Genomic DNA, 71,199 nt, shown 5'->3' with positions numbered 1-71,199 from the left:
TCTGGACTGTAGAGCGGTCTAGCCTCAGCTCTGCCTCAGTCTCCCCAGTGTGGGTTCCAGGTGTGCATCACTACACCCAATGCCTTCGGTGTCCCAGGCAGGGCCTCACACTGTGGCCTAGGATGATCTGGTATGCCTTATGTAGTACAGGCTGGCCTCAAACTCATGGCAATCCTCCTGCCTCTTGCCTCCTGCCTCCCACATTCGGGGATTACAATCTTTTGCCTTAGCTCCCCCAAATCTCAGAATTTGAAGCCAATTTACCTGGACTGAAACCTTGGCTGTACCACTGATTTATAGCATAACCTTAAACCTACTTAAGTCTCCTTATGCCTCAGTTTCCCCACCCACATGCAACCTTAAAGGGTTAGAGGACAGATTTTTTTTTTTTAAAGCTGACACCCAGAACGTTTAGAGCAGGGCCACAGGGTCTCATTGCCAGTCAACAAGGAAGATACTTTAATACAGAAGAACACAGGCAGAGGAAAAGAGGGAGGTACAGCTAGAACATGGGAGGTGGAAGACACAGGGGCACAGATGGGAGTGATCCTGAGCCTGCTTCCACCATATGGGGAACCGAACCAGGAGAAGCTATCAATGGGGAACAGAACCAGAAGAAGCTATCAATGGGACCAGGAGAAGCTATCAGATATGGGACCAGGAAAAGCTATCAATGGGACCTGAACCAGGAGAAGCTATCAATGGGACCAGGAGACGCTATCAATGGGACCAGGAGAAGCTATCGATGGGACACTGGACCAGGAGAAACTATCACACATTTGGCAAATGCTGGAGCCCCCGAAAGGCCCTGATGATCATTCACCTCCTGAAACTGAGGAGGGAGGGGAAAACATAGGTGGGGGCAATGATGTCACACTAAAAAAAAGCTGGATGTTTCCCAGAATAGCAAAGGGTACAGACCTGGGGAGCTGGAATCAGGTTGAGGAACCTTGGATCCCACAAAAGAAATATCCATTTCTTTATTTGGAAACACTTGAAAGAATGAGAGAGAATCTGCCAATGGCACACAGTACACTAGGTGCTGGCATGTGCTACCTCACCAAACCCTGGAGGTCCCCTTAGGGAAAAGGGAGTTTGGGAGTCAGAGAGGACGTGGAAGTGACTTTCTCCAGGCCACATAACGGGAAGCTGATGGCTACAGATTCAGAACCACTGGAGTTTCCAGGTCCTTCTTCAAGGGATGAAGAGCTAGGAAAAGGGTGTTTTATGGACAGTCATGAACAGAGCAGGCAGCCATAACCTCAGGAAGTTGGCTTCACCCTCTTCTGGGATCAGTGGATGGTGGGCAAGGCCCCAGCTTGTCCTGGCTTAGAGTTAATTACAAGTGGGAGGATAGTGAGAGGGTGGTTGGTGATCTTGGGCTGGTATCCCACTGGCCAAGATACCAGCTTGGCTTCCTCAGACACCCAGTCCGTTCTCGGGGAACTGGGGAGTGGCGTTGGGCGAGCTTGGAGGTGAGGTGCAGACAGGAAGAACCTGGGCCCAGCCCATTGGCTACTGTCAAACATATTTACAGTGGGGGCAGACAGAGTCTGTGGGCCCTCACGGGACCCTTTCCAAGGTAAGAGGGATGGGACATTGTGTGTGTGGGGGTGGGGTGGGGTGGGGGGGGTGAGCCTGGGATATGTAGTACAGTAGGGATTTGGGGTGGAGAACCAAGGCTTGCATTTGATCAGACCCGCACCAGCCCGGGCACCAGCTGTTGGAGATGCTGTGCATCACAGCAGGGAGGATCTCTCTGAGAGTGGGGTCTTCGTTCCTCACCCAGGAATTTCTACACAGGATGTGGGTGGGAGTAGAGGGTCACCTTGGAGAGACCTGACCTGCCCTTTCCTGTTCCACAAAGAAATCCTAGAAAGAGCAGGAGACTTACATGGGTCACACAACTGAGGAGGCTCAGGGAGCAGAGCGCCCGCGAGAAGTCGGTGTGCTCAGCGCTCTACAGCTCTGCAGCAAACTTCAGGAGCAGAATTATCCTGGCAACAACCTCACCACTTTGGCAGCCTAGACCACTGTGCGCACAAGCGTCTTAAATGGGCTTGGGCGCCATCTGTTGGCCATTTACAGTATGACATGTTGCTGTTTGTCGCCCTGCCTATGCTGATTTCTCCCTCTTTTCCTTCCTTCTTCCTTCCTTTTCTCCCTCTCCCTCCCTACTTCCCTCAGTTCCAAAGGGATACTTAGATTATGAAAAGCAAAGGCTCAAGTACTGAAGAGAATTGGTGCAGGGACACAATGTAGTGTTTGTTTGTTTGTTTGTGTCAAGGCAGGGCTTCTCTTTGAATCCTGTCCTGGAACTAGCTCTTGTAGACCAGGCTGGCCTTGAACTCACAGAGATTTGCCTGCCTCTGCCTCCCAAGTGCTAGAATTAAAGGTGTGAACCACCACCGCCCGGCCCACAGTGGAGTTTATATTTGGTCTTGAAGAACAAGATTATGACATTTTCAGAGAATTCAGCAGGACTGAAGAGCATCATGTTGTGCAAAATAAGTCAGATTCTGAAAGACAACAACCACTGATTTCCTCTCACATGTGAACTCTAACATTTAAAAACATGAAGACAGGCTGAGAGTGATGTTGAGGAATATTTGTTTACACCGTAAAGATGTGTCTCTGCATAAGCCTCCTTCTGATTGGTTTAATAACTAAATGACCAATAGCTAGGCAGGAGAGCTAGGTGGGAGTTCTGGGCAGAGAAGGATACAGGGGCACAGGAGATGCCACCAATATATGGAACGAGTCAGACACACAGGAGGGAAGCGAGATAACAGTCACGTGGTAGAACACTGAATAAAAATATGGGTTAATTTAAGTCATAAGAGCTAGTGTGACGAGCCTAAGCTAATGGCCAAGCTTTTATAGTTAATAAGTCTCTGTGTCATTATTTGTGAGCTAGTGGCCCAAAGTAAAGTCCAACTACAGCACTCGGGAGGCAGAGGCAGGCTGTTCTCTGTGAGTGAATTTGATGCCAGCCTGTTCTACAGAGCGAGTTCCAGGTCAGCCAGGGCTACCTAGCGAGACCCCACCTTAACTGAAACCGAGGGAGGTGCACATGAAGGAGGTAGCTGCATTGGGAAGAAGGACGACCGGAGGCATGGGGTGATGGCAACAGGTGACCAACTACTTCAATTGCACCTGGTGGTTATACTTCAACTTGACAGGGCTTAGACTCATTTTGGAAACATAACTCTGAAAGGGTCTGTGACGATGCTTCCAGAAAGACTTAACTGAGGAAGAGCGCCTCCCTGATGGTGGCGATGCCAATTCCACGGGTGTGGCCCCTGGCTGATTTAGTACAGAACAGCCCTGACCAGCGCAGTGCAAGTCTTCTCACTCTGCTTCTGCACCACAGACATTTCGTGGCCTGCGGCATCCCCATCTCACCGCCACAGCTGCAGTCGCTCCCGCCAGCGGTAGTGGACTGTGTCATAGGGGAGCCAAAGCGAAGGCTGCCTCAGGATGCTCGTGTTAGAGATGTGTCACCGCGGTGAGGGAAGAGAAAACGTGGTTGTAAGAGCGTATGATAAGCAGATAGTATGTGCCAACTAAAAAGGTAAACATTCCCCAGTGTTCCTTGGTCACTGGAAGTGACTCCCTGTAAGAGCGCAATCTGCAGTCCTGCACATCATGCATCCTACACGGAGAGTTTATCCAGTTCTCCCAACGGCCCTTAGGAGGCAGGCACCAGTTCTGGTGCAGATGAGGATAATGGTCAGAAAAGTCAGTGACCAGGCAAGATGGCAGGTGCTGTGGCTAACTGAGGACGTAAGAGGGACTGATGGGCAGAGCAGCAGAGGAGGAAACGGGGTGAATGAATGGGTACTGTGTACCCAGGATCTGCTGACCAGAACAAGGCTGGAAGGAAAATCAAATGTCATCTGATAAGCAGAGGGAACAAGAGACTAGGAGAGCTAAAAAAAAGAACTCTAGTTGATGCTACCAGAAACCACACCATTCCTACATCTTCTAAATGTACCCCTGCCACCATGATCATTGCCCCTTCACCATCATATCCATCACCACCATCATATCCATCACCACCATCATATCCATCACCACCATCATAACCACCACCACCATCATATCCATCACCACCATCATAACCACCACCACCATCATATCCATCACCACCATCATATCCATCACCACCATCATATCCATCACCACCATCATATTCATCACCACCTATTGTAAGGGGCAGCGTGTTTATTTCCCAGATTCCCAGACTCCCAAAATAATTGCACAGAAACCACATTATTTGCAATACTATTTGTCTAATAGCTTAAGTGTATTTCTGGATAACTCTTATATCCTAAATTAACCCATCTCCATTAATCTGTATATCACCATGAGGCTGTGGCTTACCTGATAAAGTTCCAGTGTCTATCTCCAGCAGGGTTACATGGCTTCTCTCTGACTCCACCTTCTTTCTTCCAGCATTCAGTTTATTTTTCCCACCTACCTCTCTCATTCTGCCCTATGCAAGCCTAAGACAGCTTCGTTATTAACCAATGGTATTCATAGCATACAGAGGGAAAACCCACATCACTTTCCCTTTTCTGTTTAAATAAAAAGGATGGTTTTTAACTTTAACATAGTAAATTTGCATAACAAAACAGGTATCAAGCAAGAATTACAGTTACACTATTTGTACCTACTTTATCTTTTATCATAACTAAGGAAAACTATAACGTTTACTCTTCAAATCTATCAGATACTCCAGAAGTATATTAAATAATATTATTTAAATAAACAGGAAGTGCATTATAAGCAACTTCCAAAACTCTAGAAGTGACAGAGACATCTCGCTGCCTGGACAGTCACCCAAAATTCTTCTGTAATATTAGGGCTTCCATCTTTAGCCTACAGGCCCATTGTGTCCTGCAGACTTTTACATGAAGCAGGAAATTTCAGAGGCAGTTCTGCCTATATTGGCAATTTGTCAGTCACTTTCTTCTGCATCTTGCAGAATGTCTAGAAGATTCTTTCATGAAGTAGGAACCCCAAGTACCATCTCACCTTTAGGCAAGTTCAGCAGTCATATCTCTGCAGGGCCTACATGTTCAGTTCATACAGCATAACATCAAGCAGTCCAGGCAAGAGGGGTTTCTTGCCCAAATGGCTAACAAACTCCATAAGAAGCCTCTTCGATGCCCATTTTCTTCTTGAATTAATTGGTGCCGTCAGGAGCAGATGTGTCCCATTGTACAAAAGTTCTAAGTTATTAAAACATTCAAATGCCATATTCTGTAGTCCTTGAAAGATCTGAAGAATATCTATCCATCTGAAATACATTTCTGTACATCTAGAAAACCTAAATAACATGGCTATGCGCTTGAATATTATAGTTGATTATCTATTAATCTATATTTCTTAATTATACATTATATTTTAAAATCAGCTGTACAAACACAGTTCCTTAATCAAGAGCAGAAATATACATATAACAAAATTGACCTAAAATTTGTATCAATAAATCAAGATCCATACCAATGCAAATTATTCACCTCTATAGCAACCACCATCATATCCATCACCACCATCTTCCCCACCATCATCACCCCACCATTATCATCTTCAGTGCTGTGGGACAATGGTCTTTTATCCTGTTGCTTACATTATTCTAATAAAATGCTGATTGGTCACTAGTCAGGCAGGAAGTAGAGGCGGGGTGACTAGGCAGGAAGTAGAGGAGGGACAACCAGAACAGGAGAATTCTGGGAATAGGAAGGAGTCAGTCTACAGTTGTCACCCAGACACAGAGGAAGCAAGATGAGAATGCCCTGCTGATGAAAGGTACCAAGCCACATGGCTAACACAGACAAGAATTATGGGCTAATATAAGTTATAAGAGTTATGAGAAGCCTGAAATAATAGGCCATCCAGTTTATGATTAATGTGACCTCTATGTGTTTCTGTGGGACTGAATGGCTGTGGGACCTGGCAGGACAGAAACCTCAGCCAACAATTTTCCATCTCTAACAGCATATGCTTCACTTTAATCCCCAATTATCATATCGTCCCCATCATCACCACCATCTCTGTCATCCTGGCCATCCCCACCTCAACCATATTGCTCTCACCAGCATATCTTTATCACTTCCTCCATCACATTACAGCCATCATCTCTGTCATCACTACTGCCATCTCCACTACCATCTCTATCACTGCCCCATGTCCATTATCTCCACCCCTGTCCTATTAACATCCTCACCACCATTGTCGATGTTAGCACTATCATCTCCATCCCTGTTATTTCCATCAATGCTATAAATCATCATCACACTCTTTACTGGGAAGGACCTTAGTAGCTCATAATCATACCAGCATTTAACCACCCCTGCCATATCACCATCAACACAGTGGTCACCACAACCACCAACACAGTGGTCTTCACTATCAACACAGTGGTTGTCACTATCAACACAGTGGTCACCATCATCAACACAGTGGTCGTCACTGTCAACACAGTGGTCACCACCATCAACACAGTGGTCACCACCATCAACACAGTGGTCACCACCAACACCAATACAGTGGTCTTCACTATCAACACAGTGGTCATCACCATCAACACAGTGGTCACCATCACCACCAACACAGTGGTCTTCACTATCAACACAGTGGTTGTCACTATCAACACAGTGGTCACCACCATCAACACAGTGGTCACCACCATCAACACAGTGGTCTTCACTATCAACACAGTGGTCACCACCATCAACACAGTGGTCACCACCATCAACACAGTGGTCTTCACTATCAACACAGTGGTTGTCACTATCAACACAGTGGTTACCACCATCAACACAGTGGTCACCACCATCAACACAGTGGTCACCACAACCACCAACACAGTGGTCGTTACTGTCAACACAATGGTCGTCACTATCAACACAGTGGTCACCACCATCAACACAGTGGTCATCACCATCAACACAGTGGTCACCATCATCAACACAGTGGTCACCACCAACACCAACACAGTGGTCGTCACTATCAACACAGTGGTCGTCACTTTCAACACAGTGGTCACCACTGTCAACACAGTGGTCACCACAACCACCAACACAGTGGTCGTCACTGTCAACACAATGGTCGTCACTATCAACACAGTGGTCACCACCATCAACACAGTGGTCACCACCATCAACACAGTGGTCATCACCGTCAACACAGTGGTCACCAACAACAACACAGTGGTCACCACCAACAACACAGTGGTCACCACCATCAACACAGTGGTCACCACCATCAGCACAATGGTCACCACCACGATCAACACAGTGGTCATCACCACCATCAACACAGTGGTCACAACCATCAACACAGTGGTCACTACCATCAGCACAATGGTCACCACCATCAACACAGTGGTCACCACCAAAAACACAGTGGTCACCACTATCAACACAGTGGTCACCACCATCAGCACAATGGTCACCACCACGATCAACACAATGGTCACCACCACGATCAACACAGTGGTCATCAACACCATCAACACAGTGGTCACAACCATCAACACAGTGGTCACCACCACCATCAACACAGTGGTCACAACCATCAACACAGTGGTCACCACCATCAGCACAATGGTCACCACCATCAACACAGTGGTCACCACTATCAATACAGTGGTCACCATCATCAACACAGTGGGCACCACCATCACCACCGTGCACTATCATCATCACCATTGCCATCACCTCTACCACTGTGGGCATCACTAGCCACCATCATTGTCCTCTCCCACGGGCAGCATAATCCCCACCATCACCCGCAGAAATGCCCATGTCCATCATTGCCATTATTGTAGCCCCCACCACCCTTGTCATCACTCTCATTAGGTCTCTCCTTTTGAACTTCATCCTGCTTCTAAAGCCCGAAGCCTTGGCTGTGCCTCACTCACCTGCCTATTCCTCTGTGATGCTGAGTTTGTTCTCCCTGCTTCACAAGAAGACTGGGGCTCCAAGAGGGAGGACCTAGGACAGACATAGATCAATGTACAAAACAAAGGTTTTGATTTGGCTTTTTTGAGGGCTGGAGTCAGGCCTCCTATGTTAGTCAGCTCTCTCTCTTCTCTCTCTCTTTCTCTCTCTCTCTCTCTCTCTCTCTCTCTCTCTCTCTCTCTCTCTCTCTTTCTCTAACAAAATACCTGAGATGAATTTCTCCCTAAAGAGAAAATGATTTATTTTACCAACAGCTTGGGGAGTCTGTGGCTAACTGGTTCTGCATACATCTCTTCTCTGGGGACTCAGGAGCTGTCAGACACCAGTCACAGTGGGCAGTGAGCAATTGACCAGGCATAGCAGACAGGCCCTGGAGTCAAGGTGCCTGGACTTGAATGCCACCTCCATCAGAGCCAAGCTGCTTGACCTTGTCAAGACTGGATTATTTCCTCTAACTTCTGTTTTCTCCTCCGTAAAGCAAAGTACTTAATTATGTACGGATAGAAACGGCCGTGGAAACAAGCTTGTCATCCTTTCACTGCATGTGGAAGACAGTGGCAGGAGAACAACCATGAGTTCCAGGCTACCCGGATGCCTGTCTGGACGCAGAAGCCTCGCTGCCCCCTGCAGACTCTGCTCCAGGTTTGGATCTAGAAATGAATGCTGGGAATCAAGTGCCTCTCCAAGGTCTTCCCAGACCCTTTGGCTGGGCCAGGCAATCACCACAGCAGTTCCCCACATTTACAAACTTTCCTCTTGAGGCTGCAGCCAGAGAGGGGGACAGCGACAGGGTCACATCAGGCCAGCACTGTTGTGTGGGTAGGGATATTCCCCTGCATCCTGAGCTTGATGTACCTCTCTGACCCAGCTCCTCGCCCCCAGAAGCTTGTGTGATTGCAGAGCCGTGAATTAGTCTGTAACTGCATTTCATTGGCCAGCACTGCTCCGCGAAGAGTCTGCACCAGGCACCAGGTCCCCAGCACCAGCCACACTGGCTTGTGAATACAAGCCCCTAGGCCTGACACAGGAAGAAGGCCTGATGTTGGGTCCTTGTGTGGGATCTGAATTCCTTCTCCTGATCCGCTGGTCATAGGGACTAACCTGAGACCCTGACTGGTTCAGGGAGGTGTCAACACACACAGAAACACAAACTCTTATCTTTTCACTTCTCTCCTCCCCCACTCCCGAACCACCTTTCATCTTTGATTTTTCTCCAGGGCATTTGACTGGCTGCACTGACAACTATGGACACCAGGGGGCAATATATAACTTCATTTTTATAGAAGGAAAAAGGGTTCGTGTAAAATGCTACAGCTCACAGGTGGAGAAACTAGCACAGAGGGAGCCTCAGGGGGCCAATGCTCAAGATCACATGATAAGAAAACAGTATGGGCTAGAGCCATCTCACACCAGAAGGCTGAATAAAGCAATAGGAAGGCCAACCAGTACTCATGGATTTCCATAGGAACTCATATCCCCAAAGGAGCCTGGCAGGGGACAGAAAGAAGACAAGTAAATGGGGTACATCAGGGGCCTGGTGTGTGGCCACCTGCAGGATGCACGTTGCAACTAGAGTGAGGAACTACAACCCAGGTCTGTCCATCTGCAGCCCAGGTCTGTCCATCTGCAGCCCAGATCTGTCTAGCTGCAGCCCAGGTCTACCAACTGCAGCCCAGGTCTGTCCAGCAGCTGCTCAGTTCCAACTCACATCAAGATACTTGGCTCTTTTTTCCCATCACCAAAAGATACATAGTTAAATGTTAATGTGAAATTTTCAAGTTTGGGGTTTTTTGTTTGTTGGTTGGTTGGTTGGTTAGTTTTTGGTTTTTCAAGATAGGGTTTCTCTATGTACCTTTGGGCCTGTCCTGGAACTCACTCTGTAGACCAGGCTGGCCTTGAACTTACAGAGATCCACCCACTTCTGCCTCATAACTACTGGGATTAAAGGCATGCACCACCTCCTTCTGGCAATTTCCAAGTTTTAATGCTGACAACAGAAGTCTATGTCCCCACAACAGGCTTTCCGGGGCGGGGGAGGTCTACTAGAGATTTTTATTTTGTTGACGGCCTGAAACTCCCTATGTAGACCAGGATGCCCTGTCTCCTCCAGAGTGCTGGGATTGTGTACCCGTGATCAACCCTGACTGGAGAGTGCTTTGTTTGACCTGCTATTGTGTACTCCACCCCCGTTAGTGTGAGGGCTGTTCTTCCTGTTTCTCCTTCCCCAGTACTTTCCCACCCACCTCTGGTGGATGGTGATCTGAACATGAAATCATTGAGGGGAGTTTGTATAGCTGTTTACTCTGAACTGAAATATTCCCTCTCAAAGGGAAGAAGGAGGCTCAGAAGACTCAGAAAGCTAAGGAAGTGTCCAAGGCTTGTGGGCCTCACAATGACCAGAATTCTCAAGGCCCCTCCCCACAGTAACCTTGTTAGGGAGAGGAGAGACTCTTTGGTGGATCAGTCAGCCTGTTGGGAGTCCAGGGATACAGCCTTCATGAGATGTCACTCCTGCTTTGAAGGACTTTTGGGTGATGCTGTAGCTGCCTGAGGTCACTTGTGCTCCCTGGAGTAACTTCAAGAGACCCATTGGTTCACCCAGATATGGTGTAGGAGGTCCTTCTGTTTGTGTGTTGCTTTCATTGGTTAATGAATAAAGAAACTGCCTTGGCCTACTTGATAGGGCAGAACTTAGGTAGGTGGGGAAGACAGAGCTGAATGCTGGGAGGAAGAGAGGTGGAGTAAGAGGAAGATGCCATGGAGCCGCCAGAGACAGACACGCCGAATCTTTTCCGGTAAGCCACTGCCACATGATGATATACAGATTAATAGAAATGGGTTAAATCAAGATGTGAGAGTTAGCCAATAAGAGGTTAGAGATAATGGGTCAAACAGTGATTTAATTAATATAATTTCCTTGTGGTTATTTCAGGGCTTAGCTAGCCGGGTGGCCAGGAAGAACAAGCAGGCCCTCTCCCTACAACATAGACTGCTGGATCTGCTCCTTTGGTCTGGCATTGTGGATGCCTGAACTGAGGTGACATTCGTTTTGTCTCTCCACCAAAAGGCACACAGCACGGGCCTCCTCTATATTGGCTTTGCTATGCAGCGGCTCTCACACAGGAGCATGAGGGCTGTGGATAATGGTCTCCACCATCTACTGCAAAAATGGCAGGCTGCTTTGCAGTAACTACATGAAGGCTGGATATTTGAAATCTCTGTCTTAGAGATATTCGTAAATTCACTTTGGTGTATGGTTCATAACAGACAAAATGCCTAGTAAAAGACCACAGGAATATCTGTTACAAATAAACTCCCAGTGGCTGCAGAGATGACTCATGAGTTAAAAGCTTGTACTTGCTCTTGCAGATGACCTGGGTTCAGTTCCCACAATCTAAGGGTTCACAACTGTCTAAAACTGCATCTGAAGAGATCAGACCCTCTCTTCTAGCCTCCTTGGGTGCCCACACACTTATGGGCATGGATACAGATGTGAGAACTCTAAGCAAATTCTCCAACATCATGTCTGCCTGTGTGCCTTCATATTATGGGCCGTGCTGATAATGGACTAACTCTCTGAAACTGTAAGCCAGCCTCAATTAAATTCACCCATACTGGGGTAGGCTGTGGTAACACAGCTGTCTATGAGTCATTTCTACTCCTGTAAGTAACCCCCTCACCCATATTCCAGTAAGTAATCCCAATAAAACTCATTGCTTCACCAAGTTGGACTTTGGTGGCATTTACACTTTGGTTTGTTGTGAGCTCCCTGCTTGCGGTGAGTTGATGTGTGTGTTGGTCACCCCAGTAAAAGTTTTGTCACACAGCAGCAGTCTGTGAATCACCATCACAAACATCCTATCATGGAGATCAAGGCAGAACCCCAAGCAGGATGGGAGGGAATGGTGTTTTATGGTCATTTGGCAAAGGTTGGACAGGGTCAAGATTTAGCACCCAGCCCAGGACACAGTAACATACCTAGTCTCTCATTGTGTCTCTGCACTGGTAGCATCCACAGTGTCTGGGAACTTGATAAGATCTTGGCATCTTATAGAATAAATGGCTGTTGTCTCGGGAAAGGTCCCTGAGATTATTTTTATTTATTTGTGTGTTTGTTTATTTATTAATTTACATGGTGTGTGTGTGTGTGTGTGTGTGTGTGTACATGCTGCACATGCAAAGGTGGCCTCAGAAGCAGAAAGAAGATTTTAGGTGGGTAGGAGTTGGAGTTACATGCTGCTGTGGTCTTCCCAATTGAAGTGCTGAAACCAGACTCTGGTTCTCTGGAAGAGCATCAAGCACTCATAACCCTTGAGTCATCTCTCCAGCCTGTTTCCTAAACTCAGGTATATAAATTCTTTAATTAATTCATTACCCATTTTGGAGACAGCCTAGATGACTCTGAACTCATAATGCTCCTGCCTTTGCCTCCTAAGTGCTGGGACTTCAGCTTATACCACCAGACCTGGCTAGTCCACACACCAGGTTGAACTCTTGGTGTTGGCATGAGATTTCTTTCCCACTTGGTCCTGCTACTGTTCAGCCCCAAAGAAGCACACAGAGGTCTACATTAATCATAAACTGGATGGCCTATTACCTCAGGCTTCTTATAACTCTTATAACTTATATTAGCCCATAATTCTTGTCTGTGTTAGCCATGTGGCTTGGTACCTTTCTTCAGCAAGGCATTCTCATCTTGCTTCCTCTGCATCTGGGTGATGGCTGTAGACTGACTTTCCTCTTCCCAGAATTCTCCTATTCTCATTGCCCCTCCTCTACTTCCTGCCTGGTTGCCCTACCTATACTTCCTGCCTGACTAGTGGCCAATCATCATTTTATTAAACAAGTACAAAAACCAAATCTTTACAGGGTAAAACCATTGTCTGACAGCACTTCCCCCTCCCTTTTTTTCAAAACAAGAACTCTGAATCAAATCTTCCTTGTTTAACTTTCTTCCTCACCATTATCCACATGACTTGTAGCCAACACTCTAAACAACAACAACAACAAAAAACACCCATAATGCATTTTTGGGGGATGTGGGCATAGTGTTCCAGGCTGCTTCCTGCTGATTTGGGGCACTGATAATCTTATAGGGACCTAAAGAAAATTTTTAATTACAGTCAAGTCCTGACTAGAAAGTCCTGTGAGGCTTGATCATCTCAGCTAGCAGTCTTGACTGTTCTGGATGTAGAACTCAGAGGAAACTCCAACAGAGGTCCTCTGAAACGTTGGATCATCTGGCCATCTTCTACCAGAGATTTTGGGGTTTCCTTGATCAAACTTGATTTTTCTTAGCCCAGAATGAATCCACAGCCTCTCATTTCCGGTGGAAACAAAAACAAAACCTCTTCCCCAAAGTAGTATATCTTTTGACTCCAATTTTTAAGTCAAGGCATTTTCAAAATACCTATCTTAGATTAATCCAGCAGCATTTATAATCAAATATCTTTTAGCAGCTGTTGCTTCTTCTTCAGCATTCAAACAATTCAGATACAACACAATAACATACAGTATCCAGACTGTGTATTTTCCATCTTTATGTGGCTTTATTTTAAACTCTCTTCTTTTTCTTTTTCTTTTTAATGTTTGGTTTTTTGAGACAGGGTTTATCTGTGTATCTTTGGCTTCCTGGAACTCACTCTGTAGACCAGGCTGTCATTTAACTCACCTCCCAAGTGCTGGAATTAAAGGTGTGTGCTACCACACCTTGAACTCACAGAGATCCTCCTGCCTCTGCCTCCCAAGTGTTAGGATTAAAAGTGTGTGCCACCACACCGACTACTCTTTCTTTCTTTTTTATTTTAAGGACTTTGTGTTTTTTTCTTTTCTCTCCCAAGCCTACATATATTTTAAAACACACTGTAAACCATTTAGAGGCTTTCTTCATCTTTGAATCTCTCTTTACTGTATATCTCTCTTTTTCTGACCACATGAGTTTTTAATTTGCTAGGCAATATGGCTAGGATTAAAGCTGTGGCTTTGATGACTGGATACACCCTATTCCTTAGCTTTCTGAGAGTCTGCTCTCATGGCAGAGGTACTGGCTGAGACCATGTTTATTGTCACAACTTTATGAAGTTTCAAGGTCCCTGCCACCACCAAAAAGCATGCGGTTGGCTATTCATCAACACCAATTAAGTGTTTCATGGTGGGACCTCTTAAAAGAGCTGCAAGATTTTTGCAGCTAAAGCGGAATCAGGAAATCTCTCTTAAATGAGATGTGCTTGCCTCTAGCAAACAGAGCACACCCAAGAAAATGCTGCCATGAGGCCATGCTTAACTCTGTTCTTTTTGTGTCTAGAATTCCTTCCCAAACCCTCTCAGGTTTTATGTGGATGCAGTTGCCTCACGTTGGGTGACATTTGTTGACAGAGGTTTCTGACAATGGTTTTACCCTGAAAAGATTTGTCTCTTGTACTTGTTTAATAAAATGCTGATTGGCCAGTAGTCAGGAAGAAAGTAGAGGCAGGACAATGAGAACAGGATAATTCTAGGAAGAGGGAAGAGTCAGTCTGCAGTCGTCACCCAGATGCAGAGGAAGAAAGATGAGAATGCCTTGCTGTACCAAGCCACATGGCTAACACAGACAAGAATTATGGGCTAATATAAGTTATAAGAGTTATAAGAAGGCCAACCAGTTTATGATTAATGTAGACCTCTGTGTGTTTCTTTGGGACTAAACAGTTGAGGGACTGGACCAGACAGAAACCTCAGTCAACATCTCAGTGAACGCCATCTCTCCTTATCCCCAAGTCAGGAGCAGCATCTCATATCCTTAAGCACAGCACTCGGGAAGCTGGAGGAAAAGCAAAATTTGAGGACAGCCTGGGCTGCACAAGACCCTGTCTCAAAAAACCAAGTCAAAAGAAAATAAATTTTTATTTTCAAAGGGTTACCCTCAGAATTAACATTAATAATTTTGTTACTTATCTTTTGTTTCTTTTTTGTTTCTAGACAAGATTTCATGCAGCCCATGTAGTACCTCAAACTTGCTGTGTGGGTAAGGCTGGCCCCAAACTCCTGATCCTCTTGACTCTACCCCCTGAATACTGGGATAGGTGTGAGCCATCATACCTGGCTGTTAGTCCGGACTCTGCCTCCCAAGTGCTGGGATTAAACGTGTGCACCACCACCATCTGGCACGTTAGTCTCTAGTTCTTACAGGCAAATTCTAAGTACTTTATTTTGCCCTGGGTTGCACAGCTGCCAGGTCTACCTCGGTCCTGTGAGTCTTAGATCCTAAGTGTTTATCTATTCCAAGTAGTGGCTCTCAAACTCAAAGCTAACTCAGAATCATCTGGAAACCTTGTAAAAACAAACCACTGTAGTTTCTCACTCTGTTCTGGGATGTCTCAAACTCCAAACACGCTCCTAACAAGTTCCCAGGCAGTGGTGGCGCTTCTGGGGGTGAGGACAGAGCTTTTGCCAACCCCTGGGCATACAGCGTTCCCTATGCGTTGGGTTCCTGCGAAGCAGGCTCCTTCATACCCTCCACAGCGGCTGCTCTGAGACGCAAATGCCTGCTGCTGCAAGCTTTGCCAGCGCACAGGTTAAGGGGTCTGGACAACATGCCTAAGGCTCGTCCACAGTCTGGACATGCAAGATAGGGTGTGCAGACTTCTGGAGATCTTTGCAGCCCACTTTCTAAAGGGAGAAGACAGCCATGGTGGACTCAGGCCTTCAACCCTCTCCTGCTAAGTAGGCCCTCATCAACCTGCTGTACTATGGCTGGCTGGCCTGGGCCACTTCTTCAAGGGCCTAAATCCAAGAAAGCTAGGGTGACTATGCTGTTAGACTCTAGCCCATGACTTACTTCATCTTTCTAAATCTTGGGTTGTTCATCTGTAAAATGGGCTCAAGGAAAATAGTCCATTAGTAGAACTCAAAGATCATGGCTTTCACAGCTCTTGGCTAATCAACAAGGGTTCAACCATTGGTAGCTATTAATATTTTCAAAAAGTGTTTGGGTCCTGGCAGTCTCCACATGAAGTCCTAGTCTTGGAACGTGAACGCTCCCACGCCATTCCCGGTTGTGTCAGGATAAGCCAGGTCATAGAATGCCAGCGTGGGGGCCCGAGGCTTGCAGCCCTGAGCAGGGGTTGCCAGGGGGAACAAGATCAGGGCGAAGCAGAGACTCTTTGGGGAGGAGCAGAGATGGGGCGTGGCCTCCCAGTTGGAGGCCCGGGGGTAAACCGCTGGAGAAAGGGATTGAGCAAAGGGTTTAGGAGGACCGCCAGCGGCTTAGGAGGGACCTGGTAAGGATGAGGAAGACTGCAGGGGAAAGGACTATTAGGCAGGGCTGTTAGAGGCTGGAAGGGCACAGAAAACAATGCAGAGACTTGGGTTCCAGGGCAGGCTTCATCCTCTGGAGGCCCAAAGCAGGCGGAGCAAACCGTGCGCATAGCCTCACCTCCAGGCTATTAGTGGACAGGAAAGAGCGCTGCTTGCAGACTGCAGGGCTGGAGGCGTAGCTGAGGGTTGGCAAAGGACAGCCCAGGGCGTGACCGTTTGATTGGACCAGGAGGCCGTGGTAGGCGGAGCTTGGTGCTACCTCCCTCAGGCCCCAAAGGAGCAGTATGGGGGCGTGTCGAGGGCGTGGTGTCGGGGGCGTGGCGTGGCCTGACAAGGCCGTGGAGTTTGTGGACCGACTCCGGGAGGGGGTGGCGGGGAAGAGTGGAAGGATTGAACCAAGCTGCGCAGTCAGACGCGGACTGAGGCGCCAGTTCAAGAAGCCGGGCTTAAAGCGTATAGCCAGAACAGAGACAGCAGGTAAGAGGGGCCTGGAGTGGGGCGGGACAACTGGAAGCAAACTTCTGCAGCCTTCTCGGCTGGCTTGGCAACAGGTAACAGACCGGAGCAGTTAGGGGCTGAGAAAGATCATTCGTCTCCGAGTCCCGAACTCCCTAGTTCTAGCTGCGCCACACACCAGCCCTGTGGCCCTAGGCCGGTCCCTGCCCCCAACCCTGAGCTACTCGGGTTCCAGAAGGAGGAAGTTGATTGAAGTGAGCCTGGTGCTCTCGGAGTGCCCTTTCTCACCAAAGCCCCGGAAGGTAAGGGCTAGCAGGTGACAGGCACTGCGATGCGGGAGGCCACCCGCATTCAGATTGCGTAGCTAGACCTCAGCTGCAAAATGCCACTGAGAAAAATGACTTGATATGTCACCTTGAGTTACTGAGTCCCACGACAGGACTCCAAAGTAGAGCAATTAACATTCTTTCCTTCCTTCTAACTTCTGAGCGCTCCACTGAGCCGGACTCGCAGTGGAAACGGCCAGGCTTTTCCAGGTGAGCTGGTGGAGGAAGAGCACTTTTGGGGTGAATGGAAAGTAAAAGGAGAAACCCTACAAAACCTGCTTAGAATCTAGCCAGGCCCTGGAGCTCCCTGCTGTGCCCAGGATTAGGTACCTGTGCTGAAGCGGCTCCACTCCTGATAGTGGTGGGGGTCCCTGGGTCCTGGCTGTGTCAAGGATTTGGGACTCAGCCAATTTAAATTCCACTCCCCCTTCAAACTGTAGTTTCCTCATCTGTGACTTTGGGGAAAACGACCTAACAGTAGTAGCAAAGAATTAAATGAAACTGTGTGCGCAATGCCTGACAAGACACTGGTGGCCCAGAAACCTCACTGAGAGGCTCCTGTGATGTCAGTGGGCAGGTGATAGGTTGCCTTTCTTCTGGGAAATAAACCTACTTATTTTGGGGGTTCATCTTGGTTTGAAGGCCATTGTCTCCTCCTTGACCTCACCAGAGCCAGAAACAGCCACCAGCCACCATCACCTTGTTCTGTTGTACATGAACTAAAGAGTGCCTGAGTTCATTTCATTGCATGGGGTTGATGAGTGTTGAATTTAAAGACCCCCAAAAGAGTCCATACTGCATACCCAACAGAGCTGAGGATGTAGATATGCGTTCTCGAAGGGACCTGGCTGGCATTGCCCTCATCCTGAGCTGCTCTGAGACTCTCACCCATTCCCTGCCTGGAGAGCCTCTCTTACAGCCAGTATCAGTCCAGGGCAAGTCCCGGGGCACTGTGAAGCTCTAGTGGCTGGAGGCTCAGTTTGGGGTAGGATGAGCAAATGGTCTGTGGGAGCAGAATGGGCACAGGAGGCATGGAAGGTGCTGTGTGTGTGTGTGTGTGTGTGTGTGTGTGTTATAATCTGTGAGGAGACTCTGGAGAGCCAGAGCCAGTGTTAGGGATGGGAATGAGACATGGGCAGGACTTTCTGCCTGAACTCCTCTGTCCTGATTAAGCTTGGACAGACACTCCCTGCTCCTTGAGAGTCAGCATTTCGGTGGCACTAGATGAGCATTTTCTGCCATGAGGAGGGAGCCACACTGGTGGAAAGAGACCCCTCCCACCACCACTCCCATTCTGTGCCTTGAATGCCAAGCAATAGCACGACACCAGGCCCTCACCTTGGGTTTCTCAGCATTTGGAAAGGAACTTGGATCAGGGAATGAGACACAAGATAGTCAAAGAAAGGATGAGAAGGGCCTTTGGGGCCTTCAGGACTGGAAAGTTCGGGCAGAGTGTTCTGGCAGAGGAAGATGCTCAAAAGCAAGGCCAGCCTGTTGAGCGAGCTCTGGGGAAATGGCTGGGTTGCTGGTCCAGCTCAGTGATTCTCACCTTTCTTAACACTGCGACCCTTTAATACAGCTCCTAATGTTGTGGTGAGCCCCAACCATGACATGGCTTTCATTGCCACTTCATATCTGTAATTTTGCTACTGTTATGAGTTGTAGTGTAAATATCTTGTGTTTTCCGATGGCCTTAGGTGACTCCTGTGAAAGGGTCATTTGACCCCCCAAATGAAACACTGTGCAAGAAACACTGGTCTAGCTGCAGCTGGGCTTTTAGGGTGGGCAATGCAGAGATAGTGGGGGGATGAACCCCAAAAGGCTCTGAATGCCAATAAGGAAAGCTTGGGCTTGTATCACAGAGTGAGTAGAGCTACCGAAGGTTAGAGAGAGCAGGGGAGGGATGTAAAGCTTGACACCGCGTGCACCAGACATACAGGGGCAGATGACCTAACAAGGCTAGGGACTTTCGGTGGAAGGAGGCTACAGGCTAGAAAAGACAGCGAGTCAAGGGTGATGCAGCAGGGCGAGGGGGTACAGCCCTGCCCTGCCCTGCTGTGGGGCCCAACTGGGGCTCATGAAGGTGGTTACACTGAGTGAGTGTCAGTCACAGGAAGATGAAGGCTATTGAGTGAAGAAGTGAGGTCTGGGCTGAGTTGGGGAGCCTGTGTCAACCAGCAGTGGGCATCTGATCAGAGTGGATAGGAAGAGTACCCAGGATTCCCTGTTCAGCCCCGAGAAGGTAGGGTGAGAGGTCAGCCATTTGGGCACAAGTTTCCCACAAGGAACGGCTTTTGGTTCCCTGGGGTTAAAGTCTGACTTGCAGGGGCATCCCCTTAGTTTAGAAGAGGAAGTTCCCACTGACTGTCAACTCCCTCCACCTTGGGGACCCAATTCTTTCATCTGAGGGCCAAGTAGGGTCTGATCTTCATTCACTGGGGAAGGGGGTGTCCCAAGACACTGCCGCCTTACCCAGTAGCCTAGGTCCTGATTTAAAATGTCTGGAGCCTGAAGGCTCTCCTGCATCGAGACCTTAGCCTTAGCCTCTTCTCTAAACCATTATGCCCACTTCCTTTGCCCTGTGGGAAGCTGGGTTGTAGCCATGATATAATCACTAGCAACAAACAGCCGAGATTTGGCTCTGCAAGAGGCAGCTGGCGGAAGGGGTGTAGATGTGGAGAACCCAGGCTGCTTGCCTGGACCCCTCTGTAGAACAGGATGGGGTTGGGGAGATGGCCTGTTTAATCACAGGAAAGGGCCAGCATGAGTCTGAGAAGCCTGAAAGGGAAGCCCAGAGGTAAACAGGGCCCAGTGGTCTAGATATGTCCTTCCCCTCCCCTCAGCTGCTGATGCTGTCCTGCTGAGAGGAGCCTCCCTGAAGCCAGTGCCCTCAGGGTCCAGCTGGGGTCTGTCCAGTTGACTTACTCCTGACTCACTCCTGGGACTCCCCCAGCACCACAGTGAGCTTCCTGTTAGCAGCTGACACACATAGGCTGATGCACAGAAGCAGCTGAGAAGAGCGGAGACAAATGGGGGCTAGCTCTCGTGCTTGTCCACTTGGGAACGGAGAGAAGTCCTCTCTGGGCACCTCTTCCGGGCCCTGCTGTCAGCCAGCCATTACTTTGTTTTCAGGCAGCACACACATACAAGGCCCAAGCTCAGTCCAGTGGGCTAAGCAGTGCCCTCTGCCAGGCTTGTCCCGCCTCCTGGTCTGTACCCCCCATTCTGCCTGATCGAGCCGAGCACATATCATGTCATGTGGCTCAGCACTGCACCCTCGGGCTCCACGTCCCAGCTCTGAAACTGTTTCTGAGCCTCAATTTCTGAACCAGGAAAGTGATGATAGTGGTGGTTATGGCTTCTTGGGGTGGTGTGAGGACCCCACAAACACTTGTATGGGAAAAAGCGCAGGGCAGATGCTGAATGGCTGAGTGTAGTTAGGGTCTGCATCTGGTTAGCTCATTCCAGCTCCACCAGGGACATTTCTCAGTATGCCTTCCTCCTCTGCCTTCTATGCCTCTCCAATATGCACTCATCATAGGGTGTCCCAAGACACTAGTCATTTCTAAGTGTTGGGTGCTCCTAGGTTCTTCCGACTGGTTTGAGGCGTACAGACAGGGACTCATATAGACAGCCTCCTGGGCAGGGACTACCCCGCCCATTTATGTACCTTGGCCCACAGTGAACACTCAGGAAATGGCTGATAAGAGGGTTGTCTTTGGAAAACTTCAGTAGGGCTTAGCTCAGTGTGAGATCCTTGGTGACTTCTTTGGGGTCACACTTTCAGGAAGCAGGACCTTGAAACTGCACCAGGAAGGGGGGGTGGGCTGCCAACAGGGCTTCCGCTTCCCTGTAAAGCCTGGGCCTTTACAGAGGGGAAAAAGCCAGCTTCCTCAGTTTTAGCCTAGTGAGGGACCTCTGCAGTCCTTAGTGAACCCTTACTCGGCCAAAGGCACTTCCCCGGCAGCAGCTGACAGTGGACAGAGCTACTGCATGTGGACTTGGGCTGAGGAAGCTCCAGGATGCCCAGGCCAGGCATCATCCACAGACCACCTGGGCAGTTTGGGAAGTGCTTGGCTTTCGTGACCTGTGCTGCAGTGTCTGTGCCTTTTGGGCCACAACCCAGCTCTCCTTGATAAGGTAGGAGTCCCGTGTGTGCTAGCTCAGTGTCTGGGCCTGTGCTTAGGGCAGACACAACACTGAACAGAGTGCTGGGGGCTGGAGACATCCCCAGGACGTCTGCTGTTGTTTACTAGTTGGGTGTAACCTTGGGCATGCATCTGCACCCCTAGTACCAGTCAGTGTCAGTACATGTGCAGGTGATGGCCACAGGTTGCCCATTGTGCTGTCATTGTTTTCTTGTTGCTATGACAGAATTCTGGATAAACAGCAACTTAAAGCGGGGTGGGGTGGGGTGTATTTTGGCTCATAGTTTGAAGGGATACAATCTGCTATGGTAGGGATACTATGGGAGCAGCGGCTTATGCGACTGGTCACATTATATCTGCCGTCAGAAAGTAGCTAGCTTCCTCCTTTTCCTGCAGTCTGAAACGCCAGGCTGTGGGTTGGTGCTGCCTACTCAGGGTGTTTCTTCCCACCTCAATTAACCCAATTTAGATAATCCCTCACAGGCAAGCCCAGAGTCCGGTCTCCTAGATGATCTTGTTACTTTGGCAGCTAGAATTAACCATCCCTAAGGTAGGGCTTTCACTTCTGCCTAGCTGTAGACCTGGTGTGTTTGGGGGAAACTGTCTTGTGGGCAGGTTTTGTGGAGTTGTCATTAGTTCCTAGTGATGCGGGGTGACAGTAGTGATAGCTCAAGGCGCACTGGAGAGGCTCCGGCTATCCACATTGCACTACTGTTCACAAGGGACTCTGGCCATGCCCAGATTTGGTGTCCTTTGCAGGCACCAAGGGACAGCGATGCTCACTTCGCTGTGTGTTTGACAAAGACGTAAGAGCTAATGCTTGTGAAAGAATTCTAACAGTGCTGGCTCCTGCTAGGTGCTGTCTCCATACCTGCTGCTATGGCCATTGCTCCAGTCTCTGGCAGACCAGAGCCTTAAGGCAGCCTTGAATCTAAAGACCAGGCAGTTGGCTTCATACTCCAGCTTGTCCTTAAGACCTGTTGTGAAACCTCAGACAAGCTGCAGCCATTCCCAGACTGTTAGCTGTCATCCTGCAGCTGCTTTGTGGGGCTGTTGTCATCCAGGCACATGTGAGGCCACTGTAGGCAGAGCAGAGCTTTTCCCAGGGAGAGGGCATCTGGATGCTGGCCTGACGCCTGCATTGAGCCAGCCCAGGAGGAAGGTGGAGATTGTCAGAGCTCAGTCGCTGCCAGGAGGCTCTGTAGGCACATAGTGGTAGGGGCTGCTCCCTCATGATTCCTCACCAAGGCCCCAGTGCAGATAAACACCTGTTTAAATGTGCACAGCAGGATGGAGAGGTAGCTCAGCCTGCAAGCTTGCTCCCAAGTTTGATGAGCTGAGTTCAAGCCACATATGGTGGAAGGAGAAAACTGACTCCCAAAAGTTGTCCTTTGACCTCCACTTTTGCGCCTACACACACATACACATGCACACACACATACACACACAGACACTGAATGAATGAATGAACAAATAAATAAATGTAACAACAACAAAAGAAAAACCACCAAATAGGGCTGGAGAGCTGCCTCAGGAGGTAAGAGCACTTTACTGCTCTTGCAAAGGACCTGGGTTCAGTTCCTAACACCCACATGGTGGCTCTCACCTGTCTGCAGCTCCAGTTCCAAGGAGATCTGACTTTCTCTTGTGGCCTCCGTGGATGCCTCATAAACACACAGTGTATTTATGTACATATAGGCAAAACACTCATACATATAATAAATAACTAAACACCCCAAGTAAATATATATGCCCATTACTATATCCAAATATGCATATTGGAAACATTTATTGCTTTTTAAAATTTTCTTATTTTCTAAACCTTATGTCAGAAGCTCAACTTATTTTGATATTCAATTTTAAAAAATGAACTCACACACAACAAAATTAAGAAAATGGATTGTGTAAACTTGAAGTCACATTGAGTTTTTGGTTGTTAATCCTGGTTTTTAGAGGAGGGGTGGAGTGTGGGTTTGAAGAACATATCAGCTTGTTAAGACTCAGGCGACTCCCAGGGAGTGCCTGGGCCACAGCCTGATTGGGTAACCAACACCAGATATGGGTGAGAATATCACAGGTAGCAGAGGTGTGACCCAACCGAAAGCTAGGTGCTTTTCACAGAGCCTGACACCAGCAGTCGACAAGGATAGCTTGCTTAATTGCCTCTCTGAGCCAGGGCGTCGAATGAGGGCTAAGTGAGTTTAACATATGTGAAAGTCTATGGTAGGAAATGGCTTTAGATCTGGACCTGGGGCTTGCACACTGTCTATTCTGGAACCAGGAGAGTCACTTGTTTGGATGCAGATGGCGTTTGTCGGGAGCCTGCCCCGCTGCAGGACCAGGTGGCAAGAGCAGATAACACCAGGATGGCGGCTTTCTGCAGACAACCTGGCTCTGCACCAGGGGAGCCTGGCCTAGCAAGCCTAGTGTGTCTCCCAGAGAGTCCATCAGATAAGCTACCCTTGGATCTGGGGCAGGGACTGAAGAAGGGCAGGGCTGGGCACAAGGCTGGAAGTGTATACTCGATAGAGGCTCCTCCATGGTGGAACAGCAGAGAGAGGAATGTGTGTTCCCACACACATACATTCACTTCAATGTGGCCAGCACTCGGTACAGGTTCACCACTTGTTACTAATAACAGCAGTTAGTAGTTAGTTGCACATCTATAGGGAGAAAACAATCTCCGACTCTGTCTCAGGAGCTGGATTATTAGTGTGCTGCTGCAGGGGGCTGGACACGGCATCACCATTTATAGAGGACATAGAAGCTCGGTGGACTCACTGGAGAGGATTGATGTCTTTGAAGTTATATAACGAGCGTGTGGGTGTCTAGGCCTCAGTTCATGTTCTGTCATGTAGAACATCTGCCTCTCTGACCTCTGGCCTGTGTGTGTGCGTGTGTGTGTGTGTGTGTGTGTAGGCCTCAGTTCATGTTCTGTCATGTAGGACATCTGCCTCTCTGACCTCTGGCCTGTGGAGGGGGCTAGGGCAAGAGGATGTGTATTCTACTCTAGTCTGTCCAAAAGATCCCCTGGCCTAGTTTAACTGTTACCCCATCATCTGTAGGGTAGAGCAGCAGGCCTGTCCTTTGCCAGGAGACAGTATAGCGTGGTGCTGTGTTTTCAAGGCACACATATACATTGTAAGCAGAGAGCTGCTGGGAGGGCCATACACCTTCATTGCATTCTTCAGACACTGGCACTCCAGGGTTACCCAGATTGATTGGTTGGTTGGTTGGTTGGTTGGTTGGTTGGTTGAGACAGGGTCTCTTTACATAGCTCCGGCTGTCATGGAACTATGTAAATCAGATTGGCCTCAAATCAACAGAGACCTGCCTGCCTCTGCCTCTCAAGTTCTGGGGTTAAAGGCGTGCACCGTCACACCTAGACTGCCTGTAGCACTTCCTTACCTTTCTTTGCAGGTAGGTTAAACGAAATGCCTACTGGCAGGAAGATCAAGTGTGATGGCAATGGCAAACGAGAGCTGAGCCAGGCAGCCCTGCACTGGGGTTAGGGAGCTTGCTATGGCTACTTGGAGTGCCAAGGATCAGTTAGGGACTTGGACCTCTATGTTTTTGCTAGTGTTCAGATTGAAGAAGCCCAGCCTAGACTTGGGTGTTGCTGCTTTAGAGTTGAGTGGACCCAAACAATGGTTCTAACATTAAAAAGGAGTGGTGGTTTTACATAGACTTAGAAATCAAAGCAAAGCAACCTCATGGGCTAAGGCGGTGGCTCAATGGGTAAACGTGGTCCCTGTACGTGTGAGGACTCTAAGAACCCGTATAAAATCGCAGCAGATGCGGCAGCTGCCTCTCCCCTCAGCCCTAGAAACAGAGACAGGGAATTTCTGGGGTAAGCTGTCTGGGTAGACTAGCTGGAACTGGGAAGCTCCAGGTTCAGTGAGAAACCATCTCAGTAAATAAAGTGGAGAGGAATCCCAGGAAGACAATAGACTTTAACTTCAGCCTTCCATGTGTGTGCCTATATACATGTGAACACACATACACACAGGCACAACATGCACACATATATGTCCCAAAGCAACAGTGACCAAAGAATCTTTCTTTCCATATGAACCAAATGGAAAACAAAAATGAAAAACTTTCTAATCATTGAAGAGAGATTTTGTGGAAAAACTTACAGTGCACAGAACCATATGCTTAAAGGAAACAATTACTCAGAGATAACCACTGTGAACAATTTGATGTTTGGGCTTTAAAAAAAAAAACTGTAAAAGCAGTGTTCACACCCCCAGACTGGGGTTGTGCCATCAGAGTGGCTTCCTGTGAGCCTGAGCCTGGGTTTACTGTGGCATAGGGAGGAGTTTGCCACATGACTCTCCACAACCCCGCTCCTAGCTCCGGGAAGAGGAGGTGCATCCCCTGTGCTGAGCATCTGCCTGCCCCATTTGAATATTTCATAACGACCCATGTGGCTGAAGTGGTCACCTTGCCCCTGCTGTATTTTGTGCTCAGGCCTTCTGGCCCCCAGAGCGAGTAGTAAATTCCTCAAGGCAGCTTTTGGGCCAGGTGGTCACGGGAAAGGCAGTGTGGGCACAGGAGCTTGCTGTGTTTGGGAGGCAGGAAACCAAGGGGCAGGTGGGTCTCTCTTCCATGTGACTCTGGACCCTCCTCCCTTGGAGCCTGCGGTATCATTAACTAGTCATGGATCGCTTTACTATTTAATGGCCTGTCCCTGCCGTGACTTGTTCTTCCTAGTAGCCTTCTGGAACCAGAGCTCTGGGAGATGAGCCACTGGTGGGGCATTTCAGGAGTGGGAGGTGGGTGTGACAGGTGCTGTGCTTCTCACACTCTGGTGTGCACGCCAGTCTGTAGGAAGCTTAAGAAAGCTTTGTCCCACTGGGGTGGACATGGCCTGGGAGTGTGCATCATCTGTTTTAGTATGTGGATGAGGGCTAGGGGAGGAAGCAGGCATGGAGGCCAGAGGATGCATTGTGGGAATTCGTCCTCCCATCCCACCACATGGAACCTGGGAGTTCCTGGGAACTGAACTCATGTCGTCAGGCCTGGCCGCAAAGGCCTTCACCCGCTGAAGCTTCTCGCTGGGCCAAGTATGTGCATTTCTCTCTTTTCTTTCTTCCTTTCCACACTGAAGATTGAACCCAGGGGCTTGCACATGCTAGGCAATTGCTCTACCATCTGACCAACACGTTTCTAACACACCCTCCATCCCAGGACTAAGGGCAACCCTTAGTGAATCCAGCTTGTGGGGCTTGTGTCCTGTTCCATAAAGGTTCACCCAGTGAGGCACCCAGTGAGGCTGATGACCGCCCTCCATCCCTTCTCCCATGGGGATGCTGTATGAATGGGGAATTCCACACATAGCAGAGCTCCCATTTACTGCAGGAGAACCGGGGCCCTGGCACATGCCCTCTCCCCTCAGCCCCAGAGAACCCAAGGCTCTGCCTTGAGCTCCTGAGGCCTGGGTGTGAGGGCGCAAGACTCAGGCAAGCTGGCTTAACTAACGTTTGACCCTTCACCTGCCTGGGCTTCTTCCTGTGGGTAGGGAAGCTGCCAGGCCTTCTATGCCTTCTCTAGCACTGCGCCTACCAAGGGAGATCCACAGGGAACTGAGGGCCTCCTAAGACAGAGCCTTGTTCTGCTTTCCCCATTCCTCAGGAACAGGCGATCTAAGTTCCCCAGCCAGTATGTGCTCCAGGAAGCCAGAAACTTTCCCTCAGCCTGGGCTCTGCAACAGAGGGAGGGTGCTTTGTGGCTCCTGTGAATCTGGTGTGAGCCAGGCCCGCCTGGGGCTGTTTGCAGAGAACTCTTTACCAGGTCAGCCTCCCCGGTGGAGGTCACCAGTGCCCACGTCTGAGGAAACTGAGGGCTGAGAGCGGAAGTGCCTGTTCACATTGCCATCTGAAAGGCATGGGGCTGGCGTTCAGATCCCACACTCCCTCCTGGGGCGCCCGCTCCTCTTTTCTCATAATGATGCCTTGGGCTTTACAGCTGTTGGCCATGGAGAGTTTCTCACACTCTCTCTCCAGCCCTCCAGTGCCCTTGGAGTCAGCCAGGGAGGGGATGTTTCTTCTTAGTCTGTTCTTACAGTGGCAGGGTGCTGCTGCCCAGATCCCACAGCTCAGGAGAACTTTGCTGTCAACCCTGTTAGGTACCTGACTTTCCCCCCACCACACTGCCTCCTGAAAAAGAGAGGGTTCTGGGCCCCTCTCTCCTCAGCCCCAGGGAGCCCAGTGCTCTGCACTGAGCTGGTGGGCCCTGGTGTGAGGACCCAAGACCCCATGAAGGACCAGGTCTGGAGCCCATGTGGAGGAAAGGTTATGGTCCAGGCAGCCTGCAGTCCTGGCGTGTAAGAGCCCAGGTGGGTGTGGAGATGGGGCTGAGATCCTAGACACACTCTGCCCCTTCCTTTTCCTAGAGCACATATGTCTTCGGAACAGTATTTTGCAGACTTGCACACATCAGGGTTTGGGGCCTACTACTCTGCCTGAATGTCTGCCATCTCTTGTCCTCCTTCTTTTATGCCACCATCCTCTCTGGAGGAAAACTTGGTCCTTGCACCAAGCAACTGGTCCAACTGGTTCCTGTTCCTCCTCCCTAGGGCTCTGAAGACTGAGCAGAGGAAAGTCTGCAGGCTTGGGACCTGGTGTTGCTGTGATTTCCCTGCTATGGGCTGACACTGAGTTTCTTTTCCCAGTTAGGCATGGGGGCATAAATGTCCAACCTCAAGCTTTATGTGGCTGGTGACATGAATTGCCTGGCCAGCTTGATTCACTGAGTGGCCTCCCCTAGCTAGGCCTGAGCACAGGGTTAGAGCAGATGTGGGACTGGGCCCTGGCAGATGCCTGGGGCTCAGAATATCTGGGTCTGTGTGCTCCGGGACTGCTGGCTTCAGGCCTGTGGCTCTCAGGTCTGTGTGCTCCAGGGACTGCCAGCTTCAGTTCTGTGACTCTCAGGTCTTGACCTTGAGTCATTGCTGATCATTTAAGGAAAGGGTGTTTTTCCCACGAGGGACTTGGAGGCATTCTGGGAAAGTACTAATCCCCCCTTGGGTTGTCCAGGCTCTCTTCAAATGCCAGTGATTCCACAGCCCGCATCTACTCTAGGGCAGGATGTTCTTCCCTGGTACCAGGGCGAGGGCAGGTCCAGGGCAACGTGAGTGCTGGCACTGCAGCTGGATGTGGGTACTGCCAATTCCAGCCCCAGAGTTGGCTAGGCTCAGTCCTGACCACCTCCTCCCCCCCCCCCCCCCACACACACCAGGCCTCAGTTTTTAGACAGGGAGCCGGAGTTCTCAGGAAGCCTTGTTGTTTGTCCTAGTCATCAGCATACTGGTCCCTGATCCCTTCACCACCTAGACTTCCTACCTCCTGCAGCAGGAAGGAACACAGCCACCCTTGAAGGGGCCGCAGCAGGACCTACCATCCCAGAGGCCTGGTCTACCACCTGCCAAGAGAAGGAAAGGAAGCGGCAGTCCTGCAAGGAGAGAGGAGTGTCAAGACATAAGAGAGGAGATAAGGGCCAGGATTCCCATCAACTTTAGGGACTGTGGTAGGGGTGTCACATATTGGTATAGCGAGGCTTGCGACCATAAGGAATGAAGGGAAGAGCTGGTCCAGCTGGTTTCTGTCCTTCTCTCTGGAGTCTAAGGGAAGAGTCTATGGGTTCTCTGTTGCTGTGGCTTCCCTGCTGCTGGCTGACACTGAGTTCCTTCTGAGGGACAGGCACAGTGGCTGAGGCTTCTAATTGCAGCACCTGGAAGGCGGAGGCATGAGGACCGCCCTAAGTCTGAGGCCAGCCTAGCTGTGTGAAAAGACTGTCTTAACTTTCCCTACCCCCAAAATGTTCCTGCTCCCCATTTTTTCTCCTTATTTTGGATGTAGCAGAGGCTAGGTTCCAAGCTCCCTTGTCTCCGTCTGGCGATAAAGACTAGCCCGGAGGACTACTCACGAGTCTGGAGGGAATATGGCCTGGATTGAGGGAAACAGACTGGGGAGGCAGGTAGCTGCTGGTAGCTCCTGGGGGAGAGCAGAGGAGTTGATACAAGGCCCGTAGACACCCCACTGGAGTCCAGGGCCCTGGCTGCAAGACATGGTGAGCGGAAACTCAGCATCTGGAGTTGCTAGGGACCTGGGGGTCAGACTTCTGGTGGGCCAGTAGGACCTGAGGTTTGCATACTTACCCTCTGAGAGCCTCCCCCAAGCATACCTGTAGGGACCAGCATACCTGAGGTCCTGTCACCTGGATATCTGTCTGTCTTCTTTCCTCTTATTCTCCCTCCCCCTCCTCTCCCTTCCTCACACGCCTTTGCCTCTTTTTACCCCTCACCTTTCTCATTTCCTATCATGGCTCCCCCTAAGATCCTCTATTATTCTCTGAGCAAAGCATCAATGTCCTAGCTATCCTGGCTAATCATACAGCCACCCTAGACACGGCTCCTGGTCATGGCTCCTGAGCAGCCCCACAAAACCCAAGAGCCCCATGGGGTCCCAGTGGGAAGCTCAGAATGCAGTGGCTTCCTCAGTGCTTGCTCTCCTGCCTATGCTGTGGTTAGGCCCTGCCTGCTGTTGAGTCAGGGGCAGCTCAGCCTTCATCCTGGCCTCCTGAGAGTGCAACCCGCTGCTCCTTGTGGAACTAGATGTCTTGAGCCACCCCCTCCTTAGAGCCTGGTGCCTACCCTACAGAGGGTGATGAGGCCAGCGTCTGAGCTATATTCCTAGGGAAGTGGCTGTTGACCCTGTGTGTCACAGGCCCTGCAGTTGTTAGAGAGGTGGCCCAGAGGTGAGAGGGCAGAGTGGCCCAGAGGACTCTGGGAGAGGCACAGGAGCCACAGAGGGGGAGACAGGTGAGAGGGCCCTATCCTCTCCTCTCTCCCAGCCTGGGCCACTGCTTGGAGCAGGAGATCAGCAAGACCCTGTCCTAGGAGTACATCTGCCTCCACCCCAGCTTTCTGTGTTCACCTGGGAGGAGTGTGTGTTCCTCGGTGTGTGACGCAGTCTCACCCTGTGTCCCCACCAAAGAGGCCAAATACCTCTCAAACCTGCAGCCACGGGCAGCAGGAACTTGGTCATTTTCAGGGACGAAAGCAGAGGTCCAGGAAAGTAAGTCACAGGGGCTTGGGATGTGGCCCAGTTGGTGGCATCTGCTTAGTGTGCATGGAGCTTTGGTCCGGTTCCAAGCATCACATACATCAGGTGTGGTAGCACATGCCTGAAATCCCAGCACTCAGGAAACGAAGGCTGGAGGATCAGAAGTTCAAGGTAATCCCTGGCTGCTGAGTGAGTTTGAAGACAGTAGGGCTCAGATCATAACCTATCTACAAAGGGAGGGAGGGAGGGAAGGAGGAAGTGCCTGGCAGGGGGCAGAAGGAGCAGATTGTGAACCTGTCTGGACACTGTGGAGATGCCAGGGCTGTGGGGTGGGCTCTGGAAGGGCTGCCTACAGAAAACAGCCTTGAAGCCATACCTCTCCTCTGTCCTGAGCTCAGCCTGGGGAGGGTACAATGGAGCTGGCAGAACCTGCTGCCTGCTGCCATGTGGGAGTCCTGATTACAGTTCCCTCCTTGTCCCTAATCACCCACTCGGGGCCCACACCCAGGCTCTGTTTTAGGAACCCTGGCCCTGGCTTAGAGCGTGCCCATCGTATGAGTGAGTGAGCAAGTCTCTTCCCCAGATCTCACAATGTCCATCCAGTGTAGGTGTCTGCCCCAGGTTAGGTCTGGTGCTTGGACTATAAACCCCCTAATTAAGAAGCGATAAGCTTGCTTAGGTTCTCTCAGTTCCTCATCATGGGAAACTGTTTCTGCTGGTTGTGAGCATGGCGGTTAGCCCAGGGCGTCTGGACCGGCTCCTGAAGTAACAGTCTGCCTACTGCGTCACGAGCGTGGGGGTGGGAGAAACAGGTTTCTCCGTCAAGGATAACTGCAGGCACTTAGAACTGTGACCGACTGTTCCCACGACCCAGCTGTCCCTCGGAGGGAGCAGGACAGCTGTGCCTTTGCCATAGTGTGTGATTTGATGCCTCATTGTCTTGTGCTCTCCTGAGGGAGGAAGGGGTCCCACACATCTATGTTCTGTGTCCTGATTGGGGCTAGCCCATGGTGGGATCTTGGTGAGCTGCAGTAGCTCACGAAGGAAGTCACTTGGGGTTCCCTTCAGTGGCCTTTGGACCCCTGAGCCCTAAACCTCTGAGCCTTATACTGGGGTTTCATCAAGCTAGGTGTGTCAGCTCTGGCCAGCTGGCTGGGGCAGGGCAGGCAGAACTGTGAAGTGCCACGCCCTTGACCTTGAAGATGCTGGACACCACTTCTGTCTGCTTAGACTCTAGGGTCTCCTGAGCTAGTTACTCACGTTGTTCCTGACTTTAGGGACAGTGTCTTCTCATCAAAAATATGCAGGGCCTTGTGTTGCAGAGTTAAAATCCTGAGGGCCTACCTGAGCTAGACTACTAACCCTGTGTGATCAGGGCAAGTGCTGCCCGCTCCCTCCTGAGCATCAGTGGGCTTGCTTAGGTTTGGGGGTTGGATATGGTGGATTGGGCAGTGAGCATATTCCCTTTGTCCCCAACACTGCCTTCTGCCTTACTCCATTCCAAGGACTTAGTGGCCTTGACCTTTCTGGGCCTGTCTGCAGGAACCCCAGGCCTGTCCCACATCCCAAGGGACATCTTCATAAATACCCTCTTCATATGAGGAGAAGATATTTCGCTACTTGGTCAAAGACATCCTAGAGTGTCAGCAAGTCAGGACTGGCTTCTTTCTGGACATTTTGATAGTCCTCTTTACAGACAGTGTTAAGTCCAGGGTGGGCAAGGTCCTTGTCAAAGGTCACACAGCTCTGAGTAATGAGATTATAGTTAGTCTCTCGCAATTCAAAATCCACACTATGACCTGGTTTATTGGGGAGAGGAGATTTTTCCCCCAATTTCCTGCTTTTTTAAAAAAAATAATTTTTACTGAGCTCTACATTTTTCTTTGCTCCCCTCCCTACCTCAGAGAGGTGAGATTATTAAAAGATAACTGCTTTCTGAGAAGTCTGTGAGAACCTAACGACCCTAGAATCTGAGATCCGAGACTTCTGTCCCAGAGTCTGAGTGTTCCTGGGACTTAGAGCTTTCTCTCTGGCCTTCCAAATTAGCGCCAGTTAGATTGACACGCCATTTGTTTTTGCCTCCAAGGGCAGAGTCCTGGGCTGGATGCTTCAGGCCAAGCCCAGCTCGATTTGTACATCCCAATGTGATGAATGTGGACACATCTTCCCATACATCAAAATATCAAGCTTCCCAGGGCACTGGCCACTTTAACCAGCCCCTCAGCTCTGACACACACCACAGCATGCATTTCCCCAGAAGTGCTGTCTCTGGGCCTCAGTTTCTTCACTGGGAAGTGAAGACTGGACTGGGGTATCTGGAGTCATTCCTAGCATAGAGCATCTGAGTGTGGGAGCCACAGAGTCCAGCACACTGGGGCAGTTGGGGCCGTGGTTCAGTGCACGCCTGTGGTGCACGGGGCTGGGTGGGTAGGCTGGCTCAAGGGTCTTGCTTTCCCGTTCTGGAACGTCCTTCTAAGGTAGCCTCTCCTTCAATCAAGGCCTCTTCAGTCACATTGCTCAGGTTTTAGAGCAAAATGCAAGAAGGGCCACCTCTATAGGCCTCAGTGGTCAAATTAAAGGGACATCCTGACCAAGAATAGAAGATCTGGTCTCCTTCCATGACTGGAAGCCAACAGTCACCGTTTGGGAGCTGGGTCAGAATGAAAGGGGTCTGGGGGTAGACAGGGGTGAGGAAGGGTTGGGTGGGGCCTCCACCAACTTGTAACATAGCATCAGGTAAGAAAGGAATGCTGCCTTGTCACTGGGTGGCCTTAGGCAAGTCACTGCACCTCTGAGCCTCAGTTTCGGGGAAGTGCTTTAACTATAAGCTTGTTATGGAGCTTCAATGAGAAGTTGTGGTGGCAGATGACAGGCTAAAGCTTGTCATCTCGGAGCCACAGTGTTTCGGTGTCGGAGAGTGGGAACCTGTTGGTCTGGCTAATGGAGTCAGGTGACGGACTGGACTTTGGAATCCTGTGAGTAAACATGTGGGGTGCTAGGGGAGACAGCACTTATGTCTGCTGCTTCTTCTTATCCCCCAGCATTCAGTGGGACAGGCTCCCGCAAGCGCTGCTCTGCTGGAGGGGAGACCCATCAGGGCCCTGTGAGGTCTGGGAACTCTCCTCTCCAGGTCACACCGCAGCTAGGAAGCAGAGCAGGTTCCCAAGAGGTCTTCCAGGGAACCTGAACTCCCAGACTGCCTTATGGCCCCATGCTTCTCCTGTTGCCAGAGCAACAAGTGTTTGTTTGTTTTTCCTTTTTTTATTTTAACACAGCAACAACAACCGAAAGTACAACCAGAGATTGAAAACTAAGATAACGAAAGGTCAAAAGCCAGTAATCCAAAGTCGGCTGCACAGATAATTAGAACACACTGGTGCCTACAGACACAACCACCATCTCCAGTCTCCACCCACGAACGATCAGGACAAAGTCCAGAGGCTGGGGACCTGTGCCAGACACCAGCCTGTGGGACCAGGCTGGACCAGGTGGTCTCCAGGGCCCTGAAGCGAGGCAGTTTTTCTCCCTCCATGTTATACCATGTGTAAGCAGGCCGCTCTCATTGGGCATGATTGCCAGATTTCCCAGCCTGCAGGGGCCTCAGCCAGACCTGCTCTCCCATGGGGATAATAGAGGTCTCCCTTCTTGGGGGATCCACCCCCACCTTGCTTCCAAGCAGGCCAGGGCCACTGGGTAGATGTTTACAGGGTGGGTGCCCATCAGAGGCTGCGGCAGGCTTCCAGTGGTTTCTGACTGTTGTCCAACTTCAATTATCATTGCCATTGACTCTGACAGTGAGTGCTGGTCGCCTCCCCAGTTCCTGCAGGCTTCGAGGGGCTCACTATTCAGCTCATGTCAGTGGTGGGAATGCCACAGCATAGGCAAGGAGGTGGTTCCCGCTACACAGGGGGCAGGAAGTGGCCCGTGTGGCTTCTTCAGGCATAAACTTGTGTATTGATGGGACTCTGTTGTGCACTGGCCTGGCTGTGTGGCCTGTGCCTCTCACTATGTCTGGGCTCTCCAGAGAAGAGACAGTGATGTCCAGGATGGCCCTCATGACATTGCTCTGGGCTAAGAGACTGGAGGGAAATGAACTGCTGGAAGGGTGAGGAAAAGCAGAGGGGAGGGAGAATGAATGGCATGACACTGGCCACTTGTTCCTGCCCAGCTACCGTGGCACCAGGAAACTCAGGCCTGACCCACATAGGAGCAAGATGCCCTGCCTGGACCCTTGAGTGCTCCTCAACTTGTTCCATCCCGAGAGCTTAAAAACCTGACCCTGACTGCACAGTTCATCAGAATCTCTGGCCTTGGGGATCAAGTGCCACAAGCTTTAGTGCTTCAGGACAGTTCCAGTGTGCAGCCAAGATGGAGCACACACAGCTCTGGAGGGCTTGGGTGATGCGGAAGACAGACACTCAGGTCCCACATGGGCTTTCCAGGACTGGCAATCCTTGGAAACTGGGTGGAAGCATGCTATTGAGCACTTTAGAAATCTATTATTGATTTATTTATCTTAAAGTTTGTCTTTACGACTCTTCTACAAAGAGCACTGTTAGAAGAGAGTTGGAGTCCTAGTTTCCTAACTCAGTCCACAGAGAACTGTTCTGGACTTCCAGCTTGGCTCCTCAACAGTGGCCTCAGCTTTACCTACACACACAATATAATAGTTAAACATTTGAGTGAAGAAAAGTGATACAACATGGAGCAAGCAAACCTACAGCCAAGGCTTTCTCTGAGTCCTAGAAAGCGAGCACAGCAGAGCTCTTGTTAGGACAAACTGGGGCAGCAACAATGGAACAAGATTGTGGCTGTGACCCTCCTGCATAAGCGAGTCTGCTGTTCTGCAGCACAGCGCCATGGCATGGGGTGTAGCTCACGCTTATCATGTGAGAGGCTCGAGGTGCAATTTCTTGCACCAACAAAACAAATTTATGAAAATGAAGCTTTTTGGTTCATCTGTTTTTCCAAGTTAGAAATATAGTAAGATTGAGCATCACGTTTGTATTTGGGCTTTTGATTGTGAATACTGTCTGAGAGTGAATAAGGGTTTGTGGTGTTAGAGCAGGACCATTGTGGCAGGCTGGTCTGCAAGGCACTCCAGCAGACAAGACATCCTCTGCCTCCTGCACAGGGCCTTCTAAAAGGTGCCTGCTTTGTTACTTCTGATCTGCTGTTTTTCCTCTGAAATTTACAAAAGAATGAAGTTGAGAATTGAATGCTTTGAGTTTATTTTGAAGCAATGTTATCTTCATGTTAAAATATCAGCATTGAGAATTAAAGCAAAATATTGTGAAACTTAGTTACTGCAACTTCCATTTTCAATAAAGATAGTCTAAAATAACTCATTAATGTTTTGTTGTTTTGATAAGAATTGAAATATACTTAATTATGTATTTCTGGGCTTTGTGTATATGTTTTATTTTAAAATGCCCAGTATATTTAGGATATAAGTGTATGGCCAATTTCTACCATTTTAGCTTTAAATGAAAATTAAAGTCTTTTAAGACTGGCAGATGCTAATGTAAAAACAGTGTGTGTGAATTAAATTTGCTGCTGCTGCTAGTCTAGTGGGAATGCCACGAGCTTTCTGTAGTCTGCATTGGAAACGTGTATGTCAAAATTCTGGAATGTATCTTCAACCAAGAGTTTTGTCCACTTACATATGTTTACAGCCTATAAAAAGTGAAACCAAGAATGTAACTATTATGAGCAAGGTAGCTTTGCTCATGTTATCTGATGTTTGCCAAAAGAATAAATGATAAAAGAGTTGAATTAATAAAAAAAAGTTTGTCTTTGCAATTGTTTATTTGTATTACGTGTGCATGCACCCCTGCATGCACGTGAAGCTCAGAGGACAGCTCTAAGAGTTTGCTTTTTCCTTCTAGCATGTGGGTCCTGGAGTTTAACTCAGGCTACCACACTTGACAGCAAGTGTCTGTACCCTGCTGAGTCGTCTCATCAATATTATTTACTTACTTGTGAAGATTTATATTTCATTATATGTCTGCATGTGGGTATGTGCATGTGAGTGCCAGGGTCCGAAGAGAACAGAAGAAGATGCCAGACCCCTGGAGCTGGAGTTCCGGGCTGGGCTGTTTGTGAGCCACGCCTCGTAAGTGCTAGGGATCAAACTGGCCCTCTGCAGCAGCAGTGCACACCTTTAACCACTAAGTGTAGACCCTATGCACTTCCTTTAGAGACAGGATTTCACTATGTACTCCTGGCTGGTCTAGAATTTACTGTTTAGGGCAGGCTTGCCTCAGTCTTGTAGATCTTCCTGCCTCTGCCTCCTTCATTCATCTTCCTAGGAAGAGAATCTGTGCTTTCCCCAGCTTTCAGGCTCAAAGGAGATTCAAAACCAATCCTGGTAGGAGTCAACTAACTCCCATTGCAATAACCCAGCATTTCCTCCTCTTCCTTCTCTCTTCTTCTTTTGGACAGCATTTCATTTAGTCTGCACTAACCTCAAATTTGCTATGTAACTTAAGGCTAGCCTTGAATTTCTGATCCTTTTGGGGTTTCAAGCTTGTGCCCCATCCTGGGGTCAGTGATGTCATTTTCGGTGCTCAGTGGCTTCTGCAGGATCAACGTTGGTCTGTGTTTCTAAGGGACCGTCCGGAGCTCTCCAGATCCCCAACTCTTACCTTGTTCTCACGCCCATGTGCACGGAGCTCACTGCATCCTGGGCATTTGTAGAGTCATGGGCAGGAGATAAGTGCAGGACACCCCTGAAAGACCCTGAATTCTAGGGAGATCTGGCGAGAAAGGAAGCCTCAGTGAGGAAAGCATGGGATAGAGTCACCTGGGGACACAATCTCATCTCTAGAGCCTCTGATGTAGGAGCTGGGCAGTGTGCGACTGGGCATTGGTAAAGGCTGGCTATGCTGTGCACTGGAAGTGAGACTTGTGGCGGGAGCATCTCGGAAGTTTGCATTAGGAATTGTAAAATAGGGCCTAATGTAGACAGGGCTGTGAGTACTGTGGCAACAAGCATGCATAGGAGAGCGAGGGTGGCAAGGATAAGGAAGGGAAAACCAGACGGGGCCCAGAGGGCCGTGCCCAGCATCTGGATCTTGCAGTGGTATGCCTGCAGTGTGGAGGAGCAGCTGGTGAGCAGGGGTGGAACTGATCCCAGCTCAGCTTTGGGCTGGCCGAGGCTGGAGTGGTAAACTGCAGGGTGGAAGGAGACCTGTGTAGCTTTTAGGTGTTCTGATGATGGACCATTTCCTCCTCTCTCAATCCCACAGCACATAGAGCCTGGAATGGGATCCCAAAGGGACCTTGGAAAGCTGGGATTCCCATTGGATGCATGCTGAGGAGCGGCACACACAGTGTTTAGAGCCATTAGATGAGGGGGTGTTTGCCACTGGGTATGCTAGGAATTAGAATGGGTAACACTTGGCGACTCCTGATCTCCGGCCTGGTAACAGCAGAGGTGTTTGCTCTTCACAGTGTGTCCATTGTCCGGAACTCATCTGGGAAACCACCACAGAAATTACTGCTCTGCTCCAAGCGGATCCCTGAACAGGTGAGGAGGAAGCGGGGGCGGGCAGCCACCTCTGCAGGTCATGCATGGCCTCTCCAGTGGAACCCTGGAACCCGCATATCCCAACACAGGACCAGAAAGCACTGTGGCCCCTACACCTCGGAACGGCTAGGAACACAGGGGCAGACCCTCAGGTCAGGCTGGAGCAGCATTCCTGTGTCCCAGAGTGTGACAACTCCCCCACTCCCATACATAGTACAAAGAGACACCAGCCTCCCTGGGCCTCACTAATACACGCGGGGGCTCCTGGGAAGGTGGGAGGGTCTGTCAACATGGCACATTCTCAAAACTGGCTGACATTGCTCAGGCATGGCTTCACTGTACCCCATGAGCGGCACATAGGGTAACTCTGGTATGGTAGATCTCAGACACTTTTCAGGTGGCTGAGCACAGAGCCATGTGCGCTTTGGGGCAGACCCTCCTCCTCCACAGTCCACCATCCACCATCCACCCATACAGCCACTCCACCGGTCATCTCCACATCCAGCCTCACCTCACCTCTGTGGGGTATCTTACAAAGAACACTGGGTCTTCCTCTCAAGACCTCCCAGTTCACAGACAGTAACTTATAGCAACTGCCCACCACATGCCAAACATTTAACCTACATCAGCACCTGGGAAACTGATTAAAGACAAACAAACAAACAAAAATAGGTTTGAAGCTTACTCGTTGCACAGGACTAGAATGCAGTCCAGAGAGGTTAAATTATTGTCCAGGGTCACACAGCTAGGAGGTAATAAAACTGAATTCAAACCTGGATGGTTGGATATTGCACCCCTCTTCTGGAAGATTCTCTAGTATTCAGTGCTCAGGAATGAAGCCCCCAACTAATATGTGTCTTCGGGCCAAGGGGTGATGGTGGACTGAGGGGGCTGTTTATGGGAGTGTCGCAAAGGAGGTCAGGCCTAAAGTGGATACCACAGACAACAGAAGGGAACACTGTTGTGTTCATTTTCCTGTATAAACTGATTTGGCGCAAAACTGTGCACTCCACCAGTTTAAATTATTCTTGCTTAGAAATGGATGACTGGCCTGCCACAGGGTGGCTGCCATGGCTCCCCACAACCACTCCAGAGCTTCCCATAAGATGTGCTTGCCATGGGGCTGGAGAGATGGCTCAATGATTAAGAACACTGGTTGCTCTTCCAGAGGACCCAGGTTCAAGTCCCAGCACCCACATGGCCGCTCACATCTATAACTTCAGTTCCCTAGGATCTGACACCTTTACACCAATGCACATAAAATAAAGTTAAAATATTTTTTTTAAAAAAAGATGTGCTTGCCATTGTGTTTACCCTGGCAGGAAGGCATCTATAAAAAGTGTTCAGAGCACCTAGCTCAGGGCGGGCTCTGTTAGCTCAGCACCATTTGCAAAGGAACATTCATCCCTGACTTCTGCAAGTGTTGTGTCCCTTGGTGCCACAAGGTGCAGCCCTGATGTTCTGAGCACCAACCCCAGGACTGCCAGGCCCCAACTTCCTCTTTTTCTGATAGTCAGAACCATGGGGAGCCCCTGAACTGAGGGGACCCCAATGGATACAGGGGAGCCCACTGCACAGAATGGAGCCCTATGCATAGAGGGGAGCCCACTGCACAGAGAGGAGCCCACTGCATAGTGGAGACCCCACTGGATAGACGGAGCCCACTGCACAGAGGACAGCCTGCTACACAGAGGGGAGCCCACTGCACAGAGGACAGCCTGCTACACAGAGGGGAGCCCACTGCACAGAGGACAGCCTGCTACACAGAGGGGAGTCTCGCCCCAGGACATTCTTCCTGATGACTTTGCTAGCAGAGCCAGGATCTGAACTTTTGACCTGGGACTTTGCTTCTATCCCAGAAGCAGTCAGCCCCTGGCCTCATCTGTTGTTCTCTTTAAGACCTCAGCTGAGGCCAGTCATGACCCTTGCTGCCTCCTACAGGCCCGTGTGTGGGCACAGACCCTTGTGTGAATATCGTTTGATCTCCTGGCAAGACTGGGCCAGGGATTAAATGTCATGGGCTGGTGGGTATGGCTGCTTGCCGAAACAGCTTTAATTATGGACACAGGAATTTGAATTTCATGTCCTTTCTGTGCACTGCAAAATGTATGTTTTGTTTTTTTGTGTTTGTTTGTTTTGGTTTTCTTTTTGATTGTTGAGACCTGGTCTCCTATAGCCCTAGATGCTCTCAGACTTGTTAGGTTGCTGGAGTTTGAGCAAGCACTCTACCAGCTGAGCTCAATCCCCAGTTTTTGTTTGTTTAACTATTTTAAAATATTCAGTCTGTTCTTATAGCCTAGCTGGTAGGGGCCTAGGCAGGGGTTGGCCAGACCCTGCCCTTCACCAGAGCTTATTTCTGCCTACTGGGCAAGAATTACAGCATGTCCCTTCAGATGGCATGGTGAGCCCTGTGCCCCCATAATAAGATTTTGGGATCTCCTTCATGTATGATAGTGATTGTGGGCTCTCTGAAGCTGGTATCACTTCCCATCACAGGGCAGCCTGAGCATGTCCCCAGCCAGAACTGAACTACCTGTCTGTTCTAGGGAGACTCTTGTCTGTTTTGTGCCCAGTGTGGAGAATGATCTTGCTCTACTGCCTGCTGGTTGCCGATAACACAAAGACCTGTGTGTTGTAATAAGGAGCGGCGGGGCTGCGTCCCCAGCACCCCGGCCGCCTGCTAGGTTATGCCTCGAAATAATTACACGGACACTGTATTCTTTTAAACACTGCTTGGCCCATTAGCTCTAGCCCTTACTGGCTAATTCTGATATCCCAATCAACCCATCTCTAATAAACTGTGTAGCACCGGTCTTACCGGTAAGATTCTAGCCTATGTCCATCCTGGGTTGGAGCTTCATTGTGTGTGCCTCAGAGAGCAGAGCTATCGTGTCTGCCCGGTAGAGGGGAGCATGGCGTCTCTGCTCCAGAGAGCAGAGCTGTCTAGTCTAAGCTCACTTCTTCTTCCTCCCAGCATTCTGTTCTGTTTACTCCACCCACCTATGTTCTAACCTATGAGGGCCAGCCAAGCAGTTTCTTTATTTTTTTAACCAATGACCTTCCTCCATCACCTGTGGCCTGGACCTGTAACAGTTATGTGGGGCCACCCAACGCCCTCTCCCCCAAAGCTGCTTCTCGGCTTTTACACTGACAGGGGTGGCTCCCAAGTCCCAGTTAGTTGAGCTGCCTGCTAGGCACTGCCTAGCTCTTGTTTCAGGACAGGAACTCACTGCCTCCAAAGTGGCTCTGTCCCTGCCTGTCCACTATTAGAGACCTTGACCATGGTCCTTTACTCCTTCGGGTCTCAGTTTATTTTCAGGGAGCTGATGCACTTAGACCAATGTGTGATCGGATCTGACGAGTAACCAAGAAGCCAGGCAAATATCCAGGGCCTGGGATACTAGGGGAATACCAGACAGGCTCCGGCCTGGGGTGTGGCCAATGTGTCCAAGGCTGAGTGAGGCTTCCTCCTGGCCTCCCAGCCAGGACTCCTTTGAGTAGCAACCCTGTGTCCTCACCACCTGTTGCCAGTTGGGTGGTCATTTATCTCCGGTAGGGTACCAGTCAGACCTGGACCAGTTCTGAAGAGCCAGGCTCTGTCATTGGAACAGAGGCCCTGCGAATATGCCCCAGGTGGTGGGCGGCAGCTGGGGCGCCTGAGGGTAGGGGCCAGCCACCTCATCTGGGTGTATTGGGGAGGGTTGAGTGTTTAGAGAGGGAGGAGGCTCTCAGTGCCTCACAGCTTCCTAGTCTGCATGGAGCTCAAAAATCCCAGTGTTTTTGACCCAGCTCTGCCTGGACCCTGCAGATCTTACTATGCTGAAAGGTTCGGTGAGGACTAAGGGTGCAGTTCTCAGCCAGGCTAACCCCTGACATGGCAGTCACTGCTCTGCCTGCATCTTGCCCTGTCTGCCCACAAGTTCCAGTCTTGGCTTAACGTCTGTTACAGATAGAACTGTGACTTTTTTGTTCTGTAGTGTTCTTGTTTTTATTTTGCTTGTTTTGGGAAAGAACATAGTCCTGGTTAGCTTGGAAATTGCTATATGGAGTCATACTTTTAATGCCCGGAAGTAGAAGCAGGTGAATCGCTGTGAGTCCAAGAACTAATTCTTTAGTGGTTTGGGAGCACTTCCCAGTGGGAGGAGCTTGACCGTCCACTCAGTACTGGGCATTGATTAGGCCAGTCACAGCCTGCCAGACCCAGGTCCCCTGGGGCTTGTTGGGAGGATTGAAGGGAATAAGAAACAAGGATGGCTGTCCAGAGCAAGGTGTTGTTTATGAGGCCACTCCTTGTGCCCTAGCAGGCCCAACTGTTTGGATCTCACTCTTACTCCCTGGATGCCTGTTCTGGAGACCCCAACTACCTGCAGAATGTGGGAACCAAGCAATACAGGACATAATCTAGACTCTGAAATCGCACGCACTACAGGCCTGCATCAGGGGTTCCTGCCCGGAGAGTTGCAACCCCTTCCTAAGCAGGCGAGTGGGCACCAGCTCCCAATACTCACTCAGCCTTCCTGACACTATTAGATTAAGTTCTCATGCGGAGGGAGGAGTGTCTCTGGCTTGCCCGGGGCCAGCTGCTCCCACGACTGTGCTGGAAGGAAACAGACAGGCCCGAGCAGAGCTGTCACCTGATAGGTGGGGACAGGTCCTCCCTCCGGGAGGTAGCTTTCCTCTGGAACTGCTTATCCCAGAGTTTCGGGCATGTCTGTGGGGGTCCAAGCTGTTCTGGGAGGCCGGGGCAGGGAGGAGAAACAATAACTGCCCTTCCCCAGCCGGGCCTGGGCGGAGGCATCTTCCACTCCAACTCTCTGCTTGATGCAAGGTTTGTTTTCCCTCTTCGGGAGACTGTGTGGGAGCTTCTCAGAAGCTCCTCAAAATAGAAAGTCCCTGCCCCTCTGCAGTTCTCACACCTAGGCCTGGCATCTTGGTAGAGTGAACCCCCATTTCCTCTCATCTCCCCATGTAGTCCTTGAGCCCCTGTGAGCAGGAATTTCTGCTATTTGCATGCCACCTGGGATGGGGACATCACCTCTCTTGGCTGGTTTTCCCATTCCCTGGATGGTGTTGCCTCAAGCCACACCTAAAGCTGCCCTTTTAAAGGAGCATTTAACCCTTCCCATGACAGAGCTGTCACAGGCTGACGGGGTCCTCAGGGGAGGCTGCATGCTCTCCCTTAGCCCAGCCCCATCTCCAGTCTGGAAGTGTGCAGGGTAGAAGTGGGGCTCTACTCAGCATGGAGGGTAGGGTGTGAACGTGATCAGAAAAGAGTGGGGGAACCCATGTGTGGGTAGACTCAGAGAAGGACGACATGAACAGTCTCCACTCGCTTCTGCCCTGGGTTCCCCTTCCCAGGACTGTAGGACACAGGCAGGCTGCCCCTGCAGCTGTCCTTGCCCAGCTGCCTGGTGATGGTCCCTGCATCCCATGGGACCTGCCGGGCCTTGGGGAGGAGAGGGAGGCCAACTTCCTGCCTTTCTGAATTCTCTAGCTCCCAGGGAGTTGGGGGTTTTGCCGTGGGGGGACATGGTTCCTCACACTGGAAGTGTGGCTTGTGTTATTCAAGGGGACCATCATGAACACTAGGAAACAACCTGGGCATCCCAGGGTAGACTACCAGCCATGTGCTTCATGGACTAGGGGTTTCAATGCAGCATCATGGGGATTTTTTAATGATTTTCCTGGAGCTGGGCCTATAACCCTTCCCCCTTCCCCCAGAGTCTGAAATGCTACTTACACATGAATTTTCAGAAGGAACATATAACCCCAAATATGAATAGGCACTGACCAATAGTATAGATTCCTATGAGACATGCAAGATTGTGTGATTTTGTGTTTTGGGGAAATGCCGTTTTGCAGAGATTATGCAAACCCTCATCCCAGCATGAACAGTTTTGCTACAAAGCACACACAAGAAGCAGCTGTTTAAGATGTGGCAGTTGCTATGGGGCTATGGGAGTGAGAGTCCATGGCTGACATTTGTGTTTCTCTGCGTTTGTTGGATGTTTTGTGATATATTCCAGCCTCAGCATCCGAGAATCCCCAGCCTTGGTCCTGGAAAGGCTCACCAAGCTGGGGAGCTAGCCCTAGGTCTCACTCGGGTCTGGCAGTCACTTACTAATTTCTTGGCCTTGTCACTTCTGCTAGTGTCTCCCCAGGTGAGTTCTAGAGCCTGGACCAAAGACTTCCCAGCTGTGTGACTTGGGCTAGGCATCTGACCTCTCTGTCTCTCAGCACCATGTAAAGCAGGCACACTTCTAGCTGCAACCTTGTGCTTGAACTGAGGTGACTGGGTCTAGGGATGATGACAGTGGCTCTCCTCCCTGCTGCCCCCCCCCCCCCCCGTCCTTAGACTGCCTCCATCACCTGTTCCCTTTCCCTCTCTCTCCAGGGAGTTCCACAGTCTGCAGGATGGGGACAGCCTGCATCAAAGTCACCAAGTACTTCCTCTTCCTCTTCAACTTGCTGTTCTTTGTAAGTATGTGTCTGCCAGGATACCCAACCCTCTCAAGGCCCCGGACTCTGGCCAGGTATTAGGTGGGATTAGCTTATGGGTCCCAGGACACTGTCCCTAAGAGAATTGGTGATGGTGGGATAGAGTCTCTGACCAAGCAAAGATTCCCGTCCAGAGCCCTCTGCCCAGCTGGGGGTGGACATATCCGCTCCTCTAAGGCAGGGTGGCAGAAGAAAGCCCCTCGGGATCTCTGGGCTGTTCTTCCCTTGACCCACCCCTCGCCGGTTGCCTGTTACAGCTCCAGCTGAACAGGCTTCCAACAGCTACCTTGAACTCTCAGAGGCCACAGGGACATCCTTTCCACACACCCCTCTATTAACCTATGAAATCCCCACGACAGGCCCTCCCAGATGTGAGCTCTGTGGGACATCTGCAGCTGGGTTTCTTTTCCCCTCTGTCCTGGCACCACCAGTCCTGCCTTGGTGTTGCCAGACCCGTGGTGTGCACGTGTGTGTGAGTGGGTGCACATGGGTGTTGGCGTGTGTGTGTGTGTGTGTGTGTGTGTGTGTGTGTGTGTGGTGGGAGTGTGAGCATCCTGAAGGGGCTTCCACAGATCTGGAGTGTCACTGCAGTTGTGGCTTTTCCACACTGGTTCACCCTACATAGTTGTGAGACACAGATTACATAAAGCAGGTACTTGCCACAACTGGGTCTTATGTTCTATAGTGTCTAGAACCCCACTTGTGTTGGAGTTTCTCTGAAGTATGAATGAGTTACTTATAGGGGAAATTTCATATTATAAGCACAAGGATTATGGGAACTTGGGAATATTCACAAAGAATCATTCTTCAAAACTTTATCCCAGTACATGGTACTTACAGCAGTGCCCCTGGTACACATTCATGCATGTATGCACACATGTATGCACACACAGGTGGGACGTTCTGGCATGCTCCACCATAGGTTCCACTAGGTCAGGATGAACAGGCCAGCTGGTCCTACTAGGCCTCAGGGCATCAGTCACAGAAACCACCTATGCTGGGCACACAGAACATGGGAACTGCCCTTCCCAGCCTGGCAGGGGATCTAGGGGACAACTGCACGGGCAGACAGAGCAGGTGGTATTACAGACACTGGCCAAGACCCGGGTGAGAGGGACTACAGGGTAAGGCCAGCATGATAGTGCTGTATCTCAGGCCTTGGAAACTGGAGAAAGGAGTCAGGGTCGTGTTTGGTGAAGCGCAGGACCTGGGATGAAGGACACACATTTTTTTTCTCCTTTTGTCTTCTATGCAGTTTGGGAGATACAATGGGAAAGGTTGATGAGCTAGTAGAGAAGGAAAGAAGGTTGGATGGCTTGGCTGGGTCTCTCCTCTGAGCTGCTCTAGGCTGACACATGGGACCAGAGGCCAGAGAGCTGACTTGGTAGGTGCTAACTGGCTGTGTATGGGCCTAGGTGCTCATCTATCCGGACAAGGGAGGGAGGTGGGGACAGCGCCTATCCATTCCTTCCCCTTCACTCCTCCAGCTCAGGGCCACAGATTATGAATTTGTGACTTCTACCCAGGACAGTTCAAAAATATCTCCAAAATGCTATATCCTTACTGAGCATGTGCAGACCACTCCTGCTCACTGGTCCCGGACATTGCAATATTGCCACTGTGTGTATAGCATTTCCCACAAGTGTCAAGTGTCATAGGTCATATAGAGCTGATTTAAAGTATGGGGGTGAAGTTGGGGTTGCTGCTTGGTTGGTAGAGTACTAGGTACTAACCACAAGGACCAGGCCCAAAGGCAAAGAAGGCGAGCCATGCTGTGGTCACATGCGGCTGGGGACAGAGGGTCCCTAACTGAATCAAAAGCTTAGTTTCTGGCTGCCTTGCTAGCACGATCTGTTGAAGGGAGCTGTGGGCTGCATTCCTGCCACCCAGATCCCAGCCGCCTGGCTATCTTCTACCCCGAAATAACAACACACAAACTATATTCTTTTAAACACTGCGTGGCCCATTAGCTCTAGCCCTTACAGGCTAATTCTCATATCCCAATCAACCCATCTCTAATAATCTGTGTAGCACCAGTCTTACCGGGAAAGATTCAGCATGTCTGACCTGGCGGCTTGCTTCATCGCGTCTGCTCCAGAGAGGAGAGGAAATGGCGTCTGAGCTCACTTTCCTTCTTCCCAGCATTCTGTTCTGTATATTCCGCCTATCTAATTTTCTGTCCTATTAGGGCCAAGGCAGTTTCTTTATTTAACCAATGACATTCCTCCATCATTTCCCCTTTTTCTATTTAAACAAAAAGGAAGGATTTAACTTTAACATAGCAAAATTACATATAACAAAACAGTTATAAAGTAAGAATTACAGTTACAATATTTACATCTACTTTATCTTTTATCATAACAAAGGAAAACAACTATAACTATCTATCTATTCTTCAACTCCATCAAAGACTCCAGAAGGATATAATATCACCTAAGTAAATGAGAAGTAAGCAACTTACAAAACTCTAGAAATCACAGAGACATCTTGCTGCCTGGACAGTCACCCAAAGTTCCTCTGTACCATTGGGGCATCCATTTTTGCCCTACAGGCCCATGGTTTCCAGCAGACATTTCAATGAAGCAGGAAATTTCAAAGGCAGTTCAGTCACTATCTGCTGTGTCCTGCAGAATGTCTCGCAGACTCTTTCATGAATCAGGAACCCCAAAAGACCATCTCACCTTTAGACAAGTTCAGCAGTCCACTCTCTGCGGGTTCTCTGTGTCCAGTTCATGCACTACCACTGCCTCCTCGTGGGTTGCAGCATGCATGCACAACATGTTCAGCATGCACAGATACTTATGTGGGTGCTTATGGGGATTTGAACTCAGGTCCTCGCAGGTCCTCTCAGGTCCTTGCAGAGCAAGCTCACTGAATTATCTTCCCAACCCCTCAGGAGGCTTTTCTAGTAAGAGATCAAAGGAAGTCATAAACTAAAGCTCATTAAAAATATTCAAGAATTTTTATTTCTTTTATTTAATGATACAAAAACCAAAGTCTGGCTTGATATATGTTCATAGTTTTCTAGAATGTTTACAACCCTACGGATTGGCGATCTAGACTAGCAGCTGTGGTCACTGTGTGGAGCATACTATATTAGGATGGGGTGCTTGTTTGCTTTATGATAAACAGTAGGAGCAAAAGCATTGTCGATGGAGAGGGTTATTCCACCTTACACTTCTAGGCCACAGACCATCATTGAGGTAATTCAGGGCACACACTCAAGACAAGAATCTGAAACAGGCCAGACAGTGGTGGCGCACACCTTTAATCCCAGCACTTGGGAGGCAGAGGCAAGCGGATCTCTGAGTGCAAGACCAGCCTGGTCTACAGAGGGAGTTCCAAGATAGCAATACTACAAGGAGAAACACTGTCTTGAACCCCCCGCCCCCCTAAAAAACCCTAAAATAGAAACTGTAGAAGAGTGCTGCTTGCTGCCTGCTCGCTCACTCACAAGATCATCAGCGAGCTTTTCTCGTACACTGGCTGGAGGATGGTGCTGCCCACAGTGGGCAGAGCTCTCCGCATCAGTTAATGACCGAGCTCCACACACACCCACAGGCCCGTTGACCTAGCAAGTCCTCCAATGGAGCTTTCCTTTCAGTTGACTCTGGGCTGTCAAGTTGCTGACTACGGCAGATGGCCAAGCTTCGTTCCAGCCTGTTTCTTCCTTTACCCTCTGAAACAGCTTCTTTAAGTTGTCTGGGGCAGACTCACTGGAAGGCCATGGTGCCCCAGCTCAGCCTGCCTTTCATCCAGTCAGGTTTGGTATCAGGGCTCCTATAATAGAACGTCGAGGGTGCTGATTGGTAGCCTGGGGAGTAGGCAGGGCCAACTGACCGGAAGTGAGCTCCAAGAACTTTTCAAAGACATTGGTAGAGACAGCTGGTAGGTGGGTGACAGCAAACCAGGGTGGGAGGATCTCTGTTGTGGCTTCTGATGCTACCTGATGCCATTCTTAGTGCTCGGGTTGGTAGAAGTTTACGTGTTCCGAAGAGATTCCCGTAAAAGTCACAAGGATGTTAGATCACACACAAGGCATGCCATACATGGCTGTTCAGAGGACCAAAGACAGCCTGTCACATTCCAGCAGTCACAGCTGCAGTTCTTCTCCCTTGGAGGCACTTTCACTGCATGTGGCATTTTCTTCTGGAAACTTCAGTTCCTGGGAAGAAGGGCATCAGTGGGGGCAGTGTGTGTGTGTGCGTGTGTGTGTGTATGGCAGAAGGGATACCCTGGACATTCTCAGGATGGAGGAAACACCTGTGCATCCTCCTACCCTTCCCTCCCTTGCTGGGGCCTCAGGGGCAGATTTCTGACCTACCTTTCCGGGCTTCCGTTGACTGCCCCTCTCCTTGCAGCTCCTGGGTGCCGTGATCCTGGGCTTTGGGGTGTGGATCCTCGCAGACAAGAACAGCTTCATTTCTGTCCTGCGTAAGACACCCCCTGCTGCACAGACAGCCTGCCCTTGAAGGGAGGGACATACATGCACAGCTGCCCTTAGGGACATGGCCAGCTCCTGTTACTGACTACTGCATGGGACCCTTGCCAGGGTTCCAGGACAAATTCCCGCTCACAGACAGAGCCCCATTGTCTGCAGATGCCTGGGTGACTGGGCTGGGGGTGGAGGGACTCATTCTCGTCACCCTCAGGAAAGCCTCCCACATCCTCTGTCCCTGTGTTTGACTGCACAGTGAAATGTGGGCTGCAGTTGGTCCCCTCCTCAGAGGACCACAGGGAGAGCCAGGAGTGGCAGGCAGCCGGGTGCACACAGGGTCCTAATCCCAATAGTCCTGTTCTGTTCCCACCGAATGAATGAAGGAAAAGAGCCGTTAGGACACTGAAGTTCACACAACTCCTGGTGGTGATTTGTAAGACCCAACCCCGAGTTCTGATCCTGAATGCAGCCCAGGGTGGGGTGAGCCTCCATGCCAGGTCCCTCCTGTTCTTCAGAGGCTATAATGCCTGACCTTCTTGCCTCCTCCCTTAGGAGGCCCTCATGACTGGCTGTGTTGGCCTGTCTCAGTTCCGGGTGGGGAGGGGTGGAGTCTGCCAGGAGCTCTCTGTGCCAGCCATTTCCCAGTGAGTGGCAGGCCCTGGCTCTCTTCACTTCGAGCAGCTGTCCCAAGCAGCTGGATTGAACTTTGGCCAATCTGACAGCTGTTTGATTTAAACAAGACAGAACCTGGCTGGGACATAGACAGGAGGGTCTACACCTTTTTCCAGGTTCCCAGGGCCAGGCCTTCCTCCAGGAGGTGGAAAGCAGGAGTGATCCTGTCGTGAGCTGTCAGTGTCCGGGTTAGGGTTGGGTGGGGTTTCTGTGCCCACCCTCACCCCCAATGCCCACCCACAGGGATAAGCTCTCCTTAGAATCAGTCTGCCTTAATGGGTCCAGCCCACACCCGGTAGGCATTGTGCCAGGGTGCAAAGTCTGCAGGCCATCTCATTTCTGCCTGCTTTCTGCCATTTGTGATCAAGCTTCTGACTCTCCATAGCTCTGTAAATTCCAGGCCCAGGTTGTACCCATCACACACCCACCTACTGCTGTTCTGTGTTGCAATCTCTAGGGGCTCAAAGGCAGCCAGGCTCAGACACGCTGATCTGTGAGGCTGGGGCAGGCGACTGTTGTGCTCTCTAGATCAGTGTGGGCTATAGGGGAAAGCCTTATTTCAAAAAAACAAAACAAAAATCAAGGTCAAAATACAAAGAAAAGAAACCCTGATCTAGGAGCCCAGGCACTTGGGCAAACAGAGGCTCATAAAGGCCCTGCTTACGAGGGAGAATCAAAAAGGGAATGTTGGGCTCCTGACTTGCTGTATGACATAGCTGTCCTTTACCTACCCCCCCCCTGCTGTGAGTCCCTACTGCTGGGCTCCATTCCCCCCACACACACACCATCCCCTTTTACAGAGAAAAAAAATCCTAAGAACAGGAGGAGGGGTAACTGCCTGAGGGCACACAGATAGGGGTAAGGGATGGCACCCATGCCCCAGCCCTTGCACCATGTGATTACCATGTCCCTCAAGGTGGCATCTTCAGGAGAGAAAGCAGGTGGCCATGGTTAATAGGAAACCCTGGATCTGGGCCAGTGGGTGGGGTTCAGTCGTCACAGGTCTGCTGTGTGGTCCTTGGCAGGTTACTTTGCCTCTCTGCACTGCTTCACCTACAAAACAGGAATGGCAGCAATGGACCTCGTGAGGTCATAGACCTTAGAATCTCATTTCTAAAGTGGGGTGTGGAGATAACATACCTGTTATCTCAACACCTGGGGGTTGGAGGCAGGAAGAGCAGATGCTGAAGACTATCCTCTGCTACAGGGAAAGTTCAAGGCCAGCCTGAGCTATGTAAGACCCTGTCTCAAACAAGCATAGCAGAAAGGCTCCCTCCTTTCCATGTGAAGCCTTTAGGATGGCTTTGAGTGGTTGTGTAAACAGTTTAATCCCTATGACCACAAGACACTGCCCAAAGTCCCATTTCCCAGAGGAGGAAGGAGGAAGTGGTTTGCCACCAATTGTGGCATGCTGGCAGAGTCTGGTCACCTGAATGGCTGCCCAGCCCTTTCAGTTTGTATGGCCTGCTCTCTGTCTCCCTAGTCCCTGATGGCTGAGTCAGACACATTCTTTCACTGTACACAGGGCAAGGGCATTTGTCAGTTGCCAACTCAGGCTGCTCAGATTCAGTCAGACAGACTGAGTGGAGACAACAGGTCTTAGGGTGTCACAGGGCTGGTTCCCTGTACCTCAGCTTCCCTGAGTCTCAGGGAAGCTCTTAGGGAGACCGGGGTGTGACTTCTACCTCCCCAGACAGTGCTGGCGTGTGCACAGGGCTTTAGTCCAAGGGCCTTGCTCTGCATGGTCTGGTGCCTGGCACCCTTTTTGTCCCAGCCAATCTGTCTTCTGGAAGCCAGACTGGGGAGCTGATGGCCTCTCCCCATCTCTGTGACCCAAGAATGTGAGGGCAATGTGAGGAGCTCCACTCCAGGAGTTGCCACGCATCCCAGGAGACGTCCCCAAGCTTCTTGGAAGCTCTGAGTGGAACTGCAAAGAAGCCGGCCCCAGAACCATGGCAGCAAGGAGGGCGGGCCTGGGCTTTCCTGTGTCCTGGAACATTACCTAGGTTCATGGGGCCTTCTGCTACCCACCCCAAGCTGCGTCTGTTTCTGAGGACAGTGCCCACTCCATCCCACTCTGCAGGCAGCACCTTGATGAGCAAATAGTAAGAATGACAAAGTAGGTCTATGTTCCTTGCTGGAGCGCCTGAACTGGCCCTGACTGTGCCTCACCCCTAGGGCACCATGTGAAGGATTCCTTCTCTCCAGCAAGTCTCCGCCCCGAGGCCCTGTATGAATCTGGGTCTCAGAGGCATGCCAGTGCTCAGAGGCACAATAATCAAGGGTTTAAGCCTAGGCCGTAGCAAGACCTTGTTTCAAACAGAAAAACAAAACAAAAAAGAATTCCCCTGTTGTGCTAGTCATGGTGGCACCCCTTTAATCTCAGCAGAGGCAGGCTGATCTTTGTGAGTTGGAGGCCAGCCTGATCTACATTGTGAGTTCCAGGACAGACAGGGCTGCAGAGATTCTATCTCAAAAACAAAACAAAAAATCCAAACAATAACAATAAACAAACAAAATGCAGAGTTCCCCTCTATCCTCTGAGCACAGGCCCCACTTTCCCTCATGAGATCTGCCCAGCTCCCCAGTGCCATTCCCTGGTGGGTCCCCATTTCCTATACATGCCGAACTCCCTGCCCTTACCTCTGCACCTCCTTTGGCTTTCTACCTACAAAGCATACTGGACCCCGTAGTAGCTGACATCTTCCAACCCTCCAGCCTCTCCCTGCACCATGGTCTGGACAGTTAGGGACACCTTCAACAGGACCCTGTGCTGTCTGCCCCCTGACTCATATGCTCCTCCAAATGTCAGCTTGCCATGCGAGGCCTCCCAGGAAATGCAACCCAAACTCTCCCTTTCTGCTTTCTGAGTCTCCGGGTTCAGGGAAAATCAGGCGTGAGGTGTAGACAGCAATAGGAGGAAAAGTAACCTTGGGCTGGATGAGAGCGGAACGAACAGGACCAAGAGAGGGTGGGAACATGGCTGCCCCCACCCCAGCTCCTGAGAATCAGGCAGTAGCCCTGGGCTCAGGCTGCCTTTGCCCTGCGGCTCATGGCTCACTGGGCGGATGCCCTTCTCCTTCAGAAACTTCTTCCAGCTCGCTGCAGGTCGGGGCCTATGTCTCCATCGGTGTGGGCGCCGTTACCATGCTCATGGGGCTCCTGGGCTGTATTGGTGCTGTCAACGAGGTCCGCTGCCTGCTGGGGCTGGTGAGTAGGCCCCGGAGCCTGTGGGGCCCAGATCCCCAGGTCGGGAGTTCTTCCTTGGATGGGACGACACCCTTGGGTCCATAGTTAACTCTGTACCTCTTTGTCCCCAGTACTTCGTGTTCCTTCTGCTGATACTCATCGCACAGGTGACTGTAGGGGTCCTCTTCTACTTCAATTCTGACAAGGTGAGCAGCCATTCCACTGCCAGTGGGTGAGGTCCACTGAGGCAGGGACCTTGGGTATGGGTGGATAGGAAGCCACTCATTGTCACAGCCCAAGAGGTCAAAGGCAGCCCTCTGCACAAGGACACTGTCCCCCTCTAGGGGACCAAGGCTGTGAGAGCAGCCAGGCAGAACGCTAGGGTTGGCCTTGGCAGGCCTCTGCCCCTAGGAGACCTCTTGGTGGCACTTGTAATTGAATGTGGGACAGTGTGTGTGTGGGGGGGGGGGAATCAGAGCCTGGGATGGAATCTCAGATTGCTGTGTTGCCTTAGACTAACCACTTCCCTCTCTGTGCCTGCCTTACCCTCAGTCAGCAAGGACTGGTGATGTGCCAATCCCGGGAACCCACCAGAGTGGGCGGGGCTGGGGGAGCTGCTGGCACATGCAAGCTTTTTGACACTAAAGCACTTTCGTCTGTCTGCTGCAGATGAGGCCAGGGAGGAGTCTGTTAATATTAGTGCTTCGTAAGAAGAGAAATGTTTGGCTCTCAGGATGGAAAATCAGACTTACTATAGCTTAAGCCCAAAGGACATTTGCTACTGATGTCTCCAGAACTCTCATTTAGAAGCTCAGAGACTGACTGGTTGGGATGGATGTTCTCAAGCATGAAACCTCCTGGTCACAGCATTTTCCCTGCTGTGACAGGAAAAAGAGAGGGCAATGCCAGCCAAGGCCATGGCTTTTCTCAGATAGCCTCCCTGCACTGGATCACAAAGGCACCTGGGAAACTTAACATGAAGCTTTCAGCCTGGCTGTTGGGAATCATGACTGCCCAGTGCTCAGGTCTGGGCACCTGCTGGAACAATCCAGAAGCTTCCATGTTGACAGGTGGAGAAACGAATGTTTTTTATTGAGACAGGGCCTTACTGTGCAAACCAGCCTGACCCAGAACTCAGAGATTCATCTGCCTCTGCCTCCCGAATGCTGGTATTAAACACATGCACCACTGTGTCTAGAGAAGTGGATGCAGAGGAAAACCAGGACCCCAGCACCTCTGTGGCTGGGTCCACACAGGCCACAACCCAAGCTCAGTGCTGACCTTCTTACACACCCATGCTGTCACCAGTCACCAGCCAGGTCATGTGAGATGCAGGGTCCTACCAGTGGGGAAATCAGGGAGGCCCAGGCTCTCTGACTCCCTCCGGAGGCCCCACTGGGGCCCAGCTGAGCCCCAAGACCTCCCTCTCACCCTGCCGTGCAGTCCGAGCAAGGGTTTCCTGTGTGGCTGTAGGTCCTTCTTGGAAGCTGAGAACATTGGTCCAGCGTTCAGCTTTGCAGAACTGAGAAGGAGCCTGGTGCTGTAAACACACACACACACACACACACACACACACACACACACACACACGAGTTTGTCATTTGGTCATTTCTTAAAAGTGTGCAGAAGATCAGAGAGGGCATCTTTTCAGATACAGGAGCTGAAGCACAGAGAGGTTTAGCAACTTACCCATGTTCACACAACTAGTGAGCAGCAGAGGCAGGGTGGAAATCCAGGCATTCTGGGTTCAGTGATCATGCTGATACAATAGTCACCACAGTGGTTCCTTATCTCAGTTAGCTTTGGTTTATAATCCGTCCCCAGCCTGTTCACCAGGTGAGCTGTACAGAGGGTTCCCAGCATGGACAATTAAAATGAGAGAGAAACCGGGCAGTGGTGGCACATACCTTTAATCCCAGCACACAGGAGGCAGAAGCAGGTGGATCTCTGTGAGTTCGAGGCCAGCCTGGTCTACAAGAGCTAGTTCCAGGACAGCTAGGGCTGTTACACAGAGAAACCCTGTCTCAAAAAAACAAAACAACAAAATGAGAGAGAAGAGAGCATGTGCCAAGAACAGAGCTGCTGTTTCTGAATCTGGACAGCGGAGGGCTAACCTGAGCCCTGGGCCTCCAGGTGGCCAAGGCAAAAGAGGAAATGGTAGGGTTACTAGATGAAAGGTAGCTCGCTTGGATGTCAGACAGGAAGCCCGTGGTTAGAGATGAGAAACTCTGTGTAGGGTCAGGTACTCATTCCTGCCTTGTGTGGCTTTTTGGGGGCCCAGCCAGGGTACATTGCAATGCAATTAAGTAGGAAGCTGGTGGCCTCTGCAGGGAGCCTGAGCCTCCTCCACCCTCACCCCTAGGGGAGCCACCATCTCATGGTGATGCCAGCAGCACCCTCTGAGGGGACATCAACCCTATGTCAGGGGCCAAGCTTCAGATTTACAGACATTTCCCATCCAAGAAACAGGTTCACAGGAGCCAAGGTGAATATGGCCATAGTCACCCACTTAGCGGCCTCATAGTGACTTCCCTAGGGTCCTTCTGCCTGCTGACCCACTTCTGTGGTAGAAGTCCAGGAACCCACCTCCAGGTGCCTCCAGTCCTGGCCCAGGGCTGGCTGAAGAGTTGGGCCTTGGCTCTTTCCAATGCTGTGTGCCCCACAACTCTTCCTATGCCACCTCAGGCTCCACACCCCACTCCTTCATGCACACAGTGGGGATCCCCTGAGCTGGATGAGGTTCTGCCCCTGCACCCCTGAGTTGGAAGGAATATAATTTCCACTCTCGGCACATTGTAAATCTCAGAAGGAGACTAAACATCCCTTGGTGGTGTTTATTCCTGAAGATGGCACGGCTGGGGAGGTGAGGCAGCGATTCTCAGCGCAGAGGAAGAAGCCTTCTAGAAGATGGACTGGCCTCTCCTCAAGGGTGTATCAGAACCTGGTTCCGAGACTTGGGTGGGAAGTCCCCCAGCCTCGTTCTTCCTCTTCTGTGGAGCGATGCTTCAGACCACTCTCCCTTGGGTGTGTCTCTGTCAGGAATGTCCTCTGAGACAGCAGCTGCAGACACTCAGTGGCAGTGTGGTTCATGAGCAGGACACCAGGCCCCTGTGCACTATTTCTGGTGTCCCTGGGGAAGTAAGTGGGTCCAATTGTGCTAACGTCCCAGATCCTTCTGAGCTGTGACATGTCATTGTTCTGAGACTGGGTTTCATATCCTCCAGGCTAGCTTCGGAGCTACTTTGTCCCCAAGGATAACGTTGAACTTGCGATACTTCTCTCTGCCCTTCCAAGTGCTAGTACAGTCACATGCTCCTCCCCACTCCCTCCCACCTCTCACCTCCCCCCAGTGTTAATCAGTGTGGGGATGAGACCCAGGGCTTTGTGCATGCTCACAAAGCACTTAGCCACCAAGTCACACCTCCAGCCTCCCCAGCACCTTTGTAAGATTTGGATGCTTCAAGATCTCCCAGTGCTGTGTGGACAGTGGCAAGGTAGAAGGTGTGCCGCCTAGGGCTCTTGGCTGGCCAAATGTCATGGCATCACTGACCTGGAGACTGCTGGGCCTGGTAAGGGCTCAAGATAGCAGCTACACCCACTGTGGGCAACGTTAGGATAGGCCAGGCTGGCTGAGAAAGACTTAGGGTGCAGTCACAGGAACTTAGGGTGTGGTCATCATCCATCAGCTGTTGGCTGCTATGTAATCACCCAGCTGGTGTGTTACAAGAAAGGGCCCAGGGCTGGCATTCAGGGGGCTTGCTTCTTGGAAAGTTCTGATGCTGGTTGCTGTGTGCCTTGGGAGATGTCTAAGCCTGGGATTCTGCTGATCCTCCCTAGGGCAGTAGAGAGTGAGAAGGCCAGGAAAGAAAGGAAGTCTTCCTGTTTCCCTGCTACAGGCTGGTTTGGCTGCAGAATGACAGACACACCATAGCTCCCATTAACATATACAGAGGTGTCAAGAATCCAGGCTGGGTTGGAGTGCAGAACCTGGAGCTAGAACTGTAGGAGAAAAGGTTCATGTGGGGGTAGAGTGAGGCCAGAATGTTCCAGAGAGGGTGTTAGGTGAGCTGAACTCCTCCCAGCTCCAAGAAGCCTAAAGTCACGAGTGTACTCACACCTGTGTGGCAGAGGTGTTAGGCCAGGTCTACAGAGACAAAACCTTCTCTGTGTTCAGTCACAGGACAGGTGACCTTTTATTCCCAGCTGTGAAGAAAGAAGGCAGCTGGCTGCTGGTTGCCCAGGGTCACAGAGACATGGGTGGAGTCTCTCAAGTGAGCCCTGATCCCTGGAGTCTCACTCTGCACAGGAACTCAGGTTCTCTGTCAGCTATGGTGATGGGGGGGGGGGGCATAACACGCTCCTAGAGACTGCGGATTGCACTTGAGTGGTCATTAGAGGTGACATATCCTGTCTCATGGCCCCAGCGAAGGGCCTTATTTCTAGAGGGACACCAGGCAACTTCTTCAGTAAGACCCTGGGAAGCTGGGCTGCTTCGACACATTAGAAGACTATACAGTGTCCCACAGAACCTGGAGAGAAGGACAGAGGGCACCAGTGATGGTTGGCCCAGGAAAGGACTTACTTGATCCTGTGTAGTTAAAACTAGGACTTGAGGGGACCGATGCCAGTGAGACAGTAAGAGACTGATAAAGTATGGTGAGCTGCTTGCTGAGAGAATCCCAACCTGTGGCATGCTTTTGTAGGGCACTGCATTCTCCGTGACAGAAAACATTTAAGCAGAGGACAGGAAGGCACGGAAAGGAATCTTAAGTGGGGTGGTGTGCTGTGCTTCAAGGTCCTCCGCCATCCAGATGGTGACAGCACTCTACCTGGAAAGATAACAGCACAGCCTTGGTGTGTGGGGAGAGGGGGGGGGGTGAGATGGGTGGGGTGTTCAGGTGGAAGCCTCTATGATCATGGGAGCTGCCTAGATCTGGGGGACAGAGTCTGCTGCAGGCTGGCTGTGTGACCCAGGAGTCTTGGGATCTCATTAGGAAGAACAACTTGAAGTGGGAGAGGATGATGACACCTGGGGGGTTGACAGCATCCCAGGGACTGACCAAGAGGACATGAATCTCGGCTCCAGAGCTGTGACAGCACTCAGTCCCTCACTATTGCTGGCTCGCTCCTCTGTTGGTCCTCCCTCGGAGGTGGCTTGTCCCTGAGGAAGCCTCTCAATCCACTCCACTGGCACAAGAGATGCACACACATGTCTGTACAGCCCCAGGTGACACCCTAGGTCTCCAGACCCAGCCGTGTCAGCCACATCCTGGGCTACAGGATGCTGGGCGACTTCCACGGAAATCACCGACGTGGTGGGAGTCCCCCAGGGCCTCTCTCACCTTCGGCTATCTGTAACAGTGGTGGAGGAGATAGGGAAGTCCAGCCGTCACACAACCATTCTGGGAAAGTACAGAGCCCTGTGGCCATAAAAGGGAGACCTACTGCAAGCGGAGGATGCGGACGTGGTTGGGAGGCGGGCTTTCAAGGCCTGGGGATTATCTCCTAACCAGAGGCTAGAAGTGAGGTCCAGGTGGTCAGGCCAGTCAGACTCAAGACCTTCAGGCAGACAGCCCAGCTGTGGGGCACCCAAACCACAGGCGAGTCTCTGGATGCGGCTAAAGTTTTTCGGACCAACATGTGGTTGAATGCTGAGGAAGCTTTGTGGGTGGCTAGAAATCTGGGTCCAGGGTGAGAACAAGCCCACGTCCAAACTTCAGTTCTTGCCTGTGATCATGTGACTTGGCTAAGTTCACATACCTCTCTGGGCCTGTGGTGAGGGAACAGGGATGGTTCCTGGGCCATGGGCCTGGTGGAAGGGTCAGGGAATAGCTCAGTAATTGTGTTCTGTAAGTCACAGTTCTGATGAACTGTGAGTTGAAAAGATTTGCAAACTGTAGAATTCTATGATGCTGTTTCTCTGCTTTCTCTTTCTCTTTCTGTGGTTTGTTTGCTTGTTTGTCTTTTGAGTCAGGGTCTCATGTGGTCTAGGCTGATCTCAGAGTGGCCTAGCCATGATGACCTTGACCTTGACCTGCCTGCTGAAGTCTGGAGAGCTGGGGTTACGGATGTGTGCCAGCATGTCCAGTTTATGCAATGGTGAAGACTGACCCCAGGTTGACCTAGGCAAGTTCTGTACCAGCTGAGCCTCATCCCCAGTCCGTGAGGCTCTTTGAAGCTTATGCTAGGAGCTTGCTACGAGGGAGGGATGCAAGACCACTGCACTGGTCCCCTGGGTTGAGGAGGGAAGTAGTGAGCAGCCCAGATTGCTGGCACAGCTGAAGGAGGTGGGCATCCTGGGTACAGCATCAAAGGCTCCCCTTGGGGAAGAATATGTTAAATGCTGACATCAGGAAGAGGGGCATGTGTGACCTTCCTCACTTCCAAGTGTGATTTTTCTTGGCCCTGCATAGGTAAGTAAGTAATGGTGGCCAGCTTGTTCATGCTGTGTAAGGGAAGCCAACAGGAACTGCTCAAGTGCTTCTTGAGGCCATGTCTCCACCTTTGTGGATCTCACCTCACTCTGGGGCAGAACTTTTGCACTGCAGCTAGCCCCAGAGCGAAGTGAGACCCAAAAGGTCGCCCATGCACTGCTGGCTGTTGGTGAGGAGCTAGGAGTCCATGGCCAGCGTCTCCTGAAGTCCTCTTCTGCCTCACACCCCTGGGCTTCCCCACACCAGAGACCAGGGCATTCCTCGGCTGGGCGAGGGCTAGTCAGAATATGGGCTGTGAAGTGCTAGGGAAGGGAGGGCCACCACGAAGGGCCAGGCAGCTCTGCAGACCCCCCCCCCCCTTCTCACCGATGTGAGGCCCTCAGCCTCATGTGGTGCTGCTGACTCTAGAGGTGGTTGAGTGGCTGAGGCTGAAGCCGGCTTCTGGTTGGGCTCCCTCAGCTGCCTTCCCGGCACTCCCAGTACTTTCTGGAGAAACTGCAGCCCACTCCACAAAAGCAAGAAATAGGACATGCTCAGCCTCTTATTTTGCTTTCTCTAGGAATTAGGCCTCATGCTCAGTCTCTGTGAAGTCATCTAACTTCGCTCCAGCTGTTGGGGGCTCTAGCCAGCACCCAGAGCCAGCCCACGCCCCCACAGTTGAGGAAAGAATAGACGAACCTGTGGTGCCAACACATAACCCTACAGGACAAGGAGGGCAGGGAAGGGTAACAAAGGGCAGAGGAAACACTGCATTCCGGAGAGCAGGCACAAGACCTTCTGAGGAGATGAAGTTTGACAGGGAAGCTAACCATGTTCATATACAAGGGAGCAGCATTCTTGGCAGAGGGAACAGCACACACAAAGAGCAAGAGGCCTTGTATAATGGAGCACAGCAGGAAAGAGAGGAAACCAGGACTGGGAAGACCTGGACAAATGTTGTGGGACCCTGCAAGTCACTAAGAGGACATTGACATGTGTCCTGAAAGGTGTGCGATGCCACAGGAGGCTTTTCAGTGTGGACAGGAAAGATGAACGGTTAAGGGATAGACCACATGTAGATAAGGTCAACACTGACCAAACAGGCACCAGGAATTAGCAGGAAGGTGGTCGACATGATCTGGAGCCTTGAGTGTGACCTGGGATTGCTATGGGGAAGGAGGTGGTGTGTGTTAGCAGCTGCGAGGCTCAGGTTCAAGGCCATTCCTGACCCTTACATCCCTCTGCAGCTGAAACAGGAGGTGGGCAACATGGTGATGGACATTATTCGGAACTACAAGGTCAATGCCAGCAGCAGCCGCGAGGAGAGCCTGCAGGAGGCTTGGGACTATGTGCAGGCGCAGGTAAAGAGGGCTGGTGGTGACACGTGGGTGGTGCACACCTGCAGTGTGATGTCTGCACAGCAAGGATGTGTGGGGACGGAACACAAGTGCCTCTGGCCCCCAAGCACAGCCTCGGAGACAGCTCCTGGGCTCACGGGCTGACTCTTGTTTGTTGGCCCTGGAAAGGTGGTCCCTTCCAGGTGTCACAGAATAAGCGAGGCCTCCCTTTGTCTGCTCAATGGGAAAGAGCCTGTGAGGCCCACCCCTGAGGCTCCAGCCTTTCTGTCAGAATTGACAGCTGGGGAGACAACCTAGAATTCAGCTCCTCTGTGCATGCTTGGAGCGCCCCCTTCTGGCTACCACAGATCTGAGCTTGGGTGCACGAGATGGCCCAAAGGATGTCAGAATAGATACTAGTCCCTCCCATTTGATCCCCAAAGGGACCCGCAGATAGCAGCTTGAGCTTACATCCCAGAAAGGCTTTCTGCCCTCTGAACGAGAGCATTTTGTGACAGGACAGAAGAATAGGTCCTGTCTCCTTCTCTGACAGTCAGGGAGGGAGTCAGCTCCAGATCTCAGCTGCTGGTGCTGAGTGAGCACTGAGAAGCAGCCCTGGCCCTGACTGTCTCTGGGCCCATCTGTGTATAACCTGCCTCACCCCATACAGACCTTAGTTCCTGTTCTTCCTTTGTGGAAACCTCGGCTCCGCTTGAAGTGAAGGAACTGGGGTTTGAACCCAGCACCTGACCCCAGACTCCATGCTCAACTTTGCCACCTGCCAGGCCTACACCCCATAAGCTTGTGCAGACTGGTCTTGCCCTTGAACTCACCCCCTCCACCCCATATGCATTTACTGACTGCTCCCTGTTGGCCTCGCTGCTGTATTTGTAGTTTGTGCTACTTCTCAAAAGCCTCCTGAAGTCCCCCCTGATGCATAGCACCTAAGTTCAGCCCACAGGCTGCACTTCCCCAGGGATCAGGGGATGTAGAGGTGGCCAGTCTGTGTTTCCCCGGAGGGGGGCTGCTTGAGATGGGCTGAGTGGTGGATCGAGCAGCCTGTCCCCAATCTGCACAGGTGGAGTGCTGTGGCTGGGCCAGCTTCTACAACTGGACAGAAAACTGGGAAATCCAGAACTCGACAGAGCTTCTGTACCCCTGCTCCTGTGAGAAAGTGCAGGAAGAAGACAACAAGCACATTGTGAAAAAGGGGTTCTGCAGCAACAGCACCCTGGACAGAAACAACCTGGATGTCTGGCCTGTGCACAAGGAGGTGCGTTGGTGTGGGGCTGGTGGTCAACCGGAGAGGGTGGGTGCTCCAGGCGTCAGCCGTGCCCAGGCCGGCACTCGGGCTTCTTTCCCTCCGCAGTTGCCTCCCTCTTTGCTCACACCATCATCTACGTGCATATGAGGGGTCTGCTCATAAGTCAGGGAGCCCTGGGAAGGCCTCCTGCTGCGGGGCATGTAGTCTGACATGCAATCTTCCCACAGGGGTGCATGGAGAAGGTGCAGACATGGCTGCAGGAGAACCTCGCCATCCTCCTGGGCGTGTGTGTCGGTGTTGCTGTCATTGAGGTCTGTCCCTCCCCAAGCCTTCCCCTGGGCTTTGTTTTACATTCTCTGCCCCACCCCCGCTTGCACTGATATCCTGTGGGGGTGAGTGGTGCCTGGACTTCTAGAGGTGCGGTGACCTCAGCCCATCTCGCTGAGTGACACCAGACAGGGCACTGCCCATCTCTGGGCCCCCTTCAGCAGCCTGCCTGTCTCAGGTGCTTGTTACTGGAGTGTTGAGCTGGGGGCTAGGGTCCTGGGACCTGGGCTGGCCATGCTGACTTCCATTTGTCCTTTCCAGCTTCTGGGGCTGCTGTTGTCCATCTGTTTGTGCCGGCACATTCATTCTGAAGACTACAGCAAGGTCCCCAAGTACTGAGGCTGTTGGAGTTCTCTCTGTCCTGTGTCTCTCCACCCTCAGCCTCCCATGGGGCCTCACTGGCTCTTTCCCCCATGGCCTATGCTCCATCCAGCACTAAGGCCTCTGGCCCCTCCTGAGCAAGGGCCGTGTCAAGGACTTTCTGGGCCTGGACCGTACTCCCTGCCTCTCTGCTTCCAGCATGGGGTCCCGGATCTTCTGTGGCTCTTCCTCTTACTGTCTGGGGTCTCTTAACAGCTTGAAATGATTCCCAGTGTTACTGTACAGGATGGCTGGGTCCCCACCCTTAAGTCATATTAGATTAAATACCAGGGAGGGTGGTTGTAGCCCCCATGGATGTCCAAGGGTCAGGCCACAGGAAAGGTTAGTGACTCCCCCCACTACCTTGATAATTTCTTTATGGGTTTTTCATGTTTCTGTGGGAGACAGAGAGTAGGCAATTCTTCCCCCACAACTTGCAGTCCCATCCCCAGCAGCTCAGCTCAGCAGGGGTTGGGGGACTACCCCAGGCAGCCTCTAGTGAGCTCTTCATTGATAAGGGACCCAACTGCTTAGGGACATGGGTACCTCAGGTCTGGCTCAGGACCTGAGTTGTCTGTGGACCAGAAAAAGAGGAGCTGGACTGGTGTTTCTCCGGCAGCTGTTCCCTGTCCCCTGGGCTGAGGGTGGTTGAGGCTGTGCCTTGCAGGGTTGGGAAGGGGCCTCCGTGTGTTCAGCTCTTAAATCAACTATTAAATGAGGATTTGTAACAATACAGCCTGAAGTGGTGGCGTCCGAAATTAGGGGATGGAGAGGACATGGTGGTGGCTGGAGGGAGATATGGAGATGACCCCAAAAGCATGATATGGGGTTCCTGTGTTCACTTTCACTGGTCTTCCTCCTCAGAGACCTGGGTCCACGTGCTTGGCAGTGGGTTTGTATAGAGCCAGGAAGCCACAGTACAGCTGACCTCTTTCTGGAGCACCAGGTTTCTATTAAGACTCACAGATAAAAACTTTTCATAACAATAAAGCAAGTAGGATGTGCGACCCAGGGCCTTTTGAATGAACTGTCCCTCACAGCCTTGGCATATTCAGCCTGGAAAAACTCTGAGCCAGATGGTGTGACGAGGAAGCACACACACAGAAGCAGATGGGAGGTAGGAAGGATGGCCAGTGGGCACTTCTTCCACTCAGCTGTGGGCCTGGGAGGACCCGGAAGGGCAGGCTCCAGGGGAAGCACCCAGTCCTCCTAGAGAGGGGCTTTGCAGGGTGATGCTACAGCAGGACCCACCAGGGGGCGCTGCTGTCCCATTTTAAGAGCCCAGGGACCCAAAGACTCTTGTTAACTGCTGGCACCTGGCCTGCCCCAAATCTGCTATTCTCTCAGCCAGTGGGAACACTTAGGACAATGCAGACTCCAGGGCTCAAGATCCTGTGAGCTGCAGAGCTGGAGGGGACAAGGAATCTGCATGCTTGCAATCCAGGAAGTGACTCCTGAGTTGAGTTGACTTGGTTTAGATTAACTGGGACTGGGAGACTGAGCCACTGGTGAGCCAAAGAGGAAGGAGTGGGCAGGGCTCGGCTGGAAAGCCTGGTCAGAGACTTTCTGTGCTCAGAGTCTGTGTAACCTCATGGTCAGACCCACAGTTCCCCTCTATACCAGGCTAGGGTCTCAGGATGCTGAGTTCCCTGGGGACTTCAACCTCTAGGACTCGTTGTTGTTGTTTGTTGTAAGAAAGAGCGGCCAGGCTGCGTTCCTGGTGCCCGTCCGCCCACATGGCTAGCTTATGCCCCGAAATAATTACACAGAAACTGTATTCTTTTAAACACTGCCTGGCCCATTAGTTCCAGACTCTTATTGGCTAGCTCTTACATATTGATCTAACCCATTTATAATGATCTATGTAGCCCACAAGGTGGCTTACCAGAGAAGATCTTAACCTGTGTCTGTCTGGAGTGGGAGAATCATGGCGACTCACTGACTCAGCTTCTTTCTCCCAGCATTCTGTTCTGTTTACTCCGCCTATCTAAATTCTACCCTATCAGAGAGCCAAGCAGTTTTCTTTATTACTTAACCAATAAAAGCAACAGATAAGATACAACACCCACCTCCATCATTTCCCCTTTTTCTGTTTAAACAAAAAAGAAGGCTTTCATTTTAACATAGTAAAATTACATATAGCAAAACAGTTATCAAGCAAGAATTACAGTTACAATATTTATATCTATTTTATCTTTTATCATAACAAAGGAAAACTATAATTATCTATCCATTCTTCAACTCCATCAAAGACTCCAGAAGGATATAATATTACCTCAGCAAATAAGAAATCCAAACTCTAGAAACGAAAGAGACATCTCACTGCCTGTACAGTTACCCAAAGTTCCTCTGTATCATTGGGGCATCCATCTTCAGCCTACAGGCCCATAGTATCCAGCAGACATTTTCATGAAGCAGGAAATTTCATAGTCAGTTCAGTCACTTTCTGCTGTGTCCTGCAGAATGTCTTGCAGACTCTTTCATGAATCAGGAGCCCCAAAAGACCATCTCACCTTTAGGCAAGTTCAGCAGTCCTCTCTCTGCAGGTTCTCTGAGTCCAGTTCATGCATCAGTCCAGGCAAGAGCAGTTTCTTGCCCAAATGGCTATCAAACTCAATAACGAGCCTCTTCGATGCCCATCTTCCTCTTGAAGTAGATTGGTGCTGCCAGGAGCAGACGTGTCTCATTGTCATGAAAAGCCCTAAGTTATTAAAACATTTAAAATGCCATATTCTGCAGTCTTTGAAAGATATGAAGAATGCCTATTTAACTGAAATATATCTCTATATATCTAGAAAATCTAACTAACATGACTACAAGCTTTACTATCATCGATGATTATCCATTAGCAACCTATATTTCCTAATTATACATTACATTTTAAATGAACTACACAATCACAATACCTTAATCAATATCAGAAATACATATACATATAACAAAATTGACCTTAAAATCCATACCAATGTAAATTATTCATATATATATCATATCCCCTTTTAAATGTAAAAGAACATTTATAAGCAATATTTGGGAACATGGGCGCAGTTATGTTATTTCTCTCCAAACTGCTTCCTGCTGAATGGGGGCGCTGTTAATCAGATCATTTAGGGTGTAACCTTTGTGCCAGGTTTATCTCAGTTGGCAGTTAAATGAAGTAATTTTTTTGAGGGTGTTCACAGCAACTTTTCGGGAGGTCGTGGTCTATCATACCATATCGGGATAGAGTGAATCCACAGGGTCTGGTCCTCTGTGAAAACAAAAGAAGACCTGCTCCAAAGCATCATATCCTTAGACCCAAATTTTGAAATCGTAATACCCTATATCCATTCTCGTTTAGCTTGGCAGCCCATGTAATGAAATTTCTCTCTGTACTTAGCTCCTTCACAGTCAAAAATTTTAAAGAAAACACAATGTACATAATCCAGACTCTCTGCGAATTTTCCATTTTTACGTGACTTTTTTTTCTTTATTTCTTTTAATCTCTTAACTATCTGTACTCTATCTCTTTAAAGACTTTACTCTTTTTTAAGACATTAACTTTATTTTTTATATTCTTTTTCTTCTCTCTCCCAAGCCTACATACATTCATCCAACAGTGTCTGAATCTATTCTATTGTGAATCTGTAATTTTTTTACTATCCAGGATCATTTCTTAAAATGTTAAGCAGTTCTTAAAAACTTAAGTTGCACCATGTACAAGTAATACAGTACCGCCTGTGTCTTGCCCAGTCCAAACCTTAACTGCGCTGTTATTACAGTAATTACGGTAGTTCCTGCCTGAGGTCAGCACTGTTCAGCATGGAGCAGCCGCTCCTGCCTCAGATCCATTTGGTGCCCCTGAGCTGAGCACAGTTCCAGGCACACAGCAAGTCCACAGTTGTTGTTGTTGTTTTTGAAGGCAGGATTTAGCAGGGCAGTTTGGGGCCTTCTCTGAGACCTGGGTGAACACTTACCATGTTCCAGGGCTAGGGTTTCTGAATAATGCTGGCTCAGCTTTTCCCATTGATACCTTTCATGCACCACAAAGTGACAAAACATAAAGCTGAGCACAGTGGCACTAAGGAGGCAGAGGCAGGAGAATCTCTAGTTCCAAGACAGGGTAAGGAGACCCTGTCTCAAAAGCAAACAAATAAACACAACAAAACAACAATAATAGGCCATAAAAAGTTACAAGTAAAATACATGTTTTTTTTTTGTTTGTTCGTTTTTTTTAAATCTAGGACGTGTGGACTGGGGAGAAATAAAATCCTAGTGGCCCATAGGTAGCAAATGCATACAACATACCTAAACCACGCTACATCCTAGGCAGACATCACCAATCAATCAGATCCATTTCCTCAGCCTAGGTGCTCTCTGGACATACTTAATGGACTACACCACTCACTGGGGCCTTAGATTCCTCAGCTCAGCACGATCAGTCAATCTGTTGAGCTCTCGGGGTTATGACAAATCATGGATTGTTCTACTTCTGAGCTTCCTGGTGGAAAGCAAAAAGGGGAAGCTCTGACAGCACCACAGCTGCCTGGCCCTGTTCTTAGCACTGGGGACAGTGTGACTGCCTGCACTCTAGAACTCAAGGCTGCTCCGTGCCTTTCCTAAACCCTTGACAGCTTTCCTGTCATTGGGCCAAAAAACTAAAAGGAGCCTGCTGTGTGCTCCCCACAAGCAACAGGCACAGAAGCTGAGCTTGTTGCCGACAGTGTCCTGGAAAGGCCAGTGGCTGATGCAATGGGGTCCCCGAGTTTACCCGGCAGTTAGTGTTGAAATGGCAGGTGCCTGAACCTTGTTTCTCAGAGACTAAAGAGCCTGAGGTAAAGACGGTCAGTGTCCTGCCCTAGCTGGGGGAGGGGCGGCTTTTGATGACTTTGCTGCATGGTGGAGCTATGCCAAGGACACCTAGCCTTTTTCCTTACAACAGGTGAGGGAAGGCTAGTCACAAGGTCGCTGGGGTCTGCTCCTGCTCACAGCCTGTTCTATGAGAGCTTGCTGGGCAAGATGACAGTTGCAGCTAAAACTGGTTTAGTTCTGAGCTAATCAGGGACCTGTATCAGATATGGGTCTCAGTCCATATGGGGACCATCATTAGACCGCAGGGAGATTGGGGTAGCCCACCTTCCCTGTGAGGAAGAGCCACTGTTGCTATGACGAGAGTGGCTAACTGAACTCGGGGGAGGCTACAGGACCCTGGGCAGGGTTCTCAGCCTTTTCTTTTTGACTCCTGAAGTGTTGGATTTAGCAGAGTGGTGTGAGACCCTCAGCAAGGTGCCTGGCACCCGGCAACCCCAGTATCCAGGCTGAGCAGACCTGTCCAGTCTGAAGGTGGAATGCAGGAATGCTAAAGTTGTGGGAGTGGCTGGAGGGTGGCTGCCAGGTGGACAGAGTCCCTGCTTTGTGGTCTGCCTGTGGGGAGCAGAGAGTTCCAGGCAAGGTCTTTGCCAGGGATCCTTTAGTCCCCTGGGTTTGGAGACAGTACAAAGGGTGGGTCTCTTGTTTCCAGCCTCTCGGCCTTGAGACTAGAGGAAGCTAAGTGAGGTACTGAGACTGTCTAAGGAGCTGAAACCCCCTCCCCAAACACACACAGGAGTAGCAGCTGTCAGTGTATTGAGAGCAGGCGTAGATTATGGTTTTCCACATAGAAAGCACTCAGGAACATGACACGGTCACAGTGTGGGGTACATCTGAGTTTAACAGCTCTGATCCGTCCACTCTGCCTAAAGCCTCATGCTTAGGGGCTTCAAAGTCAGAACTGGAAGCCACACTTTTTTAAAGGCCACCTGGGTCTCTGCCCCTGTCCAGGGAAGGAGGAGGAGGTCGAGGAGATGACCTGGTGACCCGATGCCCCAGGATGATATGTCGTCCATACATTCTGCTGTCTAAACTCCGGGGAATGACTCCATAGGGGAGCCTGGAACCAGGAAGAGGCTGCAAATCAATGATTGAGCAGTCCCCAGGCAGATACCAGGTTTGCCCATCCTCCCCAGCCCCACAGCTCTGCCTACTGGGAGGAAATCTGGGTTTCCTCTGAGTCTGGGAAAACCCCAGGCTGTGCCATGTTGTCAGGCTCACAAGCTCTCCTGTGTGCCTTCTGGTCACTGTGGCCTCTCACTGCAGCCCTACCCGCCCCAGTTCTTCCTTCTCCTTCTTCCAGGCCTACTAAGCTCTGTCAGGGGGGACCTGGTCTTGGCCCCCTAAACCCTGATGTGCCCTATCTCAGATCCTAGGGTCCTGGCCCTCAAAACCCTCTCCCTGGGCTGCTGAGCTCCTGAAATCCTTTAAGGCCTCCCATGGACAATGGCACCACCTCCAGGCTGCCGTCTCTCCTGCCATGGTCCAGGCTAGGGACATGGTGGGCAGAAGACTGGCACATGGGCATGCTGGACAGGAGGAAGGGTCCCTTGATAGTGCCCAACAGCACCTGGATCAGGCACGACTGTGCCTTCCAGCCCCTGGGGAAGGCAGTGGCAGAGTACTAGGGCGATGGCAGGAGGAGATGCTGGCTAGTGGGCAGGGGAGTCCTAGTCTAGGTCTGGCTCTTGTGTATGGGTTGGAAGGAGATGCAGAGGCTGAGGGAAGCAGGAGGGCTGGGGCATTTCAATGACCAGTGTAGAGCTATTTTAGTTCATCTGCCATGACCGCTGGGGAGGAGTTGTTCTAAATGTGCACAGGGTGTGTGCATGCACACATGCCCCGCCTGTGTGCCAGACCCTCGAGACTCTTAAGGGCTCAGTCTCTTCCCAGCTAGGGGGACTCCCAGCCCCCTCTCCTGTAGACCAAGCTGTGGGCTGCCAAAACGGAGCACCCCAGATCCCCATCAGTGCCCAGACTGACCCCAGTTTGGAGGCCCTTCAGTCACTTCCACAGCGTGATGACAGAAGGTGTGGGGGGGACAGACCCTGCGTAGGAGGAGCATCTGCCTCTTCTTTGGTGTTTTCCAAACCTGCGGACTCAGGTAAATCCATTCATTCCATGAGTGCTTGCTGGACACTAATGGCATTTACAGTCTCTCAAGAACATAGCCGCACAGCTAGCAAGATGGCTCAGCATGTAAATGCTATCGCTAAACAAAGATGCAATCTATTGTTTGACCCCTGGGAACTCACACAAAAGTAGAAAGAATCAGGTCCATATAGCTGTACTCTGTCCTCATTTACGCCGCCTTGTATGTAGGCCTGGCCCCACGCACTAATAATAAACTTAATGTTGAAAAATTAAACAAAAGACTGAAGTAACTGGAGAGATAGTTCAATGGTTAAGAACACTGGGTGCTCACTTGGACATCCATGATATGTGCTGCCGGCAGAAACCATGTTGATATTTATGTCCTGTGACCATGATGGTGTCTGTGGTCCGTACTGCGGTCCGTGGTCCTACTACAACTGGGGATGTGTTAATATCTGTGACCTGTGTCACCACCAAAGGCCATGCTGATGTCCTCGGCCTGTGCTGCCACCGGGGGGGGGGGGGCTATGATGGTGTCCATGGCCTGCACTGCGGCAGAGGGCTAGGCTGATGTCCATGGTCTGTACTGCCGCAGGAGACCATGCTGAGGTTCATGGCATGTGATGACTGCAGGGACCATGTGGACATCTGTAACCCATGCTCCTGATGACTATAAAAGGCAAGGAAGCAGTGACATTGATGACTGCAGACTCACAGTTGAGGAAGAGGGACATAGAAGGCTTCTGTGACAACCCCTACCCCACCCCCAGAAAGCAACAGTCTAGACAGAAAGCCATTGAAGAGAGCTCTTAAAAATTGTGATGAGGATACTGAAATGGAGCTCTCCACAGCTGATGGCTTCTGGTGGAGGAGGGGCCGGGGGGCGAGGAACTCAGTTTTCTTTAAGGGAGTCTGACCATGCTCCAGTGAATATATGGGTAGCACAAATTGGACTTGTGTTTTGTTTGTTTGTTTGTTTTTGTTTTTCTTCCTTTTTGGTCACAGGGTTGGGGTGAAGACCTGGGAGGACTGAGGAGTGAGTGCGATCGGGGTGCATGATGCGAAATTCCTTAATAATCGATAAAGAAATTATGTTAAAAAAGCACTGCTGCTCTTCTAGAGGGCCCATGTTTTGTCTCCAGCACCCACATGATACCACACAACTGTCTGTAATTCTAGTCTCCAGGGATCCAGTGTCTTCTTGGAACCTCTGTGGCATTGCACAGATATGATGCAGAGACATACATGCAGGCGAGACACTTGAACACACAGAAGATTAAAATATTAAAGCAACAGCTCTGTAAATGAGGTTGAGACTGTAAAGTGGCAGAACTGTCTAGCAAGTGTGGGGCACTGGGCTCCCCCCAACAGTCCACAAAAGCAAGAACACAGACGCTCAGAGCCCCGTCCCCAGCCCGCATGGCTCTGAACTGACCCACATAAAGATCCTTACATGCATACCTGGACATGAGCATATGCACATGTACAAGCCTGTGACAGTCACACCCACACACAGGAACAAAAGATACACCTCAGCATGCAACTGCTAACTACTGTGAGCACAGGCCAAGCTAAGTGCACCATGGGACCCTCCAGGCCATCCTAGGGAAGGAAACAGAAGAATGAAGGGAAGAGGGGAGCACTCGTCACACTATCCTCCCAAACCCCTGCCGAAAGCAAGCTAATTGGGTCAAAAGAGTCCCATTCCCAGGGCTGGCAGGATAAGCAGCTTCATTTTGCTTTGGTCTTATAAAAAAACAGTGTAACCGAGCATGCCTGGGGACATAGGAGGTCTCACACATGCTTCCCAGGCCGCCCTAGTGCAGCTCCCCAAGAACCCCAGTCAGCACACACCATCTCCTGTGAGTGGTCTCCCCGTGACTGGTGACTGAACAAGGTCTGTGAGGAAAAGACGAGGCCAAGAACCTTCAGGAGAGTAACCACTGGTCCAAGAGGCGGGGG

General features: G+C 50.6%; 1 protein-coding gene across 1 annotated transcript; it reads left to right on the top strand.

Annotated features, from left to right (window-relative positions):
* Positions 1-16,594: 16,594 nt before the first annotated feature.
* Cd82 (CD82 molecule) lies at positions 16,595-63,028 on the top strand. Its single transcript, XM_041641283.1, has 10 exons — positions 16,595-16,745; positions 37,722-37,797; positions 44,192-44,274; positions 48,657-48,729; positions 52,491-52,615; positions 52,726-52,800; positions 60,255-60,368; positions 61,423-61,617; positions 61,836-61,919; positions 62,197-63,028. The coding sequence occupies exons 3-10, from the start codon at positions 44,212-44,214 to the stop codon at positions 62,272-62,274; spliced, it is 807 nt and encodes a 268-aa protein (XP_041497217.1). The 5' UTR covers positions 16,595-16,745; positions 37,722-37,797; positions 44,192-44,211; the 3' UTR covers positions 62,275-63,028.
* The last annotated feature ends 8,171 nt before the right edge of the window (positions 63,029-71,199 follow it).

Source organism: Microtus oregoni, unplaced genomic scaffold, assembly GCF_018167655.1.
Source record: "Microtus oregoni isolate MIOR12 unplaced genomic scaffold, Mior012 000068F_ref0000429, whole genome shotgun sequence".
Taxonomy (NCBI): domain Eukaryota; kingdom Metazoa; phylum Chordata; class Mammalia; order Rodentia; family Cricetidae; genus Microtus; species Microtus oregoni.
The sequence above is the reverse complement of the archived record's forward strand: the minus strand, read 5'-3'. Positions and strand labels throughout refer to the sequence as shown.

Bases quoted from the DNA above. Each gene is read 5' to 3' on its own strand.
- Cd82 (XM_041641283.1), top strand. From the start codon at position 44,212: ATGGGGACAGCCTGCATCAAAGTCACCAAGTACTTCCTCTTCCTCTTC. The intron at 52,801-60,254 runs GTGAGCAGCCAT...ATCCCTCTGCAG, and splicing joins TCTACTTCAATTCTGACAAG to CTGAAACAGGAGGTGGGCAA. The intron at 61,618-61,835 runs GTGCGTTGGTGT...ATCTTCCCACAG, and splicing joins TCTGGCCTGTGCACAAGGAG to GGGTGCATGGAGAAGGTGCA.